This window comes from Helianthus annuus, chromosome 13 (assembly GCF_002127325.2).
Source record: "Helianthus annuus cultivar XRQ/B chromosome 13, HanXRQr2.0-SUNRISE, whole genome shotgun sequence".
Lineage (NCBI taxonomy): Eukaryota > Viridiplantae > Streptophyta > Magnoliopsida > Asterales > Asteraceae > Helianthus > Helianthus annuus.
Genome location: NC_035445.2, coordinates 165,928,940 through 166,001,028, shown reverse-complemented (window position 1 = coordinate 166,001,028; position 72,089 = coordinate 165,928,940). Strand labels below are relative to the sequence as shown.

The 72,089-nt window shown below is 35.4% G+C and overlaps 2 protein-coding genes across 2 annotated transcripts; one reads left to right on the top strand and one right to left on the bottom strand.

The window, feature by feature from the left end:
- Positions 1-20,884: 20,884 nt before the first annotated feature.
- On the top strand, positions 20,885-31,828 carry LOC110900270 (kinesin-like protein KIN-UB). The gene is made up of 19 exons (XM_022147172.2): positions 20,885-21,350; positions 22,387-22,487; positions 22,605-22,727; positions 22,808-22,993; positions 23,076-23,297; positions 23,382-23,538; positions 23,615-23,764; positions 23,873-23,961; positions 24,716-24,919; positions 25,872-25,994; positions 26,171-26,296; positions 26,386-26,517; positions 27,131-27,200; positions 27,281-27,373; positions 28,346-28,474; positions 28,580-28,705; positions 29,816-29,959; positions 30,590-30,718; positions 31,490-31,828. The coding sequence occupies exons 1-19, from the start codon at positions 21,194-21,196 to the stop codon at positions 31,648-31,650; spliced, it is 2,622 nt and encodes an 873-aa protein (XP_022002864.1). The 5' UTR covers positions 20,885-21,193; the 3' UTR covers positions 31,651-31,828.
- A 15,891-nt stretch (positions 31,829-47,719) lies between these two features.
- Positions 47,720-49,157, bottom strand: LOC110900271 (AT-hook motif nuclear-localized protein 22). The gene has a single exon (XM_022147174.2). It carries the CDS (start codon positions 48,850-48,852, stop codon positions 47,956-47,958), a length of 897 nt encoding a protein of 298 aa, XP_022002866.1. The 5' UTR covers positions 48,853-49,157; the 3' UTR covers positions 47,720-47,955.
- Between the last annotated feature and the right edge of the window lie 22,932 nt (positions 49,158-72,089).

Genomic DNA, 72,089 nt, shown 5'->3' with positions numbered 1-72,089 from the left:
AGTATTTTGAACCATTTTTATTTTGGTAAAACTTTCTGGAAATTTTGTTGATTAAGTCTATGCTTAGCCGATTCAAATGCATGTTTCCGATTTATGCATAAAGTTGACTATTTTGCCCTTTTTGATATAAAACATGATTTTTGGAAAAGTGAAAGAGTAGAAATCTTTATTTCTAATATATAGACTTGCACCGAAAATTTCGGATCAGTTGATGGTCCAGATTTTGAGTTATGGCCATTAGCGTAAAACTATATTATAAAGTTACATAAACGGCCCTTTTCGTGTATAACCTATTTCTGGCCACGTTTTGATACAAAACTTTTTACCAACTGATGTATTATAATATTTTGGGATTTTTGATGATTTTTAATAAATTTTTTGGCTGATCGTATCTCAGATCGCTTAGTCATTTCGGTTTATGTCGGTTTTGACCGTTTAAGCCATAAAATGAGTTTTACACATTCTTTTGACCCGAAACCTTTTCCTACTGATTTTAAATGTTAAATAAATTATTTTGAGCCTTCTGGAAATATAAAAATCTCAGCTTTCATATATAAACCCGGAAACGGCTCTAAATCGCATATTTAGCGTTTTAAGCGCATAGTAAGCGTTATACTTGTTTTAAACATGTAAGACTCATACCTACTGATGTGTTTAGTATATTTTCATGTAATAACAGTATGTATAAGTATATGAACTCAGATTTCCAGTTTTGGCATTTTTAGCCCTTGTGAATTTACTAAAATACCCCTACGGTGCATAGTTTCGTTTAAATGATAAATTTGATATATGGGTCATATCCCACTGTTATAATAAGCTAAATGAAGTATATTTACTGTATAAACCAGACCCGAAACTCAGATTTCTAATTTTACTCTTTTATAATCTCTTAAATGACTAAAATGCCCTTTTAAGGCATAAATTGAGTTTAAACTTATTCCGGGCAATATAGAACATAACTTACTGATTTTATATCATATTTAAAGCATATTATCTCAGGGAACTTGCATTTGACTCATTTGGCTACCCGTAACACCCTTATTGCGTTCGGTTCGGTTTACGTAACTAGTTTGCGTAAATTGACCGAAACGGGTCAAACGTTATCATTTTTATCTCAAAATCCATAATGTATTTAGTATACCCATATTATACAAGTATTCAAACTTGTCGGGTCTAAATCACATTCTATCCGGTCTTTCGCTTAATCGTGCGTAAACCGTATCATCCTTAAAAACTAACCGGTCAAAGCTTAGGCTTAAATAAAAGACCCGTTAGGAATCTAATAGGTTATTATAAACCTTTGTTCCAGATTAGGAGGCCCAGTAAAAGCTACCACTCTTACCGTTTGTGTTACATACTTGCTCAGGTAAATACATTTTGACTTATTTTCTCTATACGGGCTTGGGGTACGGTATTTAAAATACCGCTTGATCGGGCGCACAAGTCCTGCACCTTATGGGTGTACAGTCTTGAATAGCTTGTGCGACTCGTTTAAACAGTCTTGTCTTACTTTAGGCTTTGGGGGGTTATTGACCGTGTCCCGGATATCCTTGGCATTATCTTACGAGATGGCCACGACCAGAGCACGGGGTGTAGGCGTACACTCGGCGTGTATAACTCTTTAATGTGGTGTGTCATTTAATCTTTAGCCCGGACAGCAGATCCCGGGCCACCAAAGATACGAGTGCATGTAATTCGTTCACAAGTTTATATTGCATAATTATCCCAAGTTAATAAAAATATTTATGCCTTGTGCATTTAAATCAATCTTCAATCATTTTCAAAATGAGTCAGTCGATTTGTATTTACCAGTGTAAACTGACGTATTTTTCCCAAAAGGTTAAGTGCAGGTACTATACGAAATAGGCTGGCTGTTTCCTAAGAGCGTCCACTATAGTCTCGCAAGCTCGGACGACAAATTATCTGTTGAACAAATTTTATCTATTTTATTTGATCCGCCTGTGGATCCGTTTCAACTATCTATGATGTTATTATGTCATTTTTATTAATGTTGAAATGTATCTATTCTGCTTCCGCTGTGCATTATTATGTTGTGTTGTTTGTCTATGACGACGCCAACCACGTCACGTACCCCACACCGGGCCCACCGGTGACACGTGGAAATCGGGGTGTGACAATTGATAATGATGAAGATTTACCTGAAATTTCAAGGAAACCTTAGAGGGAGAAAGAGAGGAGAGAGAGTAACAAAAATGCAAGTTGTAATAATGTTTCAAATTCTTGGTTTATATACAAAATTCCTTTTATGCTTTCACAAATCTGTTGCTTACATGTGTCTTCAATAAAGTTTCAAATTCTTGCTTACATGTGTCTTCGATTAGGGAAATTTTTAAATAGAATTGTTGGTGATGTGTGTAAGTTAACTTGCATTAACAAAACTACAATATGATTAATATTATTCTTTTTATTTGTTATGACTAAGTGATTTTCCTAACAAAATAATTACTAGGGGTGCAAACGAGTTGAGTTACTCGGGCTTGACTAAAAAAACTTGAAACAAGCCGAGGTTAAAAACAAGCTCGTTTAATAAATTAGCCCGAGCCTGATTTTCGCGTATCAAACACGAAACGATTCACAAGCCTAAACTAGCTTATTATTTATATACTATTAGGATAGGTTCTTATATATTAATAGTGTTTAGATGTTTAGATTTCTTTTTGTCTTTTCTGTTTTTGTCTTTGTGTTTAGATTTTTTTGTTGTATAGTGATGTTTTTTTAATCTATTATCATTTTCGTCTTGTAGTAAATGTGGTTTTCATTTTCAGTTCCTTAAGTTTGTACGTTTCACATTTTCCCTTTTAAGTTTTTTTTGTTATCTTTAAGTTAAAACTTTCTTGGTATAAATTTAAGTTTGTCTACATTTTATGTCAAGTGGTAGAATAAATTTGTGTTTATGTTTTACGACTCTTTTCAGTTTTGGTCTTCGTTTGCTTAATACTTAGCACAGTTTTACAATCTCGCGCTCACAACGCGAGGGCTAAACACTAGTTATAGAACAAGTTGGGTCACATTGGAGCTATAATAACTTTTTTCTTTCTTTTTTTTGTTGATTTTTGCTTTTTGTTAACTTTGAACCCTTAACTTTCAATCTTATTACTTACACCCCTTATCTTTCTAAAAACTTTATAAAATGTTATTTTAACCCCCTCGAGTTTTAAGTGCTTAACTATATATATGTATGTGTCGGTATACATTCAAGTTGATTTACGTTTCCACGTAAAATTTGTCGGGTGAAATATAATACGTTTTAGCGCATATTTTTATTTATGTTTTGGTAGGTCTACGTTTTGATGTAAATGCTATTTGGAAATGAGTCGGGTCAAATACAATACGTTTACATTAGACGATATAAATTCGAGTTACTTTACGTTTCAATGCCGCCGGAATGCAATACCATCCCTTAACTTAAAAAACTATTTTCTTACATTTCGACGTAATTATTTTTAAAAAATAAGTTGTAACATCCAGGATATTCTAAACCCATATTGGCGAATAACAAACAAAACTTGCAAGCAACAAGACGAAGTATAATTTGTAACACGTCGGTTTTAGTTTAATATAACTCGATGGGAGTGTTATGTGAATAATAAAACTTGGTTTTTAATACTTTGGGAACAAACTATAAAAGGGTGAATGTTGAGGGGTGTAAATTATAAGTTGGTGATTATATCTTCTTCATGAAAACCCTACCGTATAACCCTTTTTCATTATGTTCATGAGTGCAACGGAAAGAAGGATTAAGCGAAAAGAAAAAAAAGGAGGGCGATAACAGTGGTGGTTCTAGGTGGCGAAGAAGTTGGTTTGTGGTTGCAGTGACGACGGTTGGGATTGTGAAGGTGATGGTTGTGGTGATCGAGTGGAGTTGGTGAGGTACGGTGCGGTGGTGGTGTCGTGGTCGATGGTTGACTGTGAACATACCAATTGTGCCTAAACCTGCACTACCACCCGATCATCATCGGTAAAAGAAACAGTGGCGGATTCAGCCAGTTTTTTCACTGGGTTCCTTTTTCCAAATCATACAATGTTTACACTAAAAAAAAACGTTTTTTTTCCAAATCATACAAGGTTTACACTACAAAAAAAAATGTTTTTTTTTCCAAATCGACTGGGTTCCTGGGAACCATAGCCTCTAAATCCGCCTCAGAAAGAAAGTGACCGTGCCTAAACCTGCATTACCACCTTATCTTAAATTTGCACTACCCAAAATCAAGCGATCCTAAACCTGCACTACCACTGTGAACATACCAATTGTGCCTAAACCTACATTAATTACCACTTGATCATCATCATCAAACCTACACAACAACAATTTGAACTACCTGCACTACCATCAATTTCCAGACCTTAATACCAGAATTGAATACCGTAACCTGGACTTAACACTAGGACTATACATCAAACAATTTCGTAATCATGGACTTAAATGTAACAAATAGACAGTGGACTTGCATACTACAATCCTGCACCAATAGCAGTGAACCAAACTGACCTTAATCATTGCTAATGAACCAATCCTGCACCAAACTAATTAACTATGCATAATCTGAACAAATCCACATCATGAACCTGTTTGCCTAAACCTGGATTTAAATATAACAAATACACATCATGTTCATCCTCCTGAATGTTAATTTAAACCAATGACCTGGAATTGCATAATTATACAAATTGTGGTCAAAACATTAAACCTTAATTATAGATAGATATCATGAAACCTAGCTAGTTTCATAATTATACATATCAAATGTTCATCAAACCAATAGTAGCAAAATAAGCATTCTAAATTTATACATAAGTGACTACAAGCCTAATACTTTACCGGAATCAAAAGAAGCAGAACCACTCTAGTCTTGGTAAATGTGGTTGTTGGTGATGACGGACCGGTGATGGTGGTGGTTGTGATAGCATTGCGGCGGACGGAGGTGGTCACGGCGGGAGTGATGGCAGTGATTTGATGGTGACGGCGGGAAGACGCCATCAAAGTTGAACGCGAAATCGTTCAGCCACCTCAAAACCACTGTAACCCGTACCCCTGTTTGGTGGTTCTGGGTCTCCGACACCTGAAATCTGACTACATTGTACAAAGAAATTGAAACAAAGCTTAATTAGGTGTTCATAAATGAGGGTGTCAGAATGTGAACCCAATAAGATAATGGAGTTTGTAAAGTGTGGTTCATATAGGGGTGAGCAAAAGGAAAAACCCGACCCTACCCGATCATTACCTGACCTGTCACGGCCCCCGACCCGGTTTGACCCGTTTCAGGACCCGTGGGACAGAAAGTCTGCGGTATTCTGATTATGGTGAGTTTAGCAGCGGAAAATTTATGTCACAGGATCGGCTAAGTTAAAACTTTTCACGATTATTTTTATTTCACAATTCGGGATAAAACCCCGGTAATTTACAATAACAAGTTTTTTAGTAGTAAAACACATTTCTTTATTTTATATTGAGCCACTATCTTAAGCTTGAAATGCTTCCCCTGCATTTTTCCTGAATTACAACAGATCACCTGAAACATGTTTGAAAAAGATTTTGTCAGCGGGGAAATACTGAGTGAATTATTCTAGTTATTGAAAAATGACACATTTACTATAATTTACAGTGGTAAGATCTTTTACAATGTTTCCTGATATCAACCAACTACCCACAGTACTTTACCACTCGATCCATTGGCCCATACGTCCAATGGTATCTGTGATTGTGGTCATATCACCCAATGGCTGCCCCAATGGTGACGATTATCAAGTAATGTGCACAATACCCCACATACCGGCTGTAATTTGGTGATTCACATAAACTTAATCACTGTAAGTTATAATTCGGAAAATAACTTGGAGTATTGTAAATAATCACAAACTGTGATAAAAGAATTTATAAAAAGAGAATAACTCACATTGCAGATTTAGTATTGACAGAATATGATTTAATTCCTGTTAACCTAATTTCACAATAAAGCACACAAAACAGGATTAGTGATCAATACAACTATTACGATAATTCCCCGAGATCAATTTTTACAATGAATGTCCAAGTGCAATACTTCCGCTCATTTATCAAAATGACAAACGACAAAGTATAGTACTTCCACTCGTATATCGAATTATCGACAACGACAAAGTACAATGCTTCGGCTCATTATCGAATTATCGACAACGATAAAGCATAGCCCAATGTGGGCGGCACTTAGGCATTCCTTGGATATATTGATCCCGGAAACTGAATCGTAATAGCGATCGAGTAATTACCCTGTTCTGCGGCAGCACCTCGATAGTGTGTGTGTGTGTTAATTGTAATATTATTGTTCGAACTCGATGCACAGAAGGAATTCGAATAAACTGTGAACATCAATTTTCGTCTGCCAATGTCGGCTATTTATAGGACAAAAATCACCTTGCTTACGGACCGTATGACTTAAGCTTTACGGTCCGCAAGGGACCTGGTTGGCTTACGGACCGTAAGCCATCACCCTTACGGTCCGTAAGGGATGGGTTTAGGCTTATAGACTAGCCTTCTCACTGTTATAGCTTCGGTGAATCATTCAATTAAATCAATTCTCAGTTTACACAACGGTTTTAAAGATAAATATTAAACAGGGTTTACCCCCCCCCCCCCCTGAGTTTTAGGGGTCCTGATCCTGATTCCGATTATTCCAGAAATTTCAGGGTTAATGCCAAATCACTTGGGTGTCTCAATTAGAGTGTTATTATTGCCTAATTATCATTTTAATTTATTAATTTTAGTGAGAGTTGTTACATCCTCCCCACCTTAGGAAAAATCTCGTCCTCGAGATTTACTGGAATAAATGAGGATATTTGCGCTTCATTTCTGACTCCAGTTCCCAAGTATATTCTGGTCCTCTTTTGGAATTCCACTTGACTTTTACCAGCACAAGTCGTTTGTGTTTGAGAAATTTGATTTTCCTATCTTCTATCTGTAGAGGTTTTTCTATGAATTTCAGTTTTTCATTGACCTCTATGTCTTGAAGAGGTACTATCAGAGATTCATCGGATAAACATTTCTTGAGGTTGGATACATGAAATACATCATGTATTCCAGCAAGTTCTTCTGGTAATTGTAATCGATAAGCAACTGGTCTGATTCGTTGAATCACTGAGAATGGTCCAACATATCGGGGACTCAGTTTCCCTTTCTTACCGAATCTGACTACTCCTTTCCAAGGAGATACTTTCAAAAGTACTTTGTCTCCTATTTGGAATTCGAGTGGTTTGCGGCGATTGTCTGCATAGCTCTTTTGACGATCTCTTGCTGTTTTCAGTCTTTCTTTGATTTGAGTTATCTTGTCTGTAGTTTCTTGTACAATTTCTGGACCTGATAATTGACTTTCTCCTATTTCTGCCCAACATACGGGTGTTCTGCACTTGCGTCCATACAGTGCCTCGAATGGAGCGGCTTCAATGCTTGAATGATAACTATTGTTATAGGAGAATTCGATTAATGGTAAATGATTATCCCAATTACCTCCAAAGTCAATTACACATGCTCTGAGCATGTCTTCCAGAGTTTGGATTGTTCTTTCACTTTGTCCGTCTGTCTGTGGATGATATGCAGTGCTTAGATTGAGTCGAGTTCCCATTGATTCTTGGAAACTTGTCCAAAATCGGGAAGTGAAACGACTATCTCTATCCGATACAATGGAGAGCGGGACTCCATGTAAAGATACTATTTCATCCACATACAGCTTGGCTAATCTTTCCATGCTAAAGGTTTCCTTTATGGGTAGGAAATGAGCTGATTTGGTTAATCGGTCCACAATTACCCAAATTGCATCATTACCTTTTCTGGTTTTGGGTAACTTAGTAACAAAGTCCATTGTTATGAGTTCCCATTTCCACACAGGCATTTCTAATTGTTGTAGCAAGCCTGAGGGTCTCTGGTGTTCTGCTTTAACTTGTGAACAAGTTAAACACTTAGATACATATTCAGCTATGTCCTTTTTCATTCCTATCCACCAGAAATTCTTTCTTAAATCTTGGTACATTTTGTTATTTCCTGGGTGTATGGTATACCTAGATTTATGAGCTTCCTCTAAGATTTTCGATCTTAAATTTCCTTGTTTAGGTATCCAAATTCTGTTTTTGTGGAATTTCCAAATTCCATCATTTCCTTGTTCTAATTCTTTTAGGTAACCTTTCATTTCTTCGACGTCGTCCTTGATTGCTGTTTTCTGAATTTCTTTCACTTGTTCTCTTAAATATATTTGTAGATTTATTCTAAGAGCACGGATTCGCTTTTGTTTTTCATGATACTTACGACTTAAGGCATCTGCTACTACGTTAGCCTTTCCTTCGTGATATTGAATGTCACGGTCGTAATCACTCAAAACTTCCATCCATCTTCTTTGCCTCATGTTTAACTCTTTTTGCCCAAATATATACCTTAAACTCTTATGATCTGTATAAACAGTAAACTTACTTCCATACAGATAATGTCTCCAAATCTTAAGGGCAAAAACTATGGCTCCTAGTTCTAAATCATGAGTCGTATAGTTTTCTTCGTGCTTTTTCAATTGTCTGGAAGCATACGCAATTACCTTCTTGCGTTGCATCAACACACATCCGAATCCTAATTTTGAAGCATCGCAGTATACCTCAAAATCTTCTGTTCCTTCTGGTAAGGCTAAGATTGGTGCATTGGTTAATTTCTGCTTTAAGATTCTAAAGGCTTCTTCTTGCTTTGGTCCCCACTCAAACTTAATGGCTTTACAGGTTAGCTTAGTTAATGGTATAGCTATCTTGGAAAAATCCTTAATAAACCGTCTATAATAACCGGCTAAACCTATAAAACTTCTAATTTCCATTGCAGTTTGTGGAACCTTCCAATTGATAATTGCTTCGATCTTAGCAGGATCTACGTGAATACCTTCGTTATTCACCATGTGGCCTAAGAATTGCACTTCTTGTAACCAAAATTCACATTTTGAGAATTTAGCGTACAACTTTTCTTTTCTTAGCAAAGTTAAGAGTGCATGCAAGTGTTGACAATGCTCGGCTTGGCTTTTGGAATAAATGAGTATATCGTCAATGAACACGATTACAAATTTATCCAAATATGGTTTACAGATTCTGTTCATCATGTCCACAAATGCAGCTGGGGCATTTGTTAATCCGAAGGGCATGACTATAAACTCATAATGACCATACCTAGTTCTGAAAGCAGTTTTAGGTATGTCTTCCTCTTGAACTTTCAATTGATGATATCCGGATCTTAAATCTATCTTAGAGAAATACCTAGCTCCTTGTAATTGATCAAAAAGATCATCAATCCTAGGTAATGGGTATCGATTCTTAATTGTGACTTTATTCAATTCTCGATAATCAATACACATTCTCATTGATCCATCTTTCTTTTTCACAAACAACACGGGCGCACCCCAAGGGGATGAACTAGGTTGTATAAATCCTTTGCTTAGTAACTCATCTAATTGCTTTTTCAATTCTAGCGTTTCAGTAGGAGCTAATCGATAAGGTGCCTTGGCTATCGGTGTAGTTCCTGGAATTAGATGAATTCTAAATTCTACCTCTCTATCAGGTGGTAACCCAGGTAAATCTTCTGGAAAGACATCTGGGTATTCTGAGACTACAGGAATTTCCTTGAGTTCTTTGCCTTTAGTACAAATGATTACAGAAATCATATATACTATTCCTTGGTTCCGTTCATAGTTAGCAACTTTCATTACTGATATGAACTTTAATGGCTTCCGAGGTTTATCTCCTAAAATCTTAATTATCTCTCCTGTAGGTGTTTGAATTTCTATAGAATTCTTATCACAAATGATTTGCGCATGGTTGGTTATTAACCAATCCATTCCTAACACCACATCGAATTCAGCTAATTTCATAGGAAATAGGTTTGCAGTAAATTTATGACCTAAAAGTTCTATGTCTACTTTTTGCAAAACCTGATTGATTTTTACTGAATTCCCGTCTGCAGTTTCGACTGTAAAGATCTGTCTAACGGTAGATAATGGTAACTTAAGAGCTTGACAGAATGAAGTATTGATAAAACTTTGGTTTGCACCAGAGTCAAACAATACTTTGGCATAGACGTTGTGAACTAAAAACGTACCGGCGATCACATCCGGAATAAGTTCTGCTTCTTGAGTCGTCAGCTGAAATGCTCTGACATTCTTCTTAGTAGTTCCTTCAGCTGCCTTGGGTTTGTTATCGGTGATTTTGTTCAGTTTAGGACATTCGGTTTTGTAATGTCCCGTTTCTCCACAGTGAAAACAGGTTACAGTTTTCTTCTTACAGTTTTCTTCACTATGGCCTACAGATTTGCAGAAGTTACAAACTGCATTGCATTTTCCAAAATGCTTCCTTCTGCAATTTCTGCAAAATGGCGGGACGGAAGATTGTCTTGCTCCTTTCTTCCTGAAATTACTACTATTACCCACCCTAAATCCTTGGGTAATCTTCTGAGCCAATTCTTTCTTCCTATCTTCATCTCTTGTGCGGATTAGTTCGTTGGTCAAGGTATTAGCTAATTCTACTGCATCGTCAATAGTGCGAGGTCTCGCTGCTTTAACGATATTGCGAATTTCGCCAATTAATCCCCAAATATATCGAGAAATGAGTACTGATTCTGGCGAAGCCAGGTTAGGTACCACTCTCGCATATTCGAAGAATGTCGAAGTATAACCGCGACAATCCACCCCGGTCATTCGATGATTTAGGAACTTATTTGCCATTTGTTCCTTTTCATACTCAGGACAGAATTTTCTTTCGACAAGATTTTTAAATTCGTCCCAAGTCATAGCATAAGCTACCCGTCTGCCTTTTGCCTGTAGCACTGTGTTCCACCATTCTAGTGCTCCTTCTTTAAACAGGTTTGAGGCATACATGACTTGATCTTCTTCAGCACATTTACTTATTGCAATTACTGCTTCGGTTTTCTCCAACCATCGCAGCGTTGCAGTTGCTCCTTCGTTGCCTGCAAATTCAGCGGGTTTACAAGCAAGGAATTCTTTGAAAGTGCAACCAGGTGTTGCAGCCTTTCGCTTTTTAGGGCGCTGGGTGTGCTGAGATTCATTGTCATGATTGATATGATCATTGCCCCCGTTTATACTATTACTGAAATTATCTTCAGTAGTATGTTTGCTAGGAACAATATGTTGCGGATCGTTTGGATTTTTCATAGCAGCAACGAACATTGGAATTGCGTTGGCTATTCCCTGGGCAACCATATTTTCAATATCTTGCTTGGTCATATATTGATCCTCTGGGTGTTGCTCTGACTGATTAACTTCATTTACTGGTTCGTTATCGTTATTTGCCATCTGATGATAATTGATTATGAATAATTAGCAATTAGCAGTTTATACAAGTAATTGAACAATTTACAACACATAAAGCCAGAATTATCGATTTCTCGATTTCATGTTATATCCGTATAATATGCATCAGTACACACAGATATCTTACAACGTTTTATTCATTATGTACAACTGGTTTTGCTACTTTCTTTTACTATTATACAAAGATAATTCCACCACCCTCCTACTCGTTATCTCAGAAACGGAATTCCCTCTCGTCGTATTTCCAGGCAATCTGCCCCCTATTTCCCTAATTCTGTTCCCTGCATCCATTAACTCTTCACCAAAGTGGCGAAGTTCAGCCAAGTTTTCATTGCTCATTGGTGGATTAGGTAGGGGTTCTGGGTCGAATTGTGGAAGGAACGAGTAAGGACTGTTGACAATGTTTTGGAATTGCCAATCGTTAGTCCACCATTCTTCTGGTTCTACAGGTTGGTCATGGACTATTGGTTCAGTAGTCGTTGGTGCAAAATTCATGGAAATTGGGTTTTCAATAGGATAGGTAAAGATACCTGAGTTAATAGGTTGCATAGTTTCACACTTTTATAGTAAAATATCTATTTGATCCTGAAAAGTAACTCTCCTGTTTTGATTAGAACTCTCTCCGACTTCTACCTGAGTTGGGTTGGAACCTTGCCCTATTTCTATTTCTATTTCCTGAGAATACTGATCAAACTGCTCCTCCATTTGCCTAGACTCATTATTAGCTTCAGTTTCCTGTTCTTGTGGATTAGGGTTTTCCTGAATTATAACTGCTTTTCCTTTGTCTAAGGGTTTACTAGTTTTAGGGGTTTTTGTAACTGTCTTTCTTTTACGTATACGGCTTCCCCAAACATAGTTTTTCTTTGGCTTCCTTTTTGGTTTGGTCACTGGTGGAGTAGGGAGTTTTACAGGTTGATCCACATCAGCAACGTATCCCGTAAATTCATGAGAAACTTCAATATTTACTGGGTACAGATTGAGGTTCTGAAAAGCTTCAGAGATCTCGTTCATGCTGTGTAGCATATATGCAAAATGCACAAAATATCAAATTAAAACTTTGGAACAAAGTTTACCAAATAAACACAGAAGTTTTATTGCATACTTATTTGTACAAAATACAGAAAACACTCAGTTTTATTTATCTACTTATTGAGGAATACCAGTATTATGTTTAGAATACTTTTTAAAGATTGGCATTTTCTGCTACAGTAGCTAACATATATAAATTAGCCCATTTTTCATCAAGTTTATCCTCCCAAGGGGATTTCTTAAGTAATTCCAGGGTTTCCTTTTTAATTTTCTTTTCCCTGATTTGCTCCTTACTTTTCTTAATAATCATACTCCTTTTTCTAGGAGAAAACGGATTTTCATAATTCGCTTTTTGCACAAATATTCCTTCCTCAGGAATCGTAGGGAGCTTTGAAATTTTAGTTTTAGATGAACTGCCCTCTTTGTAAATTGATCTATCTAATTTAAGATAGATATCTTGCAACTTTTGTTTACCCATACTGTAATTAACAAATAATCAGTTAGAAGCACATAAACACATAATCACATATAGTAATCAGGAAAAATTAAGTATCGTTTAAATACTTAATTAGCTTAACTTAGTGGCTCTGATACCACCTTTGTTTCTGTCACGGCCCCCGACCCGGTTTGACCCGTTTCAGGACCCGTGGGACAGAAAGTCTGCGGTATTCTGATTATGGTGAGTTTAGCAGCGGAAAATTTATGTCACAGGATCGGCTAAGTTAAAACTTTTCCCGATTATTTTTATTTCACAATTCGGGATAAAACCCCGGTAATTTACAATAACAAGTTTTTTAGACCTTAATACCAGAATTGAATACCGTAACCTGCACTACCATCAATTTCCAGACCTTAATACCAGAATTGAATACCGTAACCTGGACTTAACACTAGGACTATACATCAAACAATTTCGTAATCATGGACTTAAATGTAACAAATAGACAGTGGACTTGCATACTACAATCCTGCACCAATAGCAGTGAACCAAACTGACCTTAATCATTGCTAATGAACCAATCCTGCACCAAACTAATTAACTATGCATAATCTGAACAAATCCACATCATGAACCTGTTTGCCTAAACCTGGATTTAAATATAACAAATACACATCATGTTCATCCTCCTGAATGTTAATTTAAACCAATGACCTGGAATTGCATAATTATACAAATTGTGGTCAAAACATTAAACCTTAATTATAGATAGATATCATGAAACCTAGCTAGTTTCATAATTATACATATCAAATGTTCATCAAACCAATAGTAGCAAAATAAGCATTCTAAATTTATACATAAGTGACTACAAGCCTAATACTTTACCGGAATCAAAAGAAGCAGAACCACTCTAGTCTTGGTAAATGTGGTTGTTGGTGATGACGGACCGGTGATGGTGGTGGTTGTGATAGCATTGCGGCGGACGGAGGTGGTCACGGCGGGAGTGATGGCAGTGATTTGATGGTGACGGCGGGAAGACGCCATCAAAGTTGAACGCGAAATCGTTCAGCCACCTCAAAACCACTGTAACCCGTACTCCTGTTTGGTGGTTCTGGGTCTCCGACACCTGAAATCTGACTACATTGTACAAAGAAATTGAAACAAAGCTTAATTAGGTGTTCATAAATGAGGGTGTCAGAATGTGAACCCAATAAGATAATGGAGTTTGTAAAGTGTGGTTCATATAGGGGTGAGCAAAAGGAAAAACCCGACCCTACCCGATCATTACCTGACCTGTCACGGCCCCCGACCCGGTTTGACCCGTTTCAGGACCCGTGGGACAGAAAGTCTGCGGTATTCTGATTATGGTGAGTTTAGCAGCGGAAAATTTATGTCACAGGATCGGCTAAGTTAAAACTTTTCACGATTATTTTTATTTCACAATTCGGGATAAAACCCCGGTAATTTACAATAACAAGTTTTTTAGTAGTAAAACACATTTCTTTATTTTATATTGAGCCACTATCTTAAGCTTGAAATGCTTCCCCTGCATTTTTCCTGAATTACAGCAGATCACCTGAAACATGTTTGAAAAAGATTTTGTCAGCGGGGAAATACTGAGTGAATTATTCTAGTTATTGAAAAATGACACATTTACTATAATTTACAGTGGTAAGATCTTTTACAATGTTTCCTGATATCAACCAACTACCCACAGTACTTTACCACTCGATCCATTGGCCCATACGTCCAATGGTATCTGTGATTGTGGTCATATCACCCAATGGCTGCCCCAATGGTGACGATTATCAAGTAATGTGCACAATACCCCACATACCGGCTGTAATTTGGTGATTCACATAAACTTAATCACTGTAAGTTATAATTCGGAAAATAACTTGGAGTATTGTAAATAATCACAAACTGTGATAAAAGAATTTATAAAAAGAGAATAACTCACATTGCAGATTTAGTATTGACAGAATATGATTTAATTCCTGTTAACCTAATTTCATAATAAAGCACACAAAACAGGATTAGTGATCAATACAACTATTACGATAATTCCCCGAGATCAATTTTTACAATGAATGTCCAAGTGCAATACTTCCGCTCATTTATCAAAATGACAAACGACAAAGTATAGTACTTCCACTCGTATATCGAATTATCGACAACGACAAAGTACAATGCTTCGGCTCATTATCGAATTATCGACAACGATAAAGCATAGCCCAATGTGGGCGGCACTTAGGCATTCCTTGGATATATTGATCCCGGAAACTGAATCGTAATAGCGATCGAGTAATTACCCTGTTCTGCGGCAGCACCTCGATAGTGTGTGTGTGTTAATTGTAATATTATTGTTCGAACTCGATGCACAGAAGGAATTCGAATAAACTGTGAACATCAATTTTCGTCTGCCAATGTCGGCTATTTATAGGACAAAAATCACCTTGCTTACGGACCGTATGACTTAAGCTTTACGGTCCGCAAGGGACCTGGTTGGCTTACGGACCGTAAGCCATCACCCTTACGGTCCGTAAGGGATGGGTTTAGGCTTATAGACTAGCCTTCTCACTGTTATAGCTTCGGTGAATCATTCAATTAAATCAATTCTCAGTTTACACAACGGTTTTAAAGATAAATATTAAACAGGGTTTACCCCCCCTGAGTTTTAGGGGTCCTGATCCTGATTCCGATTATTCCAGAAATTTCAGGGTTAATGCCAAATCACTTGGGTGTCTCAATTAGAGTGTTATTATTGCCTAATTATCATTTTAATTTATTAATTTTAGTGAGAGTTGTTACATGACCCGACCCGAGAATCGATCAAACATAAAATAGAGAACCGATTCACTACCTTAGGGCCGGTTCCGATCCATAGGTCCAAGTCGGGTTTCACCATGAAAAGAACCGAGAACCGACCCGACCCGATTTCATATGAAAAACTGAACCGATCTAAATACCTAGGTACTTGGGTTTGGGCCGGGTTGGGTATATTTTCGGTTCGGTTCTCGGTCATTTTCGGTCCGGACCTAAACTTGCTCACTCCTAGGTTCATAAGCTTCAATGATGAAATGACTAACATACCCCTCAAAGTAACAGTCAACATAACGGTTGACTAACGGTGTGTGGCATGTTGAAATGGATAGCTCACCTCACGGTTTCAAACAAAAAAGTGAAAGATAGGGTGTCATTATGCAATCTGGATGTAAGACCCTAACACGTAATTGACAAAAAGTCGCAGTGGAAATTCATACCATAAAATTTCTTTCCTTATAAATACCTTGACCTTCTCAAAAGTTCATATTAACATAACCCTCTCACATAAAGCCATCAATCGACTCATTTACTAAATAAAAACATACCTAGGTTTACTATATTACATACACCAACGTCCCCGTACAATCTATCTTGCGACTCGGTCCTCGATCTCCATTCCTTGATGATCCTCCGTGACCCGATCAACCTGCGCCCACCACATAAATTCATAACGTTAGCACACATTACAAACATAAATAAGTTTCCTTCTTGTTGACTTTTCATTTCATTATCTCTTTTCATTCCAGCTTTCCATCACATTATACAATCCATGGCGAGACTTCCTTATTGTACCTGCAATACACTTAGTTCACAAGGCACGCTATTATTATCGTCAATACTCAATCTCATTGAATACATGCGTACATACTTTCATATATACTCACATATTGCCTACATACATACATATATTCATATCTTTACGTGTGCCTACATACGTGCATACGCTCATATATATCTACTTGCATACATACAAACATACATTCAATCATACATACAACTTATAATCATACATACATACCTTCATACGTATCTACATCTCCTAAAACATAAAATAAGTTGATCATACTTAGCTTACAGGCGTTTAAAAACGCATTTAAACGGGTTCAGGGAACAAAACAACAAAATAAACAATTTTCGAAATCAGGGAGGCTAGACGAAACGCCTAGGGGCTAGACGCTACGCCTATCCCCTTTTTTGACAGCAAGTTGCTTAATTGCTGCTGCAAAATTCCCAACCAACCCAAGTTTCACGAAAACAGACATAACTCATTCGTTTTTGATCCGTTTTATCCGATTTTTTTTCCTACGCGATCGTAATTTAATTCTCCATCACATGGAGTTAACATCCGACATCCGGATTAACAAAATTCTGAACTTTTAAGCTATTGACTTATTACCTTTTTACAAAGTTTTGACCCGTTCATGCATTTATCAAAATAATCTGATTATTTGACCTCGATTCCTCATGAACCTTATAATTTCAACGTTGTTTATCATAAAGGATTGAATTCTTGGATGTCTTGCATCCTCTTAACACATTTTCGCTCAAAAGCTTATTTTGACCCGTTATGGGTATTTACGCATTAAATGGTCTATGACATACAAAACCATACCCTTCGCTTTTAAACTTGACCAAAACATTACTCTAGTCGAATAACTTGTTTCCAAATGACTTTTAAGGTCGTTTGCCCGATATACCTATCAAGGGCGTTTTTGTCAACTTTGCTCCATCCTTTACAACAAATGACTTCATTGCATATTTAACCAATCCTACTACTTAACTATAACTCTAATCACACATACCTTGCTCAAGTCAAAGCTATGAACCGTTTTAATACTTCATCTACTAAGTTTCTAGTTAATAACAACGCAAATCCTTTCGCTATTCACCCTGTGAATTCATAGTACTTGACAATAAAATCATTAGTCGACATCGTCAAATGGTAATGTCTTCACTATTTGACCCGTTAAGTCTAAATGTCCATTTTATCCTTGTGGGATTTTAGTTAGTCATTATCCCATCGATGTAACTTATTCCTTCGTTAACTCGTAACCAAAATCACCATAATACCCTTTTTACCCTTTTTGACCATCAAACTTAGTTTCTTAACATAATCACATGTTCCGACCCATATCAAAACTTGTCGGAACATCATAATTCACACATTTACTTACCATGTCCGTAATCTATACGTCAAATAGATATTCTACCAAAAAGGGGTGTAAGCTTTACATACCTAATATCCGAATATGCTTCCCGTGCGCATTAGTCCTGTTTGACCCGCTTCTTTCCCAAGCTTCCATGTCGCTTATCAAGCATCAACTATCATATATCATTCTCAAGATAGTTAGCTTGTTCATCATTCATCACATGGATCTTATTCGGAATTATCATTCAAACTCAAAACATACTAATCTATCAAATCCTAGCCGAAATCCTTTAAACATTTACACACGTATGTGATTTCAAACATCATTAACAACAACATATCATCATATTATACAAAACCCACTTCATGACTACATTGTTAATCACTTACCAGTGATCTAAACTCAGTCATCTCTAATTTCATCATACCCTTGGTGTGTGTACCACCTTCTAAACATAAGGTACAACTAATTCATGCACAATCTCCTAATTTCATACATAATTCATCAAATCCTCCTACTAATTAACATATATCATTCACACATAAACTTTCAAACATATTATCATCGTATTTCTTTCAATTCTTCTAACAAGACTCCATATTACTCCCTTAATACATCAATATTCAACAAGAAGAGTAAATTACAAGTTTTGTCCTTTATGTTTGTACCAAATTGCAGGCGGTGTCCTTTACCTTTAAATTTGACGAGTTTTGTCCTTAACGTTTTAAAATCTTGCACGTTATGTCCTTTAGCCTAACTCAGTCAGATTTTTTTGTTAAATATGGTCATGTGTCTTGCATATGAGGGTATTATTGTCATTTTACCTCTTCAGAAACTATTGAGTAAATAACTTATATCAAGGGACTAAATATGTAAAAATGTTAAAGAATAAAATACTAACTAAAAACCCACACACTCTCTTCTTCATCTCTACTCTCTCTCTTCATCATCTCTCCTCTCTCTCTTCATCATCTCTCCTCAGCACTCTCTCTCTCTGTTTATGTCTTAATACTAATTTCAACTTAATTTTGTCAAAACAAGGTTTCGATTCGATCATACAATATCCAATTTGTAACTATAAACCCTAGGGTTTAACAGCTGCATAAAATTAGTGCTAAATTAAGAAGAAGTGAAACACTAAACAAACCTTGAGGATTAGATAAGCATTGAAGAAGACGCCATCAATTGGGGTAATGATGTGATCACGAAACGCCAGCAAGAAGTGCGTCGGTGGAAGGAGGTTTCTATTTAAGTCTTCGGTGCTTGTTCGCAGCCTGTAATAACATCAACGATATCATCCCGTTCGAGGTGCCCCTGCTATTTCTCCTCACTATCTCCGATCTTCACCAAATAATATTGTTAAAACACCGGAAAATTATGTTCAGAAGCAGATTGAGAGGCTTTGTTTGTCAGTAAATATGATCGGAGAGGAGGATCAAGTAATCGAAGAGAGGATGATCTAGTACTTTCCAGATGGAGACTTTAACACCCCTGTTTCTAAAAAATAGCCCGAGGGTCAGATGAAATAAAAATACAATGATACTTAAAACAAAATAAATAAGAGAATAAAGATGATGCCAAATTGTGATGCATATGAGACTCGTACATATCTTTAGCCGATCTGGAGAAAAGTATGAAACCATAATATATAACCCATTTTTAGATCTGAACTCAACCTTCAGTTGAGAGATGAATGAGAAGTAAACATCTTTCTGCCAATGCAAAGAACACAGTGTCCAACTATGCACATAAACCAAAGCCATTTTCACTTCGGATCACATCTTTCTGCCAATGCAAAGAACACAGTGTCCAACTATGCACATAAACCAAAGCCATTTTCACTTCGGATCAGTCAATTATTGCTAAAGCATACATACAGAGGATGATCTGGTACCTTCTAGATGAGAGATAAAAGAAGAGATGAAGAAGAGAGAGAAGAGAGAGTGTGGATTTTTTATTAATATCTTATTCTTTAATCTTTTTACATATTTAGCCCCTAGATATAAGTTATTTACTCAATAGTCCTTGAAGAGGTGAAATGACACTAATACCCTCATGTGCAAGGCACATGACCATATTTAACAAAAAAATCTGACTGAGTTAGGGCTAAAGGACATAACGTGCAAGATTTTGAAACGTTAAGGACAAAACTCATCAAATTTAAAGGTAAAGGACACCGCCTGCAATTTGGTACAAACATAAAGGACAAAACTTGTAATTTACTCCAACAAGAATTAGACATGGATGATGATTCAACTCATCATTCTCACCATAACTAACGAGTTTCACCTCTAAGCATCAAATTAACCTTAATAATGCATAACCCATGTTCTATATGATGATTCTAACATATCCTCATACTCAATTTCATACGAATTCATGATTTACAACATAACCCACTTCGTGCATAATCACCAATCTAACTTTTAAGACATACCTTATGATCCCCTTGAGTAGGTGATCATTAATCCATGTTCCTTCTTGAATTTGAGCTACTATTAACCCTTCAATTTGGTGATCTTCATGATTAGGGTTCTTGAGCTCTCATGGAGCTCCTGGCTTCTTCCAGAACACACCATCGTGTGTGTGTATGTGTGTATTTTTTTTTTTTATAAATTCAACTTTCATTTACCCCACTTTAGTCCCTCAAGTTTGCCACTAATTATAATTGGCACAACTCTCATCCTTTAATTGTTTTTACCATCCTCTTAACTAGGTTAAATAACCTAGTCATTTATTTCTTGATGTACCATATCATAACATTTAACGAATATAAACATTCGGGTTTTGGGGTGTTACACTGGACCAAACCACAGGGTGACAAATTGCACTTTACTCTAAGATTTAATTAGAAAACTGGTCACGAGCCGAACTTAAGCTTTAAAAATGAAGTTCAAACTAAACCGCACTCGAGCTCGAGCTCTTATATATTAAAGGAGCTCGGCTCTACTTGACCTCTAACCAAAACTATGATTTGAATTATTTTTATTTCCTTAAATAGTTGATTATAATTATAATTATAGTTAATTACAATCACCATTTTTAATTGTCTTAAAATAATGCAAATTTAAAGACACACATGTGTCTGTCACAAATGTGCAATAAACACATTAACCTGCCTTAAAAGTTCAACCTCTCTCTCTCTCTCTCTCTCTTCACTGTACATTGATTATCTCTTCATTCTTCATTTCCCCCTTTCTCCCACCTCACATTTGGGCCCCAACTCTACACCTTTTGTTTGAACTCAAAAGCAACACCAACACTCTTTACAATAACCTCTTTAACACACACACACACACACACACAGTTAACAACAGCACTTCAAATTTTTCACATTAGGTTTTCAATTTTCATGAATTTCTCTCCGGCAGCGGCGGTGTAGCGGCGGTGTTCAGTTTCAAGTTGTACTGATGGCGTCGTATCGCAACGGCAGAGGTCCGACGAAAGTAGATCGAGTTCAACCGGCTTCTTCCGCGAATCTCAGAGCGTCTTCTTCGTTTAAATCGAAGAGTTCTAATGTTCGCCGTAGTGGCTCCGGTGTCGGAGTTAGAGATTCCGATGATTCCGGTGAGTTTTGAGCTCTGTTAAGTTCTATTAAGGTGTATTAAGATACTGTGTGCTGTCTGTTATGTTTAGGTTTCGGTTTTGTAAATGCGGATCTCGAATGTGAATGTTGAATGCTGATCTCGAATGACAGTGTGATGTATTGAAGTTGTTGTTTAGATTTGTTTTAGTTAGGTTTTTGATGAACTGTTTGGACTGTTTGGACTAGAGTATGGTATGATGAGTGTAAAGTATTGTTCTAGTGTATGATAGTATTTGAGATCTTTTAGGGCTAGTTGTATGACAGTACTGTTTATGCACATGGATTGGCGGGGCCAGGGTTATTGATGATTGATTGATAATGTTGTAATAGATGTTTTATGTATGGTACATACAACTAGTAATGTGTGATGTACAGAAATGTAGCTATGTGTAGACAAATTGTGTTTTATGGTGAGGAATATTAAAGTTTGAACGCGTAAAATGTAACGGTTCAGAGCTGAATGGGAAGGAGGGATACGTTGATATTGGTGTTGTATTGCTGTGTGCTTGCTACATGCTTGGGGATGCTTAAGAATACATGTACAGTGGATGTAACGTAGTAAACTTACTGACCTAAAGATAATTTATAGAACCACAGGTTGTTTATTATACTTGCAACTATGTGCTGTGTGTACATGTTGGAGTTGAATACGGTTAAGTATGTGCAATAATCTCACTGTACTCTTATCCCGATCTTATTAATAATTTGATGCTGGCTAATCATCGAATGCCTGAATCCCGTACCAGTACACCTGCACCTGTAACCTAGTTTCTCATACTGATTGTTCAGTACAATCCTGTTGGTTGGTTTAGATTTGAATAATGATTTTATAAGTGTTGATATTGGGTTGCATCCGAGGAGTTTTTAGTTCAGCATATAAGTAGTTCATAGCTAGCTTTAATGCACAGATGTTTAGTTTCCCCACTACCAATATTTAAACATCAACAAATCTTTTATTACAACATACTTTAACAAAATTACAGACTTTAAAGCTAATATCTTGAGTTGATGTTGCAGTTTCTGGTCGTGTTCGAGTTGCTGTCAGATTGAGACCTCAAAATGCTGAGGAGATGGTGGCAGATGCTGATTTTGCCGATTGTGTGGAATTGCAACCAGAGGTGTGAAAATTATACATCTTACAAGTTATGATTCAAGGAACATTGAATTGCATTCTTTTATACAGAGTTTGGTTATTCATGTGATTACTCATGGTGACAGTTTTATATTTGTCTCAGTTTAAACGGTTGAAACTTCGAAAGAACAATTGGGATTCAGATACTTACGAATTCGATGAAGTGCTAACTGAATCTGCATCACAGAAGCGTGTTTATGAAGTTGTTGCAAAACCTGTGGTGGAGGTTCGTAATGTTACACTATTTTTCTTCTTCTTTCAGTTTCATTACTTATGGTTCTATAAAGACATGTTTATGCATTTCAGAGTGTTCTAGATGGTTACAATGGGACAGTGATGGCTTATGGTCAAACGGGCACGGGGAAGACTTTTACTCTAGGACGATTGGGTGATGAAGACACATCTGCACGTGGAATCATGGTCCGTGCAATGGAGGATATTCTCTCTAATATATCTCGGGATTCTGATTCTGTCATGATCTCGTACTTGCAGGTACATATGTCCTTACAAATAAACTACAACAATGAAGCTAGGGTTTTAATTTAGATAAACGAGTTTATCTAATTATCTGCAGCTTTACATGGAGACAATCCAAGATCTCTTAAATCCAATAAACGATAACATTTCAATCGTTGAAGATCCAAAAACTGGTGATGTGTCTGTACCTGCTGCAACGCTGGTAGATATACGAACCCACCATGATTTTATGGAGTTATTGCGGTTGGGAGAAGCTCATAGAGTTGCTGCTAACACAAAACTGAATACCGAGTCTTCTCGTAGTCATGCTATTTTAATGGTAGTTGATCGTTTCATGTGCTAATATTCATATAAAAAGTGATAAAATATTATTAATACTCCTTTTTTGTACACACTACTTTAGGTGCACGTTAAAAGGTCTGTCACGGATATGGAATCTGAGATCCCAAGTGATAATTACCATTCTCTTCACATGAGTAAAAGCTCTAAGCCACCTATTATTCGAAAAGGCAAATTAGTTGTTGTAGATCTTGCTGGCTCTGAACGTGTTCACAAGTCAGGTGTGTAGTTATAATCTGCAATAAGATTTTGTTAATTATTAGGCCTTTGATGTTATATAGCTACAATTTCTTACAGGAAGTGAGGGACACACATTAGAGGAAGCGAAATCTATAAATCTTTCATTAAGTGCATTAGGAAAGTGCATAAATGCTCTTGCAGAGAATAGCCCTCATGTACCTGTTAGAGATTCTAAGTTGACGAGGCTGCTTAAAGATTCGTTTGGAGGTAATTTCTCTATAATATTAGCATTTTTTTAATTAATTAATTTATTTCTTTTTTTAATTTTTATTCACGCACGTTATGGTCGAAATGATAACATTTCTATATTTAAAGGTACTGCAAGAACATCATTAATTGTAACTGTTGGACCATCTCCACGACATCGTGCAGAAACCTCAAGTACTATATTGTTCGGACAAAGGGTGAGGAATCTAGCTTTTGAAAGCTTTCAATTATAAAAACACACAACCAATGTTCCCTGTTTGAGTAATATGCCATTTTCGTCCCTGAAGTTTGGCCATTTTTGCAACTTTCATCGAAAGGTTTGTTTTTCCGCATCTGGATCCAAAAGGTTTGAAATCTTGCCGTTTTCATCCAGCTCGTTAATTCCATTCATTTTTCCGTTAAGTTAGGGGCATTTCTGTCTTTTTTGCTAACTTAAAGGGCAATTTGGTCTTTTTCAATATATGTAAAAGGATCGAATACCCCTGAAAAAGACCAAATTGCCCTTTAAGTTGACAAAAAAGAGGAAAATACCCCTGACTTAACAGAGAAAATGGATGGAGTTAACTAACCGGATGAAAATGGCATAATTTTAAACCTTTTGGATGCGGAAAAACAAACCTTTGGACGGAAGTCGCAAAATTGGCCAAACCTCAGGGACGAAAATGGCATTTTACTCTCTCTGTTTTATGGTCACTGTTTTCTGCATAGAATTGACCAGTTGCTTACATTGCCCCAAATCCATAAAGTAAAATCATCATGCATGAGGTCTCAATTGTTTAAAAAATGGTGTTTGTGTTCGTTAGTCAGTACTAGTCGTTTTTTTTTTTTTTTTGTGTTATGCATATTTCTAATGGAGAGCCATGGTCAAACTATACGTAGTTTCGTATCTGGGAGTTGACTTCTTTTTACCTGAAGGATATAGTTAATTTTGTCACATTTTATCTATCACAGGCTATGAAGGTGGAGAACATGTTGAAAATCAAGGAGGAATTCGATTACAAAAGTATGTGTAAAAGGCTTGAGACACAGATCGACAAACTGATTGCAGAAAATGAAAGACAGCAGAAAGCATTTGAGGATGAAATTGAAAGGACAGCAATAGAAGCACAACAGCGTATATCTGAGGCTGAAATTAATTATACAGAAGCTTTAGAGGTTAGCATGGAGTTTTTTTTTTTGCAATTGAACTATTTACACTACAGTAAGTTCTAGTATGCCCCCAATATTCCATATAGTTGTCATAAATTGTGCAAACTGCATGAAATAGAACACAAAGTTTATACTTTTTTTCTGTTTTGGCAACCAACTTTAAATTTAGCTCAAAAGAGAAACCAAGTTATATTTTTATATTTTATTATTCATTGTAGCAATGCATGACTTGTTCAAGCTCAATGGGTAGCAGATCTAATTTTGCTGATGTTTTAAAGAAATGCTGACGAGTGATGTGGCATCTTATTTTTCATATTAGTGTGCCTGCATATGCCACTTCGCATGTGATTTGACTTTTAATAATTATATTCAAAATTTTTTTTTTTTTTGAAAAACTATGTTTTCAAAGTTCTTAACAGTTTTTTCCACATAAGCATTTGTTTCCAGCTATGCGGTTAATATCTGTGATATATCACCAACATACCAGTTATCAGTCCTCATGTAAAATATCGGTCAGAATATTGATACCGATATTATCGGGCGATATTGACTGATATTTGACCAATATGGGACTGGTATATCACCAATTTTCCTGATATCAGTGCCTTTCTTCTTAGTTGTACCATTCGTCTTTCTTCTTATTGCTGCTATTAGTGTTTTAAGTCTTAGTTATTAATTGTTAGTGTTTTAAGTCTTAATCAGTTCCTACTTGCTACAATTGTTAGTGTTTTGCAAGTTGCAAAAGGTTAATTTGTTAATGGTAAGAGAGTATACTGAATTGTTAGTGTTAAATTGCTATATATATAAATTGTGCATGATATTAAAATTACCGATATCCCACCACGATAACCTATATCTCAAATATTGGTCATTGACCGATATCCGATATTTTACTGCATAGCACATAAGCATATGTTTCTAGGCATTTATGCTAACCCTATAATGCTCTATGTCATAGAGGGAGAAAATGAAATGTCAGATGGACTACATGGAATCAATCAAAAAGCTCGAAGAAAAGTGGATGAACAACCATTCAAAACACGGAACCAATGGCTTCATTAATGGCAATCATGGTGGCAAGGTATCAATCCTGAATATATTCCATATATTAAAGAGGCTTATAATCTCACAACAACACATTTCTGATCATTTCACTATCAATAGAATCAACATTTTACAAAATACAAATTTAAGTTTTATTTTCCTATGATTTCATCATATCATTCTTTCATCGTCCCACTCCTTCTAAATCACCAGGGTAATGATCATGCCAATGAAGACGTTAGAGAATTAAAAATAAAGCTTCAGAAGGAAATGGCTTTGCGGAAACAGGCTGAAGAAGAGATACAACATCTTAAGAATTCACAACTTCACCCTACAGAGGTTTGCGTTATTTTCAAGATAACACATTATTTTCAAGTTTGCGTTTACTGGCATGCGCATTACATCACGTATATCTTTTCATGAATTAGGCAGGAGTTAATGCTGATGTTATAAAGCTCCAAAGTTTACTAGATGAAGAGACTCGTCAGAAACAGAAACTTGAGGAAGAAGTTTTGCTATTGCAAAGCAGATTGTCACAGCTGGCTTTCGGTTCTGGTCAGGTACGAAACATGATCTTTATACATATTGTTTTAGATTAATTGTGTCATACTTGGCTTTAAAACGTGCGCATAATGCGTGATGCGCCCAATGTGCTGGCTCATCACCACAGCTGATGCGTTGCATTTACGTAATACGAGAATATTTCGCTGATTTCGCATAATGCGCCCCATGCACGCAGCACTGTTTGTTATGTTTTTTTTTCTTTTTTCAGATTTTATGAAATGGGTTGGGGTTTTTCAATAATGAATGTCTTAATATGCTTGATTTGGACCATTATGGTTACTAAACACCTTTTGTGGTTCTAGAAACATTTTTAGTATCCTTGATTTGAACCAAAAAGCACAACTCTTATTTTCTTATTACGTCAGTTGTTTTAGTTTAAGTATGTTTTAATAAGTTGGTATGTATAAATAATTTTTTAGTTTTTTTTTTTTTTTTACAAAAAGCGCATCGCATACATGATGCGCTCGCATCACGCATGAAATTTTTGGACCAAACCATCGGAGCGTATCACGACATTTAAAACCAAGTCGTCATAGTGAATCTACTTCTCATAAAATATGGAACATTACAGAAAGAGGTAAACATTTGAGTTGTTTTTTGTTGTTTCAGCCTAGAAACTCACAACTTGATAATCAAAGCAATGGAGAGAGAACATCAATAGCCAATCTTCACGAACATGGTATGCAAAATTTGCACTTTAATCCTTTAAAAAAGTGGTTTATATTCTTCTAACTTTGTCATCTCACTCAAATTGAATAGTTGGATTGCAAAAGATCTTGTCCTTGCTAGAGTCAGAAGATCCAAATGTACGTTTGCATGCAGTTAAGGTGGTGGCCAACTTAGCAGCTGAAGGTCATTGTTTTCTGAAACCTTCTTATCAAACACATATATTCCTTTTTTTAGATTATTTTATGTAGAGTAAATTGCCAAAATGGCCCCTGAGGAGAGAGAGAGAGAGAGAGAGAGATAAATAAGTAAAAAATATTTTGTTTTATTAATTAGCAAATCGGCACGTGAGGTTTAAATGATGCCAAAATGGCCCCTGAAGTCAGAAATGACAATTTTGCCCCTGAGTGTAACCGCAGTGTTAAGAGTCTGTCAAAAATGGGTCATTTTGGCATTTTAAAACCTTTCAGGGACCGTTTTTGGCCAAAAAAATCTGTCTAAACTCTAAAGTGGTAAAAGTGCCAAACCTCAGGGGCAGTGTTGTAAGAATTGCTAGGCGCTAGTTGGTCGTTGGGGTACCGACGACTATCGATTAATCAGGATTAATAGGGATTAATCGGAATTAGTCGGATCAGGATTTCTATATGTAATTTTTAGTTATATATACACACACAAATTTTTATATATAGTTTTTGTAAAGTAAACATGTTTTAACCTCTCATTGACCCATTTTTTAAGTAATTGACTGGATTTTATAAGATTTGGTCGAAATTTGGCTGGGATCTGGCCAAAATTTGGCTAGAATTGGACCGCCATTGACCGCCTAGCGATTAATCGGTCATTAATCGGTGTACCTCTGATTAGTGATTAATCGAGGACTAATCGGAGTCTAGTCGGGATTTTTACAACACTGCTCAGGGGCCACTTTGGCAATTTACTCTTTTATGTTAAAAAAGTGGTTTTATACGGTCATTCTTGGTTACTATTGCAAAACAATAGATTGCCACCAATGAATTGGTATGAATCTGCACAATTTTTTTTCTTTGGAATTATGATTATGTATATCACTATGTTTTCAGACTACCGATTCAAGTATAATTAGTTTGATTGATATTTTCCGAAGTTTGTAAAAGTGGAGTTATGACATGTGACATGCAGATACTAATCAGGAAAGAATAGTTGAAGCTGGTGGTCTCACATCATTGCTGGCGCTTCTTAGAAGCAGAAGCTTTGATGAAACAATATGCAGAATAGCAGCTGGTGCTATTGCAAATCTTGCAATGAACGGTCTGTGTCTGTATACACATGCATACTCGTCTGTTATGAAGCGTTTGTTTATGTTTATGGTCAAGTTCTTTTGTTCTGTCAATGACATTTATGGTGTCGATGCAGAAGCTAATCAGGAACTTATAATGGCTCAAGATGGGATTAGTCTCTTGGCGATGACTGCAGCTGATGCTGAAGATCCACAGACTCTACGAATGGTAGCTGGAGCTATTGCCAACCTATGTGGAAATGGTATAGGCCACTGTTATAATTTCTAATTTTTATTTTGTAAGACCCATCTAGCTGTGTTTAAAAAAGCGTGCTTAAAGCGAGCTTTAAGCGTGAAGCGCTGGAAACATCGCTTTTTTTGGTCTGAAGCGTTACATTACGTGAAGCGCTGTGAAGCGAGCTTTAAGCGCGAAGCGATGATGGTTTGAAGCGACGCTTCAGCCCAATCAGGTCACATTTGGGCCATTTTTAAGGCCAACAGTCTTTAAATAGGGTTAAATGAGGCCTGTTTCTTTACCTTAAGTGTGTTTCGACTTTTATTTATGTTTTAACTATGTTTTTTATGTGTTAAGTGTGTTTTTTAATCATGTTTTTGTGTTTGTTATTGATTAACAAGTAGAATAGGTCATATTGATATGTGCAATATTTATTTTTTTATTTTTTTATTTTGAGCGCTTCGTATACGTGAAGCTCTCGCTTCGCGCTTGAAGCTTCGCTTAAAGCTTTTGGAACCAAAACGCTTCGGAGCGCTTCGCGCTTTTTTAAACCAAGCCATCTAGGTTAGGGATCAGTACAGTACCCGTACCGAAGATACCGGTACCGACTTTGAACAAAACTGGGCACCGAATACCGTACCGAATATATTGGTAGGTATGGATGTTTCAGTGTGGTACCCACTTTGGTACAACTTTATTTATTTATACCGGTGCGAGTACCAATACTGTATGGGTACCAAATAGGTAAAATTGGTAAGAGTACCAATTTGATACGGGTACCAAATAGGTAAAATAGATACGAGTACCATTATCATAATACGAAACAACACATAATATGAAAAAAACTTTTTAAGTTCTATATAAAACTCGGTACCGGTACCTTTTTACCTTTTTTTACCCGTAACCGCACCGAAACCGAAAATACCAAATACCGAAATCAATAAAACTGGGTACCGATACATGTACCAAATATCTAAAATCGGTACGGGTATCTTGGAAAAAAACTCATCCCTAGACCCGTCATTTTTTTTTTTTTTGTAATTTATGTTTTAATAAGAAAAGTTAGAATTCAAATTTCAAGGGAAAGTTTTTAAGCTGTAAGTAACATACTGCTGATGTATTGGATTGCCACTTGCAGATAAACTACAAACTCGGTTGCGATCCGAAGGTGGAATCAAAGCGTTGCTAGGGATGGTTAGGTCAAGACATCCAGATGTTCTTTCTCAAGTTGCACGTGGAGTTGCAAATTTTGCAAAATGCGAGTCCCGAACTTCTAGCAAAGGCAAGTCCCTTCAATATAAACATATAAAGGAGTACCGTGGGCCTAAATAGATACCACTAGTTCTTTTGTTAATTAGAATTTCTAACAAAAAGATAACACAACCATTTTTATGTTGTATACTGTTCTGTTCGTCTGGATGTTTAACGCTTTTACTATCCTTTAAAGAAAGAATGGACTCATGGAGCATCTATTTAGAAATATAGTGTAAGGATCAAATACAAAATGACAACATGAGAAGTGGAGGGAAAAAAATTATAATTTTTTCCCTATCTAGTTAAGCGTGATGTTTAGTTGCAAAATGTAAAAAAAATATTCATGTATTTACTCTAGTAGAGTAATTATTTATAATTACCCTAGATAGTTACTCTAGGGTAATCATAATTACTCTACTAGTGTTATTTACACAATTTTTTTTACTTTCCGGGACTAAAATACGTGCTTAATAAGATGAGGAAAAATTTTTTTCCCTCCACTTACGTTAAGCCAATTTGTATGTTAAGACCCATTTGTACCGGAACCTAACTCTAGACATATATATATGCAATTGACATGAAGGAATGATATTTTTATATTGTTTGCTTTTGTTCTCTTTGTTTTGTACTAAACGATGGACTGAATGTTCTGTGTTAGGTAACAAAAATAACCGATCTTTATTGATTGAAGACGGGGCACTTCCATGGATTGTGCAAAATGCCAACAACGAAGCATCAATAATTAGACGCCACATTGAGCTCGCTCTTTGTCATTTAGCACAACACGGTAAGTATTTCATTGTGTTAAAATTTTAGTTTTCAATATACAAATTACAAATCACACCAACGAGAGAGGTTCAAATGAAACCATTTAATAATTAGCAACTAGGGATGATAATTTTTCCCAAATACCCGTACCGATTTTGGGTATTCAGTACATGTATCAATATCCTGTTTTATTGATTTCGGTATCGTTACTTTTGGTATTGGTATAGGCACGGGTAAAAATGGTACTGGTACATAATTTGATATTATTTTTATTTTCATATTATGCTATTAGGTACTCGTATCCATTTTATTTATTTGGTACCCGTATTGTACAACTGGTACCCGTACTTTATTGGTACTCGTACCAATTTTACCTATATAGTACCCATATGAGTGCTTAAAAGATAGAAAAAACAAAATGGTACCAAATCAGGTGCTGTACCGAAATACGGATACCCGTACCGTACCAATATTTTTATACGGTATTCCGTACCTAGTTTTGTTCAAGTTCGGTACTGGTATTTTTGGTATTGATACAGACCGATCCCATCCTTATTAGCAACCACTTTTTGACCTTTGGATCATATTTGAATGCATGATTAAGATCTCCGTTAAGTGTCTTTCACAAATCACAACATGAATTGCGACCGTCCACTCAATGATTAAAGGCTAAAAAAGTGCCTTTTCTTGATCTATAATTAATTGTTGGTTCTCATTTGATCTTTAGTAAACTCGCCCCTCATACCATTTATGATAAAGGTTCTTATGTGTGATGTGCTTATGTTCTCAGAGGTAAATGCAAAAGACATGGTGAGCGGAGGTGCCCTTTGGGAGCTAGTTCGTATCTCACGTGACTGTTCCCGAGAAGACATACGTGCTCTTGCTCGACGTACTTTGACTTCTAGTCAAACCTTTTCATCTGAACTACGACGCTTAAGAGTAGAGATCTAAATTTATGTAGCCTTATTGAAACAACCAGATCATATTTTTGTAACATTCGTGTGGGCATTCCGTCTTGTTGTGGGTTGCTTCATGTTTGGTGTTTATAGGATAATAAATTAAACATCTGTTTTGTAAACATGCATTGTTCGTTTGTGATTAGCTAGTTGGTAATTTATTTGTTACAAAATTTTTAACTTATATTAGTAAAAATGCTCCGAAATGGACAATATATGGTGCTAGTACACTTGTGATAGTCACAATGAAAATAATTTTGCATTATTGCAAGTTGCATGAACTCTGAAGTTTCCTTAACTCCCACGTTATTACTACAATAATAGGGATTTTAAGTCTCAACTAACATGACATTTATCTAGAGGTGCACAAATCGGGTTTTTTTTAATACCCAAGTTTAGGTATATACCTGGGTACGGGTATGTTCGGGTTTTGACTTTTCGGGTATTGGCCATACCCAGGTCGGGTTCGGGTATTTGCTAGAAAATTTATACCCTGTGTACCCTGTGTACCCGGGTTTGGGTTTTCAATACTCGGGTATTAGAACTATTTCCAGGTCCGGATAGGGTTCAGGTATTGGCCGGATATGGTTCGGGTATTAATCGGGTTTTTCGATTCATTTTTTTTGGCATAAAGTGATAAAACATAGAAATATAATAGAAACCTTTATTTATACATATTGTATGCCTTGAAATCTGACCAAAAAAGTCTCACAAAAGCTCCGTTCAAAAAAAAAGCTGTTGTACACAACGGGTCCAGGTATTACGAAATCCTGTTACGGGTATAACCCAGGTACAAACCGGGTATGAAAAAACCCGAGTTCGGGTATTGAACAGAATATGCATACCCGGTCCCTACCCTACAGTTAAGGGTTTTTTTCCGGGTTCAAGTCCGGGTCCAGATTTTTTGTGCACCTCTACATTTACCTACGATTATCCATCTCATTCTTCGGCGGTCTCATTCAATCATTCTTGACCAAAATCTTTAGGTTTGTTCTTCTGGACAAATATCAAACTAGTCAAGGTTGGAGAAAGGCCCATGAGCCCATCCAACTAATAGCATTTGCATTTGGGCCTTCATCTTTATCTAATCTCTATATTTTCAAAATTTGCTGTGTTTTGTATCTTCATCATAATCTCCATCTCTATTAATATTTCTAAAATTTAGAGTTTTATGAATCATTGATTTGTCACTATTCATCACCTTCATAAATGTCCATGGCATTATAGCCTAGTGACATCTTGGAGATGAGATAAAGCTTAGAGACCATTAGGTTCTAGGTTCGATTCTCATGAGGTTTTTCCAGATTTATTGGGTTTCCTCATAAATTGGTGTATAAATATTATTGTCTAGTGCAGATGGATATGATCGGGTGGTTTTGCTGGTAGCACGATAATAATTCAGTGATCCGTCAGTGATCTAATTTTGTCGTTAAAAAATCACCAGTAAATATTTATATCTTAAAAAGAGAAAATCATAATAAAATAAATATTTGTGAATAACATGTAGAATTTACAAGACGGCCTTCTATCAGATGCAACTCACGTACAAAAGAAAATTGAATGGAACAATTTCTTAGGCAAAAGATCAAATACAAATAATCTTAACATACTAAACATACAAATTGAAGGAAAACCAAAAAAGACAAGGTGGCATTTTTGTAATTACCACCAACTATCAAAGTTACAATAAAAAATACCTAAAAAACACAATTTTTTTTAACATTTTTTATTAAAAAATCGCTACATTTCGTTAGCCAAAAAAAAAATTTTAAAAAATAAAAAAAAAAATTTTAACATTTTTTTATTAAAAAATTTTTTTTTTTTTTTTGCTAACGAAATGTAGCGATTTTTTAATAAAAAATGTTAAAAAAATAAAATAAAATAATTTGTGTGTTTTTTTTTTATTTTTTTAGATTTTTTTAGGTTTTTTGGGGGGTTTAGTTTTTAGCATTTTAGCTTGGGTGGGGTGGGGGGGGGGTAGGTTTTTTTTAGGTTTGGGGGTGGGGGGGGGGGGGTTAGGTTTTTTTAGGTTTTTGGGGGTGGGGGGGGGGGGGTTAGGTTTTTTTTTAGGTTTTTGGGGGTGGGGGGGGGGTTAGGTTTTTTTAGGTTTTTGAGGGGTGGGGGGGGGGGGGGGGGTAGGTTTTTTTTAGGTTTTTGGGGGGTGGGGGGTTTAGGTTTTTTTTGGGGGTGGGGAGTGGTTAGGTTTTTTTAGGTATATTTGTAGAGTAACTTTGATAGTTATTGATAATTACAAAAATGCCACCTTGTCTTTTTGGGTTTTTCTTCAATTTGTATGTTTAGTATGTTAAGATTATTTGTACAAGAACTTTACCCCAATTTCTTATTATTTCAGACGTTAAATCAAATACAAAGGATCTCCTATTTATACTGCTAATTACTTTGCCTACAAGCTATAAATTAGAATCCTACTAAAATACTAATTAACCTTATCTAAACATTAACAGATAAATACTACTAATTAAACGATTCAGAAAACACTTAAACTAAACTAAATGATCCTTCAACTTTTATAAATCTCCACCTTCCACCCCTTGAGATTAAACCTGACCACCCTTCGTTAATATTGTTACGTTTCAATATAAGATAGATATAGAGAATGAGATAGGTTAAGGGGCTGTTTGACAACTTCTGAATGGTTAAGTGCTGAACCAGTAAGAGGTGAGGTCTGAACCATTAAGAGCCAATATAATGCTTAACCGTTTAGAGGCATACGTCCGACCCATTCAGATTAGAGGTCTTAACCATTCAGACTTTATATACTGCTCAACCATTCAGAGGCAAATGTCTGAACCATTCAGACATCTGCTTGCGAAATAAACAGTTTGAACCTATAAGAGGCCTATTAAGAGATAAACAAGCAGCCCCTAAGTTAGATAAAAAAAATGTTTACCTTTTCAATACTTAGGTTACATGAAATCAACTTTAGATAAGATATGTTAGGTTAAACAAAAATTTTTGACCTTTTCAATACTTGGGTTACATTACATGAAATCAACTTTACAATAATACAAAGTCACACTCAAGTTTGAGGTAGGGTTGTCCAAACTGCTCGGCGCTCGAAGATCGTTCGAAAAAGCTAGGAAATTTGCTCGTTCGATTCCTTGCTCAGTTAAAACCGAGCCGAGCAGCTCGGTTCGGTTTAAAAACGAACCGAGCACGAGCATAGGTACGCTCGCTCGTCGCTCGTTCGGTTTCGATCGAATTTATTTTTAATATTATATATATGTTATATTTATTAAATATAAACATTTGACATATCCAGCCGATATCCAAAATTACCCTTCAATCCTCATATACTAGAATCCTTCTTCAGTTTAAAAAAAGAAAGAAAACCCTAATCTCTCTCAAGTCACACATCCAGCTGACATCCATCCCGATCCAGTTCCACCGTCCACATCCCTTGTCCGCAGGCATCACCGTCCGCCGGCCATCCACCGTTCGCCGTACAACTGCTCCACCGTCGGCCATCCACCACTCCACCGTCTGTCAGGCGCCGGTCAATCAAAACGCACAACCACTCCGCGGTTTGAAGTACCCACACTAAACACCTCTTCTTTAATTCACTCGTATTTTTTGTATATATCCCCAATTTGGTTCTTATTCTGTAGAATATTATTCTGTCGGAGGTTCATCACAGTTTGATTTTTTTCCTAGTTTTGATAATTTTGGTACCTTTGAATTTGTTTTTAATGAACGTATTGAATTATTTAAGTGTTTATGTATAACCATGAATTTTGGTGAATAAATGGCGGTGTAGGAATCCTAAATAAAACTGAGCAAAAGCGAACCGAACCGAGCGGCTCGGTTTTAAACCGAACCAAGCACGAGCATAAGATTTCCGCTCGATTTCCTAAATCCGAACCGAACCGAGCGGCTCGGTTTCAAACCGAACCGAGCACGAGCATACCTCCGTTCGGTTCGGTTCGACTCATGAACACCCCTAGTTTGAGGTGGATAAACATAAGCAGGAACGAAATAAAAGTATTTTGGTAAGGTTTTATACATTAATTGAGTAAAATATTTGCCTAAGACATGTGTGTGCGTACACACGTATACTTTTTTTTATATTAAGAGAAACACCATTTAAACTCCACTTAAACTCCAATGGTTTTATCAATTACACACATATACTTAACCGTTGTATATTTTTTTCAAACATAGCAACGTTAACGGAAAGTTAGTTATACTCAATTACCCATTTAACATAAAATATGATATCATTACACTTTTGAGGAGAAAAGTATAAGTTATAACCAACATAAATGCCATTTATGATCATCATATGGAGCGTGTTTAAAAATAATTGTTGTATTGAAGTCTCATCACACTTCGTTCATTAAATCAGATCTTAGTCACCAACATTGGGTTGCCTTCATAAGTGTTGCATTTTCTTTATAGTCAAGGCCAACGTTAGAATGTCAAACCTTTGAAAGAGTAAGAATTCCATACCTTTAAAACGTTGTACATTAACCATTCTAAAGCTACATAAGAAAAAAACATACATTGAACATTCTATGTTGACCGCGTGTCAAATCTCTAAATTGACCTTCATTTTCTTAAAGTTTGATTCTCATAAGCTTTATTTTGTCCAAACTAGTAAAATCCCATAATTCACGGAAAGTCGACCCTTTACAAACTTCAATTATTTCAAGTCTTTTGTCATATTAGGGGTTGGGATTTGGGGTATTTTTGGCAAAAGTAGCTGGTGTCTGGTGGCTGAAAGCTGGTGGCTGGTAGCTGGTGGCTATAGCTTTTTAGATATATTTAGGTGTTTGAGAGAGTAGCTGGAGTTTATTTTATCAAATCTTAAAGCCATGAATTTCCCTTTACTATGGAGAAAATGGATAGGGGCGGGTTTAAAGTCTGGTAGAGCATCGGTTTTGGTTAATGGGTCGCCCCCTAAGGAGTTTAGCCTATCTCGAGGGTTGAGACAAGGTAACCCGTTATCACCTTTCCTTTTCATCCTTGCTTTGGAGGCCTTAGATGTAATTATGAAGAGGGCAATAAAGAGCGGACTGTTTAAAGGTGTGACTTTACCAAGGGATGGGCCGATGATTTCTCACTTATGTTACGCGGATGACGCCATTTTTTTAGGAGAATGGTCGGAAGTAAATATTAAAAACCTGAATAGAATTTTAAGATGTTTTTATTTGTGCTCGGGTTTAAAAGTTAATCTAGGGAAGTGTAGCTTATTCGGGGTTGGTGTACACGAGGAAAAAATAGAAGTTATGGAAAAATGTCTTAATTGTAAGGCTGGGAAGACTCCTTTTAACTTTCTGGGCATTCCGATCGGTGCCAATATGAAAAGAATTAAGAATTGGAAGCCAATCGTCGATAAGTTTAATTCTAAACTTTTGTCTTGGAAGGCTAGATCTTTATCTATGGCGGGGAGAATAGTTCTAGCAAAAGCGGTATTAAGGGCATTACCAAACTACTTCTTTTCAATCCTTCTAGCACCAAAAAAAAAGCGATTACGGATCTTGAAGCAATAAGAAGAGACTTTGTTTGGGGGAACAAGAATGAGAAGAATAAAATGAGATGGGTGGTATGGGAAAAATTAGTACAAGCAAAAAGGCATGGGGGGTTGGGCATCGGTGACATTCGTAGTGCTAACCTAGCACTTTTAGCAAAGTGGTGGTGGAAATACAAAGAAAATCCGAGAGCCTTATGGGTTAGTGTTGTGGATAGTATTCACTGGAAGCGGAACTCTGTCTCAATTATTCCTACAAAAAATAAGATCAGTGCCACTTGAAAAGATATTTGTAGCATCGAGAAGGAATTCACGGCATACAACTTATCATTGAATAAAAATCTGGTTGTTGATCTAGGTAATGGAAAGAAGTCAAGGTTTTGGTTAGATTCTTGGTCAGGAGATCAGCCCTTGAAGACTCGTTTCCCTGCGGTTTACGCTTTAACGAAAGACAAGGAAGCAACGGTGTACCAATGTGTAAAATCAGGGGGGGTATAAATAAATGGGGTTGGGTTTGGATCCGTAAATTGAGGAACACTCAGGAATAGCAGCAGTACGACGAGCTGGTTAGTTTTCTAAGGGACCAGAAGACGTTAGACAAGGACGACGTATGGGAATGGAAACCGAGACCTAATGAGATCATCTCAGTCGCTCTTATTAGAGATGAGATTACAAAAAGATCCCTGGACGCTAATGATATACCATGGAAACACTGGAACAAGTGGGTGCCGCCCAAAGTTAACCTTTTTACTTGGAGACCAACAAAAAGACGTATCGCGGTTAAAGTCGAACTGGCAAAAAGGGGAGTACAAGTGGAAAATCAGAACTGTTCTAGATATAATAACGAAGAGGAGTCGGTGAATCATCTTCTAATCAGTTGCTTGAAATCCCGGGCAATTTGGTGGAATGTGCTGGTTTGGTTAAAACTTCCGGTGCAATTCAACAGTGCTTCATGCGAGGAATTATTGGATAAAATAGAAGAGTACAGTGGATCGAAGGATTGGAAGAACTTAATCAAAGCTATAGTTATGACAACCTTGTGGCAAATTTGGAAGTCTAGGAATGATGTGGAGTTTAATAAAAAGGTTGGCTCCATTACAGATTTGATCGGTGGCATAAAGGAACTATCATACTTGTGGATAAAAGAAAGAGCTAGATTGAAGAACTTAGTTTGGGAGAGGTGGAAGGATTTTAACATAAGAGATATCATAAGCTGAGTTTGTTGTCTTTGTTTTCGTTTTTGTTTGTATAAGTTTTGTTTCGTTGTTTAGATCTTGTACTTTTGGGTTTTACAGCTTGCTGGCCCGCGTTCTATAATCACAGAATCTCCGCCGTTCAAAAAAAATATAAAATGACCAAACAAGCCTTTTTATTGAGTAAGAGTTTTTTCTTAAAAGCTTAAAACTAGAAGCTTCTAAAAGCTTCATGCCAAACATACCCTTGGTTTAATTTATACATGTGTTTCACACCTTTTAATGCCATTTTGCAAATTCATTTACATCAAAATGTTTGTGAGTATCTAAGAAAAAAATTGTGATTGAGATAAAGATAATGATAGAGAATGAAACGTGGTAGGTCAAACAAAATCTGTAAATAAATTTAAAGAAAGTTGGTATTTCGTTAAGTTATAGAAATATGGATAGAGATTCCACTGTAAATACTCTAAAATATTACAACAATAATGAAAGTGTGACTTAGCTAAATAAATTGTATCTAAGTATGATTTTACATAGAAAATAATATTTATAAATGATGTGACATAGTTAGAAACAATTTATTCAAATGATAAGTTATATGTGAAAAATGTGAACATAATTTGTTACTTGAAGTTAGTTAGGTAGTTATAAGTTATAACCAGCATATATGCCTTCATAAGTTTTGTATTTTCTTTATAGGTAAGGCCAACGTTAGAATGTCAAGCCTTTGAAAGTGTTAGAATTTCATACCTTTAAAACGTTGTACATTGACTATTCCAAAGGTACATAAGAAAGACATACATTGAGCATTCTATGTTGACCCTGTGTCAAATCTTTAGGGGTCGTTTGTTTTGTAGAATATTATGATGGAATTAGAATGTTTTTTTTTTTTTTTTTTTTTTTTTTTTTTTTTTTTTTGTGGCTGTTATCATCCTGGTCAACTATTTTGGTTGCCCAGGTTTGCTTTATTAATAAAATTCTTTGTTTGCCCTTCAAAAAAAAAAAAAGTAGGAATTAGAATGTGTGGGAATTTGAATTAATTTAAGTGAAATAGAAGGAATTGGAATTTGTAGGAATTTAAATTAATTCCAATGAAAATTTGCATTTTGTTTGATTTGTGAATTTATTTATTTATTTATAATTGAGTTAATTACTTTTTGAGTCCCCGTGTTTTAGTGGTTTTAACAATTTGAGTCCAAAATCTAAAAATTTAACGCCCCGAGTCCCTAAGCACTCATTTTATAACGTTTTGAGTCCAATTTTTAACACTAGTACTTTTAATTTTGAACTCAAATAATTAAAACCACTAAAACACAGGGACTCCAAGTATTATAAAATGAGCCGTTAGGGACTCAAGGTGACTTTTTTAATTTTGGACTTAAGTGGTTAAAACCACTAAAACACAGGACTTACAAAGTAATTTACTCTTTATAATTAGAGTTAAATGCCATTTTAGTCCCTGTGGTTTGGGACATTTTGCAAGTTTAGTCCAAAGATTTCATTTTTCGTCCGTGGGTCCAAAAAGGTTTCATCGTTGCCATTTTAGTCCACTGTGTTAACTTCATCCATTTTTTCTGTTAATGAGAAGGACAATTCGGTCATTTTATATGTAATTTTGTTAATTAGAAGGGCAATTCGGCCATATAAAATGACCGAATTGCCTTTCTCGTTAACAGAAAAAATGAATGAAGTTAACCCAGTTGACTAAAATGGCAACGGTGAAACTTTTTCGGACCCACAGATGAAAAATGAAACCTTTGGACTAAACTGGTAAAATGACTCGAACCACATGGACTAAAATGACATTTAACTCTTATAATTAAAATGGAATGTTCATATTAATAAAATGACAAAATTATCCTTATCTTTCCTATCCTCACTTCTCCCTCACAAATTTACCCTTGCCAACCCTAAGGGTGAAGGAGGCACCCCCTAATGAGGTGAGAGAAAACTTTTTGTAACCCAATCATACGTTGCCATGTCATTTCCCCTCTATAACTTCCCTCTTATCCAAAAACGTACGGGATGCACCCCTCTTAGAGGAATTATTTTTTTATTCAAAAAAAAAAAAAAAGTTTTCATTGGTTGAAAAAAAGGGTGGCCCACCTTCTCTCTCCTTCCTAAATCGGTGCCTCCTCCCCAAAATTGCTCCCCTCTTGGATGGCGGCACCATACCCGCTCGACAACTTTGGTCCCCGAAGGGAGTCACCGAGGGTGCCCCGCTTAGCCTAATGGATGGAATTACCATCAGGGGCCGTATAAAAGGGCCGGAGGGTGGGGGGGTCGCTCAGTAGTGTTATATATTTAGTTTTTGTATAGAAATTTTTTGATATATACGTTTTCGACTCCCCGGTTCTATAGAAATTTTTGGGTATAGACGTTTTCGACCCACCCGTCATTCGGGTCAAGCTTCGCCACTGATTACCATAATCATACAGATATATAGTTCGTAGAATCGCAACAACCTCAACACTTGATTATCTTCATCATAGGTATTTTCGTTGATTTTAGAATGTTCGGTTTTAAATTGACCTAACACTCCATGTTATCTAACTAAAATCGTTTTTGGGTTTTGATTAACAAAGCTTGAATCATTTTTCGTAATGGTAGATTTTGGTTCCAGTTTATGAACAAAAGTCCCTTCTGGTTCTAAACGATGAACATGGCTCGATTGATTTATTCATCCTTGTTCGGTTATGTTTTACTGTAATTTTTTTTTTTATCTCAAACTGTTTTGCAATCCACTGTTTAATATTTTACCAAAAATCGACTTGTTAAAATATTTTGTCTGGAATGGGGTTTTTTGGTGATCTTTACACGTTTCGTTGTAAAGTTTGAAATTCCATCACATATGTGAAGGAAAGTGACTGTCCCATGAATGAGGGAATTGGTTAGAATGGGTTCCAATTTTAATTCCATGTTTAACCAACCAAACAAACAGAATTTTCATTGGAATTAATTGCAATTCCAATTCTGTTAGATATTGTGAAATGTGAACCAAACTAGACCTTAAATTGACCTTCATTTTTTTGAAATTTGATTTTCATAGCTTAGCCTAAAGGGTGTGGGCGGCATGAGTTGGGTCATTAATGCCACATAGGACCATTAATAGATTGCTATACCACCCTCTTGCCTCATCCACTATGATTGATATGGATTAAACCATGACAACCATGAGTCTCATTTCTTTTTTTAACATTTCCTTTTCATAAAAATAAATTAAAATAAGAAAATAGTAGTTTGGGTCATGACCACACCCTTAGGGTAGTAGTTTTGGATGATGGATTAGAAGTAGGCAGTGTTGTAAAAATCGGTATTAATCGGCGCCTAGGCGGCGCCTAGGCACTAGTCGGCCGTTGGCTGATTAATTTTGAGCTAGTCGGACCATTAGTCGGTAGTCGGTCCAAGTCGGTCCTAGTCGGTGCAAGGCGGCCCAAATCGGCCCAAGTCGGCCAAATCGTTTCTAGTCGGCCCACTCTTTTTTAGTTTAAATCTGGACCAAACAAATGTTTTTAACCATTAAATACATGGCCCAAGTTGTTTAGTTCCAATCTAGCCCAAAAAACATGTTTCTAACCCATTAAAACATATTCTATGAGGTCATGATTGATATGTTAATGTTTGAATGTTTAAATACTTAAATTTCTATGTATTAAACTTCATTGTTTGAATTTTGAACTATTTTTAAGTATTATATTGATATTAATGTGTGTATTGAATGTTTAAATACTTGATTTGCTATGTTTTAAACTTAGTTGTTTGAATTTTAAACTATTTTTAAGTATTATACTGATATTAATGTACATGTGTATATATAAATTTAAAAATTATATATAAAAATTCCGATCCGATTAATCCCGATTAATCCTGATTAATCCCGATTAATCCCTAGTCAGTACTACACCGCCCGACTAGCGCCTAGCGATCTCTACAACAATGGAAGTAGGTGACATGATGTGAAGGGTCATGGTGACCATGGGGTTCATGACCACACCCTATAGCCTTAGCCATTTTGTCCAAACTAGTAAAATCCAATAATTTACGGAAAAGTTGACCTTTTCAATCATTTAAGTCTTTGTCAATCTTTTAGAAATTGGTTTTTTATAGCGTACTGGATTGGGCTTAGAAATGATCTAAGCGGTTGTACCATGCAGTTTAATCTGTTTAACTAGTCAACCATATAACTCCATAAAAAAATCAACAAAGTTTTTTTAAATAAAAGTCTACAACAATGCATCAAATTCACGATCCCTTATAAGACGAAATTATCATCGTCATCCTCGTTAACAAGAACATAACTATTTTCGTTTCCTACAATATAAAATAAAAAGTTTAACTACCAATAATCATAATATAATAAAATTATGTTAGATAAGTAACATATATAACAAGTAATCTTGTGTTTGAGAAGTCGGTTCATCTTCTTCCTCACCAAACATGTTATCTATATGATTAATAATTTAATAATCAACCGGATCTAGGATCTCTTACCATATATGAGTCTAGAAAAACATTCAAAAAAAAATATCACTTAAAAAGTAAATTACGATATAATAAAACATTAAACGAAATTGAAAAGACGCTTTTGGGTTTGGTACACTGGGTTATAATGGGGACACGTGGCAAAACACAAAAATAACAAGGGCATTTTAGTCCAACACATATTATTCTCATATTACCCTAAATAAACTAAAACGCATCAGAACCTTATAGTTCATCCCACCAACATACCACCAACACACCACCATCACCACCACTACTCCACCACCACCACCACCCCCTCCGCCACTAGACTCGTAAGGCAGGCTTCGGCGACCCCCGCCATCACTGCCGTCGTCTTCCTTTTTAGAAACAGAAAATTACGCTTCAGATTCACGAGTTTTTTCCTTTTTCGATTTGCAATCTGATTAGGAGATGGATCTAGTGATGTATATATAGCCAACCTGATGAACTAAGCCGAGGCCAGCTTCTCAACCAAAAGTGATGAATGCTCCAATAAAGAGTTCAGCTATAGCAATTGGGAATTTTTTAACAAAAAGAAAAATTGTGTGTGATGCATTTTGATTTCAAATTGAAAATGGATATAATGAGAATGAAGATGCAGTAGAGGAGTCAAGTGATTAAATTTGTGTCGACATGAGTAAACTCTATTAAGAGTAATGGATAAGATTCCATGTGCACATGTCATCATTGTCACTTTTGTTGTTTTATTGAAAATACTATTTAGTTCTAGACATCGTACGATCAAATCTTGATTGGCATTTATCTCACAGAAAACTTTTACAAATTTTTGTTATGTTTTATACTATTGTGTTTTATATTTTACTTTATTGTGTTTTATACCGCATTGATAAAACATAATTTTTTGTATTTTACTCTATTGCGTTTTATGTTTTACTCTATTGGTTTTATAAATCTTGAGAAAAACTGGTTTTATAAATATTGATAAAAACACATTTTTTGTGTTTTTAGTCCATTGCATTTTAGGAAAAAATACATTTTTTTTTTGTGTTTTAGTCCATTACGTTTTAGAAAAACACATTTTTTTTAGTTTTTGGTCCATTGCGTTTTAGAAAAAAAAAACACATTTTATTGTGTTTTTTGTCCATTGTGTTTTAGAAAAAAAAAACATTTCTTTGTGTTTTTTGTCTATTACATTTTAGAACAAATACATTTTTTGTGTTTTTAGCCCATTGCGTTTTAGGAAGAAGATATTTCTTTGTGTTTTTAGTCCATTGCGTTTTACAAAAAAAAAATCATTTCTGTGTTTTTCAGCCATTGCGTTTTATAAATAACACATTTCTTTTGTGTTTTTTTCCAATGCGTTTTAAAAACAAAACATTTTTTTGTGTTTTTTTCCTAGCGTTTTAGAAAAAAATCATTTTTTTTGTATTTTTTGTCAATTGCATTTTACGCATCTGGGTTATAGAAAACTTTTTTTTTCAAAGGTATAGGAACAGTATACCCGTTTTAAAGATAAAAAACGTCGCTTTTATGGTGCAATTTTTATTGAAAAATAATGTCGTATGAAAAGATTATTAATGTTTGAAAAACAGGAGGGATTGGAATAGAGAGAAACTATTGACTTGGATGGACTAGAATACCCCTACAAATCAACACGCGCCTCCTTCTTTTTTATCAATTATACCCATTTAATCCCAGCCTTGATTAATCAATTGATGGTCAATATTACTTTCTAGTCTTCCTACCAAAATAAACATCATATTACAAAATGTATTTTTTTCACATCACCATGGTCTAATTTATGTTTTACTGACGGTTTGTTAGTTTACCACTCCCATTTTTTTACTTTTTATTGGTTTCGTCACAGTTCCACAAATATTAACGGTATGTGGCCTCCTTTGGTAATAGTTCGTCGGAGATATTCATATGTGTAGTGATGTTCGACGCACATGATAAAGATAGTGGGATTGAGTCCCTCATTTAGAACAATGGCATGTAAAATGTTTGTTTAGGAAAACAAGTTTGATATTATCAATCTCGAAAACTCATGTCAATGAATTCCTCATTCACTCGTTATGAGGAAGTATGGGACAATTTGTTTCAGCTCTTAATGGTTTAGACCTCACATCTTACTGGTTCAACACTTAATAGTTCAGACTGTATGTTTTGCAAGCAGATGTCTGAATGGTTCAGACATTTGCCTCTAAAGGGTTAAACATTATACTGAGTTTGAATGGTTATGACATCTTGCTTGAATTGGTCAGACATTTGTCTCTGAATGGTTAGACATTATACTTGCTCTTAATGGTTTAGATCTCTTACTAGTTCAGCACTTAATGGTTCAGAGTTCTCTTACTAGTTCAGCACTTATTCAGAAGTTGTTAAACAACCCCTATATCATGCGATTTGTCTTTCAACAAATCACAAAGTTTGTAAAGAGGCATCGTTACAATTTGGGACTGTTCACCATTCTCTAAAATTAAGGTTACATATAAAGAGAGCGCGTTTTGGCCATTTTGCGGTATTGTTCAAACTTGAATCTCCATTGCTCGTAAGCAAATGGTCAAATGCCCAATTGATAGCTCTCCTAGAAGATTTATCAAACATTCTCTATTGGTTCTCTAAAACATCGTTAGTGATCAGTTTGGATTCATCTTCTTCAATTTCTACAACCATTGACCTAACTACAAAAACTTTAAAAATATCATCAAAGGTGAACGATTAAAAGTAATTATTCTTTAAAGACATTACTTAATAAACTTTAAACAAGGGTTTTAAGCATTCTGCCATTTACAAGCTATTCAACAGGTTGCGTAGCGATAAGCGCCTACTTTTCCTCTTATAAAGGTCATAGGTTTAAATCATTCTTTCGCTAGGTTGTGTTAAGACCTCCTGAAGGTTATCTTTCCAACACAAGTGGCGATTTACTTAGGGTGAGAGGGGCACTCCCATCTTAGGGGAGTCCCTTCTCTTACGCACACCCAATCAGGTTATGCCACGTCAACTCCCCTCTTAAACTCCCCTCACACCCCAATTTGATGGCGGCACTCCCCTCTTAGGTGACTTGTTTTTTTATTAAAAAAAAGAAAAATACTTGATTGGTTGTTACAAGCTATGGGCCCACCATCTCCTCTCTCTTCATGCGGTGACTCCTCCCCGACCCAACTCCCCGATTTGGGTCCCCGCAGGGATGGCGGCGGTGTTCCCGCTTGAGGAATGGGGTCACCGATCTGCCTTCCCGCTGGTGCCCCGCTCACCCTTATACCATTGGTTAAAGGTACTAGGAAAATTTTCTGGAAACAAATCCTCATGGTTAAAAAAAAAATTGAGAAAAGAAAAGATCTATAACTAGTTAAACCTTAGGCTAGCTTATTAAAGACACTAATTAAGTAGGGGGTGTTTAATTTCATATTCTCAAAATTGAAAGACTAATTTTCAAATCTAATTGTTGCAAAGCTCTTTTTTAGCCTCATGTTGTATATTTAAATAAGCAGTCTTAAAATTTAATTATAATAAAATAAAATATTCAAACATCTAAACTATATGGAGATTGAACTCAAACCCTGTTATAAAATGGTTATCCGAGCTTGTTGATTATTAGCTTCTCAAACAAAGACCGACTTAATTTCCTACCACTTGACACCTTGCTCAACTTATTGGCTAGTTAATTTATTAATATTATATATTTCTTACTTCTCTAACTATATAGAGGTCATGTAATTTTTTATCAACATATAAAGACATAAGCATATCTAGGGTTCAACAAAGCATCTCCAGTCCTCACTTAAGACAAACCAATCACTTTCTTCTGCAAGGAACTCACACAGATTGTAACAGACAGATAACACACAAACACACACACACACACACATATATATATAGAGAGAGAGAGAGATATAGAGAGAGAGAAGTGTAGTGATGAAGCTGAAGATGGGGTGGGTTGCACTTGCTGTTGCAGTGTTGCTTGCCTTGGAAAAGAGCATTAAGAGCTCTTGCATTTGCACGTGTAACCACTCTCATCATACAACTTCAAACCCTAAATAAAGACAGTCAAACATCACCCTCACACAGATCTACATACACAGATTTAGAGAGAGAAAAGATGTATATATGTATGTAGATACACATACAAAGCCTTAGACAAGAAGTTAAAAATGTCCATAAATGCATGTTTTCTTGAACACCCATATCCTAAAGATATCAACTTTACCATATTCTGCATAACACCTTCAAGACACTTTTCCGCCATTTGCTCAACCCTCATCAAAAGATGCACAAAAAGATTTGTACTTGAATGGACTTCTTTCTTTTTCTTTAACTTACACAAAATATATGTTGTGGACAACTAATAAATCAACTGAAAAGACTAAAACATGATCATAAAGTATGTTTATATATGAACTTGTGGGGTCTCATTTATCATATGTAAGGGGTGTACAGTTGGGATCTTGAATGGTTTAATGAGGGTTTCATAATTCATACAACCTAAAAGGAAACCTTAATTTTTTAACATACAAATCATATAAAGCATCTATATCTAGGCTGTCTCATTACCTTAATTATATTCTTGATTTAATCATACAACTAAAGCATGATTACAACTAATTAAAGCATCTCCAACGGGCGCCCATAGCCGCATGTGTAGTGATGTGGAGAGGCGCCTGTGAAGGCGAAAACCTTCGGCCAAGGCAGGGTCGAACGGGTTCTGTGGGGGGGGGGGGGGGGAGTGGCGACCATGAAAAGAGTAGGTGCCGACGTGGAGGCGCCTGTCCCTCCATTCCACTCGAGACGGTCAAGAAAATTAGATAAATTACTAGATAATTAGTGATTTAAGGAAAAGATTTTGTGTTTAAAAGAAGTTAACTATAAAAAAACTTGTATATAAAAAAAGAAGAAGAATCAATGTTCTAGCATAATGAAATTCACAAAAAGGATATTAATTTCACAAGTTTTGTACAACCTCAATTCCTGATCAAACATGCTATAAAACCCTAATCATTCCAATTAATTAACATCACAAACTTACTAATTCATGTGTAAAAAACAAATAAAGGAAAATGATCCACGAGATCGAATTACATAAGTTTAAGAGAAAGTAAGGATAAAGAAGAATTAAACAATAGTGTTTGATTCCTCTTGATCATGATCATCAAAAAGGAGGACGATTCGCACCCCAATAGGCATCCGTTGGCAACGAATTTAGCATATTAGGAGGCATTCCATGGAACAAAGGCGGATTCGCCTCGTTCATTAGTTGTTGTTGTTGTTGTTGTTGTTGACCGTTAATCCCAGAAGGGGAAACCGGTGTAGTCTCTTCTTCTTCAAGAGGAAGTCTCTCATATGCCGCATTTCCAAATGACGCCGCCATGATTACCACCGGCCCGGAAGCCAACAAGGGTCCCACAACCCCTCCTCCAACCACTTGCCCTTGTCCACCGGCCAAGTAAATAGTTAACCCTGAAGCAGCCGGTGGAGCTGGGGGTGGAAGAAATGACCCTGAAAGCGATAAGATCTCAAATCGCCCATGTAGGGTCAACACATCCCCAGCTGTCGCCGGCTGCTTCAGGGTTACATTAGTAACCGTTCCACTACCACTCAATATACAAACCCCTCTTTGTTTCCTTAGCGAAAAATTCGCTATGCTCTCTTGTATATCACACCCGCTCGCCACCTCCATCACATGCGACCGCAGCGCGTTAGGGCTATCCCTCGTGATAATAACCGGTGGCTTCGGCTTATTCTTCGATCCAGCCGGACGCCCTCGTGGCCGCCTTGAACCACCACTTCCACCACCACCACTACTATGATCTCCTTGATCCCCTCCTGTCACCACCGAAGCTAACTCTCTTCCACCACCACCACCATCATTATTATTATTACTATTATTCCCATCACGGTCTCTCTTATGACCGACAACTTGATCTTCCTCCTCATGTAGCGGCTGCTGTTGAAACTGATGGTAGTGTTGTTGTTGTTGTTGTATATGAAGATCTCTACTATGAAAAGGAGGAGGTAGAGGACGACCATGTGTAGTTACTGGATTCATTTTCTCCAAACTTTTCACAAACAAAACTATATAGTTTTCACAACAAGATTCAAAACAGAAACAACCATGTTGAGAAGAAGATATGCAAATTCTAGTTGCATGTGTTGAAAGATATGCAAATATTTGGTGAAAATCTAGAGAGAGAGAAAGAGAGAGAGAAAGAGAGAGAGGGGGGGTTTTGATGTGTGTTTGAAAGATGAAAGTGAAAGATTATGGTTTTAGGTTTTGGGGTTTGAGAGTTTTGTTGAGAAGACAGCGAACGGAGCGCATGGGGGCGGTGGCGGTGGGTTGGACCCACGTTTCTCTCTCCTTTGTCCCCCTCGCTAGCCCACGTTCTCTCTCGTCTTTCTATTTTTTTCTTTCAATTTGCTTGTTTTTGTTTGTGTTTTGTCGGTTTCTTAATAAATACAAAGTTTTATATTTGTTTGAATGGATGTAACATTTTTTTTAGGATTATAGGATGCAAGTTTTTAGTTGGACCGTTAATATTGTTGTTCTACAATGACTACAACCATGTCGAATTTGAAAATATCTTCACTAAATTAAAACTTTTGAGACCAAAGAAGTGCTATTAATAAAGTCATGAGTTAATTACTATTTTCGTCGTCATGTAGTTTGTCAAAAATCATCATTTCAGTCAATTAGTTTAAAAATTGCGATTTCAGTCCCTGTGGTTTCACTTTCGTAACTATTTCAGTCCACCTCCGTTAACTCCATCCATTTATTCTGTTAAGGACATGTGAATTGACCATAATGCCCTTATTAATAAAAAACAAAAAGATATCTAAATGAGTTAATTACTGTTTTCGTCCCTGTGGTTTCTCAAAAATCACTATTTCAGTCCATAAGTTTAAAAATTGCGATTTCAGTCCCTGTGGTTTCACTTTCGTAATCATTTCAGTCCACCTCCGTTAACCCCATCCATTTATTCTGTTAAGTACACGTGAATTGTATTCTAGGACCCACTTGTTAAAACACAACCTCACGCTACCCCACCCCACTGCCCCCTACTCTCATTTCCGGCAAAAGTTTCCGGTCATCTTCTCCGGTATCACAAACCCACCTTCTTAATGTCCGACGAGCCATTACCCGCACCCCACTGAATATCTTCCTAGCAACATCAATTAACATAATAACTTTGAAAAATAATGCTTACCTGGACATTTTCTCATTCTAAAATCCAAAATTAAAATTTTGGAACCATATATGTAAAAATAGTGCCAGACTTCTACTTCTACTAAAGCCATGGTGGGTCGAGCCCTATAATCCAATTTAAGTCCATATGTCATATAACAATAAAATCATATAAATCCAATAATAAAATCATATAATTCCATATTTAATTAACACAAGGGTAGTTTAGGTATTTTATTAAAAACTTAATGGTAAAATAGACAGTGTTAGGAGACTGGACTGAAATGGTTACGAAAGTGAAACCACAGGGGCTGAAATCGTAATTTTTAACTAGTGGACTGAAATACTAATTTTTGACAGCCCACAGGGATGAAAACAGTAATTAACTCGTTTAGATATCTTTTTGTTTTTTATTAATAAGGGCATTATGGTCAATTCACGTGTACTTAACAGAATAAATGGATGGGGATAACGGAGGTGGACAGAAATGGTTACGAAAGTGAAACCACAGGGACTGAAATCACAATTTTTAAACTAATGGACTAAAATAGTGATTTTTGACAAACCACAGGGACGAAAACAATAATTAACTCTAAAATCATGAAAGAAATTGAGTTGAATGTTTTGGTTTGGATAACAAATAGAGTGGAAATTTCATAGCTAAATTAGGATGTGGTGTAATTTTGATTTTTGTAATTTTTTGTTGTTGCTGTTTTTGCACCCCCGGCTCTTAGCTTGTTCTTGTTTGATTATCGGTGTATTCATCTAAAGTCTTTCTTGTTGTTAAAAGAAGGTATTTGTGATCGAAGTTTCTTGTGGTCGATACCATCGATTATAAATGGTCATTAGCGATGAATTTAGATTGATTTCAACCTTCATAAATTTATCTTTGTGTAAGAGTAACAAATATCTATTTTTCTCATCCGTCCTATCTCTAAGTTCTCTCTCATCTAGATTAGCATCATAACATTATTATTATTTGTTGTTGTTGTTGTTGTTGTTGTTGTTGTTGTTGTTGTTGTTGTTGTTGTTGTTGTTGTTGTTGTTGTTGTTGTTGTTGTTGTTGTTGTTGTTGTTGTTGTTGTTGTTGTTGTTGTTGTTGTTGTTGTTGTTGTTGTTGTTGTTGTTGTTGTTGTTGTTGTTGTTGTTGTTGTTGTTGTTGTTGTTGTTGTTGTTGTTGTTGTTGTTGTTGTTGTTGTTGTTGTTGTTGTTGTTGTTGTTGTTGTTGTTGTTGTTGTTGTTGTTGTTGTTGTTGTTGTTGTTGTTGTTGTTGTTGTTGTTGTTGTTGTTGTTGTTGTTGTTGTTGTTGTTGTTGTTGTTGTTGTTGTTGTTGTTGTTGTTGTTGTTGTTGTTGTTGTTGTTGTTGTTGTTGTTGTTGTTGTTGTTGTTGTTGTTGTTGTTGTTGTTGTTGTTGTTGTTGTTGTTGTTGTTGTTGTTGTTGTTGTTGTTGTTGTAATCAGCAGGAGCAATAGCAGCAGCTAGTACTACTACTACTGCTGCTGCTAGTAATACTACTACTGCTACTGCTGCTGCCGCTACCGTTGCCACTGTCACTGCTACTGCTACTATTATTATTATTATTACTACTATTATTCCCTTTCATCCCTCCCACGCCCAAGTGAACATAATGTACAAGTCAATAGAACAGAAAAAACAGCAAGATGGCTTCATGAAGTAATCACTCGAGGAGGATCTTTTTATGGTACCTGATTAGGGATGTTTAAACAGATTTAAAAATTCAAAGTTCTGACTCTAGTCGAATTCGGCTTTCAAATATTCGAGTTCGATTCAAATTCGAGTCAAGTTATCAAATACGATTTTTTTTATTTTCAATTCGAAATTCGAATTCAAGTTATACGTATATAATTTTATATATACATTAATACAAACACACACATAGAAAAACCCTTCTCTTATTTTGACCAAATTCTAAAAAACCCTTATAATTAGTTTGTAGTAGTTTAAAAAAATGAAATACTTTATTATTTAGGGTGAATTTGAATTAATTCGTATTTATTCGAATTCGATTAAAATTCCAAGTTTCAAATACGAATCGAATTGAATTTCAAATTTGGCATAAAATTCTATGAATTCGAATCGAATGAATCAGATCTAAATTGAATACGAATTCAGATAAGAAATAAAAAGTCAAAAAAATCAATTTAATCAAATCGAAAATTTGCCATTCGATTAGTTGAACACTCCTAACCATGACACCCAAGACGGTGTTCCCGCCGGTACCAACTCCCACCCCACCCCACCCCACACTATATTTTAACCATATACCGTCCACAATGGTTTAACACAGACATTATCATCTAGTGTCATGTAAAACACTTCACCCTCAATACTTAGATTAATAGTCTTCTACCGCTGTGGTTAGGGGCCAGTATTGTTGTATCATGGTCGATTAAGAAAATTAATTTTTTAAATTCAAGATATTAAGATATGTTCTAATTTTTAATCATTTATGTCGGCAATTATAAGATGTTTGTACTTTGTAGTTGCATGGAAAATGAGTTAATCATGTGGATTTTACCTTTTGGTGTGGTACTTTTTGACTAGACTTCCCTTATTAACCCATGTTGAAATCAAGTAAACAGTGAGTTATATGATTATGATAATTTACCTTTTGGCCGGTGTGGTAAAAATATATAACTAAAGACAGAGAAAAGGATTTTAGGTGAGTTGATAACTTTAAATGTTTTAGAATTTCTAATTTCAAAATATTTTTAATATAATCTTTTAGAGAAAAACTATATAACAAAGCAAAAATTGGCCATTTTTTATTCCTAAAATGGTAGAATATATTGTTAATTTCTTTTTAACGGCCAACGAATTCTCCAAATGGACAACTGGTGAAATTTACCACATCGGGATATACTCGCCTCCTAACCGGGGAAAACCCTCACCTAGGGCCGAAACCCGTGAACACTCGCCCGAAGGCACGACAGTGCGGTGAGATAAAACCCGCTCAATTCAAGGATCGAACTAGCGATCTCCACCTATTCGCCTCATCTCCCATCATCACCAAGTGGCACAGAAAATAATGCTGAGGGCATGAATCAAACTTGGATCCCTAAAGTAGGGGTTTGGGTCAATGAACATTGCCTGAAACCTTAACGGTCTACTAGGCACATGTATGAAGGAGTGTGTCTAAACCATTAGACCAATGAGCCATGTAATACGACATTAATGTAAGGGAAAATTATGAAATTGTTGGTTGACCAAGAGGGTTTTCAATTTTGTCACTCTCCTGCGTCCTTGGAAGGACCACTGAGCATGGAAAGAGTCCGCATGTTATGTTGATGCGTCCATGTCCCTAGAAGCTGACACGTGTCCGACACGTGTCCCACATGTTTATGGGAAGAGTAGGTGACTCTTCCGAAGCATCGGTGGACTCTTCCGAAGCGTCGGTGGACTCTTTTGAAGAGTCGGTGTGTAAGAATAAATAAATAATATATTTATTTATATATGGCCATTATAATCATTTACATTATATGGATCAAAATATATAACAATCCATTAAATAATTAGTTGGTAATTGTTGATGGGCCTTATTACCATTATTAACTAATTAGGGTTTCCTCCTGGGTGCATATATAAGGAGACTTATTTTGAGGTTCTAGGGTTAGACTCATAACCTAATTACTCATAACATCAAATCGACCTCCATCTCCATAACCGAACTCCCTTATTCGGTTTCTTCATCACCATCATTAGATTGCACCCTAAGGAGGAACCAGACCAAACTGACAACTATGTCAAACACTGTTGCTACATCTCCATCTGGATTCTCTGCTGGCTTGTGCTGAGGCAATCAGGTATGTTTTCATGTTTTCCTTTATGTATAAACAGAACTGAACCAACATGTGGTATCAGAGCATATGTTGATAAATCAGTTCTGGTTTTGTATCCATTATTCTGGGATCAAAAATCTGGAAAACGAAATTGTTAAAGCCTTGAAAAGTCACGACTGCTTTCGAGTTTTGTTGCCGAAATCACTGTTTTCGGAAGTTAATGAATTAATGTTTTGAGTCGAAATCTTAATGGACAAACCTAATATTCGAAATCTGTTAACAAAATTCTTAAGAATTTAGATTTCGGAACCCAGAATTATGTTTTTATTTTTTTAGGGTTCATCATATTGTTCTAAGCGAAAACTCGAAAATTCCCTTATTTTGGAATATAATTTGGATTAGTGGATGTTTTTCTAATGTTTGATCTAAATTTTTATCTATTAAATTTTCGAAAACTGTTAAAGGATATTCAGTTATTATTTTCGAAATATTTGATAAGTTTAGATCCGCAATATAACAGGAAACATTATCCCACAATCCCTAAAGTTCGAATTTTCAGTTACGTTATCACAATTAACAGCTGTTGACAGGAAGCTTCGAGATCATCAGATTACGACTCGAGACCATCAGTCTCGACTCGAGACCATAGGGTCTCGACTCTAAATCATCAGGTTCTCAAAACTTCATAACTCGAGACCATAAGGTTGCTACTCGAGACCATGAGGTTGCTACTCGAGACCATAAGGTCATAACTCGAGACCATGAGGTTGCTACTCGAGACCATGAGGTTGCTACTCGAAACCATAAGGTCATAACTCGAGACTAAGGTTGCTACTCGAGACTGATGTTGCTACTCGAGACCAAGGTTGCTACTCGAGATAATAACGCTACAACTCGAGACTAAGGTTGCGACTCGAGACCTCATAACTAACTCGAGATCTCAAAACTCAGTCGAAACCATGACTCGAGACCATGACTCGAGACCTCACTCGAGATCTCAGAACTTAGGCTGTTTAAATACTTGGTTTTGTTAACACTTAATTAATTTATTAGAATCAGATAATTTTTGCAAAACCAAAATAGCTTTACTTGAATGAGCTTCTGATGTATTAATTCTGGCCAAAGCTGATTTAATACATCTATTTATTGTTCAAGTATTATGAAAGCTATGTTGAGTATGCATTACAAACGTGAAATGTCTTAATTCTGGCCAAAGCTGATTTAATTCATTTATGTTTAGCATGCTTGACAAGTGCGTAACTAAAGTGATTGTCTCAATTCTGGCCAAAGCTGATTTGTCACGATTACTTTGCACACATACTTAAATGATTACACTTCTGGCCAAAGCTGATTTGTCTTTGTTTAAGTAGGACTTTACTAAGTCTATTATTTTGATGTTAGTAATAGACATATCACAACCTCTTCACATAATGATCCTTATATTAATGATCCTCGATTAATTTTTGTGATCATTTTGTCTGCCTTATACTTAGTACCCATAATTTTTACTCACTATAATTTTCTTCTATAAATCTATATCTCATCCACTCTAATTCCTAAGCCTAAAATGTTTTGCTTTATTTAAAGTTTCTATAAGAATTAGCTCTTAACTAAATACTTGATTATCTCTTAAGACACGATAACCCTATTGCTCTCTTCTGATAAGGCACTACAGAAGAAAAGTAGAGCATGATGATTAGGATAAATCGAACATGATAATCAAGAACTCTCTAACATAATTGCTATCACTAAAGTTATTCCAGATTAAGTTTTTCCTAAGACTAATCTATAATTGTGGAATAATCACAAGAACTCCTAAGGTGCATGTCTTCATTTAAAATTATAAGTTATAAGGTTAAGTGGTATATGTGAATATATTATAATGTACAATACCATGACCCATAAAGTTAAGGGCTTACGCATGGAAATAAGTACATTTTCCAGTACATTACATACTAAGTTTTCATTTGTAAAATTTGATGCATTATAAATCAACTATAACACTCAAAATACCAAAGTATAACGAGTGTGTTGATAAGCAACATATGTACATAGAAATAAATGTTTGAAACTAGAAAATAAGATGTTATTCACCTTACAACCACTAAAACCTTAAGAGAGGATTGTTCTAAGGTCCATAGACAAATTACAAGTGCTAATTCCAACGTTAAGGTTCTTCAAGGGAAAATCTCATTGCATAATTATGTCATTAGACTAGGCGTAAGCAACGGGACTATCCATTATTCTAAAGAACAGTTGGGCAAATTAATTAGATAGTCACTTACTAATGATATTTAAGTCTGTTAACTTTAATATTCCAATTAACACATGATTAGTTGACTCTAGTTCCATACGTTTCCTTACCAGAATTCGACAAATAACTAACATGAGAGTTAGTGACAAAATTAATTGTTAAGGCTATAAGAATCATAATAAGCAGTCTTCCAACAACGCTTTTCGATACCTTATATATTCTGAAGATTAATCAGAATATAGTATCATAATTAAGCAATGTTATGAAGGTTGTGAGGTTTGCATAGTCAACATAAAGTCACACTTATCTTAAACTCTCCTCTTATTTGTTCTAAATATCTGGAAAGAAACATTACTAAGATGAAACTAGATGATACCTTATTTTTTCACAACTTTTGTCATCATGCAAATGAGAATTTGACAAAAGGAAAATGAGACTTATAAATTTCATCCATTAGAACCAAAATTCATGAGAAATCATAACATGGTTAATGAGGATGATTTTTTCCATCTAATCTCATTTTAAGTGATTTTAAATCATGAAGTTAAAGCCCTAAAATATGACTTGGCTTAAGGAATAAGCATGGGTCCATCATAAGTCATTCATTGACATTCGTGGAACTTATTCCAAATGGAATATTCAGACATAATTCATTTATCATTTGAAAGAATATCAACTTGTATCTAAATTTTGTCGCATATGGCACACGGTCTTAGAAGAAATCTATTCATATATATACTTAATAAGATTTCTATTAAAAGTGTCCCTAAGTTTTCTTATGATATCTGGACGTTAAAGAAATCAAATAAAGTCTAAAATATATGTGAAAGGTTCCCACATCACGTAGCTCATTGAAACTTTTCTTGTAGCATTCTAGAGATATTAAAGATCAGTGGGAGCATTAAGTGTCTTAATAAATTGCAATAGTTGCAAAAGGTGGGGGAGTGAATCTTTTAAATTTACACCTCTTGTACAAGACATCGCTCCATCACGACACTGTTCTATCAAACCTTATCTCCTTAAATCTAATGCTACTCTTACAAAAGTTTCATTGTTGCTTAATTGTGGGCACACTTAGATTTCTTACCTAAACTAACATAATCCTCAACAAGAGAAACTACAACGACTAACGTCATTAATTTGTTTTTCTCTATTAGTTTTTTTGTTGGTCGTTACACATTGACCCTACGCATGCTGAGTTCCTAAAAAAATTTCTAAGCTCGGTGGGAGCAGTCAAAGTCCTTATCATATTTTGCAAGGAATACAAGAGGCGGGGGGAAGAGTGTCATTAAATTTCACTCCGAATTTAACTCCGATTACACCTCTTGTATACCATACTGCACCAACCCTTACAACTTAGAATGAAAATGATAGCAACCTAACCAAGAGCTAATCCATAAAACTAAAACTTCTAATGAACCCAATAATCAACTCAGGAGGTCATAACCTCCCTAATTGAAGTTGTAATGGATTTTGGAAATGTTTAATGATCCTATCTCTTAAAATTAAGCCATTAGTGTCAATCAATCCTCTGAATGAAATAAAACTGTTTTCTAGTAAAACTGATTTTATGTGTTCGTGTAACGTTTGGGATTTGATTAAATTACCTAAGAGTGTTCATAAATAAACCAAATCCTAATATAAGCGTTAAGACACAAAGAGGCATGATTGGTTGTCAAAGGTTGTACTCAGGAAGAGATAAATTATTAAAGAATCTTTATTACATATCTAACAAAAGATTTCTTTGAGGATCATCACTGTTCTAGTAGCTTATAATAGTTTTTAAGCTACATTAGATGAACATTAAAAAACAATTTTCCCTAACAAATTGGATGACACATTTACATGTTCATAAACCAACCTGAAAGTTCCAAACTGAAGGTTAAAGAACAGTTTGTCTGTAAGCCAATAATATCCATGTATGGGTTAATGCAAACATCATAATGTGATGAAAAGCTAATGTAATTATTTTCATCAAGAATCAAGTGGATTAATGTACCTACCTCAAGATGAGTGGGAGCAACTAAAATAAACTTGTCTATATAGATGACATTCTTTTGACAAGCATATGTTACATAAGTCAAAGCATTGTTAACACAAACTTTGATATAATAGATCTCAGAGATGTCTCTTATGTAATAGATATCATAACGTACCGAGATAGACCAAATGGGACATTAGTTTCGTTCCATAAGTTTAACATTAAACGGGTCCTTACATATGTAACAAAATACTGCTCTCCTTTAGAGGATAATAGGATAAATGAGATTATTTCCTTATGCTTCATTAATTGGAAGCCTTATGTAAGTTTAAGTCTATACTCGTTTAGATATTACTCACATTGCAACACACTAGATATGTCTAGATTAATGTGTAGCATCTAATTGAGTATTACAATATCTTTAAAAGAAACGAGAGACTACAATTTAAAGAAGAAGTGAAAATTAAAACCGGTTTATTACTCTAACTTTGAGATATTCAAAGATGACAAAATGTAGTTTCGGGTATATCTTTATGTCAGCAGACAAAACTATCTCATGGAAGAGTCATAATGCACTAATATCAACAACGTAAGTTATAACGACATAATATAGTCACTAAATGTTGTTGGAAATTTATCAGTGGACTCATAAGTTTATTAACTCCATATAATTAATGTTTTGAAGAATTAGTGTGATAAAGTCAGCTACCATTACTCCTTGAATAGTAACAGTTCAAGAGGTGCTGCATTAAGTTTCGATACGCAATTAATTATTCGTTTATGAACGAATTGAGGAAACTAAGTTTTGTATCGAATACATTCATGATATGCTTAAGGATCCTATAACTGAAGGGCTATTACCCATAAGTCTTATTAGGAGAGCTCATAGACGGGTATTAATTAATGGCCATGCGCAATTGCATATCGTACTATGAATGACTAAGTATTAGTTAATTTTCCTCATCAGTTTGATTTTGTATGTCTCTAAGAATATGTCAAGCTAGCATAATGGCATATAGACAAATATAGTGACAAATCAAACAAAGGGCTTACGTGTATTTTGATCATAACGATTAGGTTTTAAATTAAGGCTATAGTATGATTAATGGGGTCCTGAGTCGCATAATGATTCAACGGCTGTATTTTTCTGCTATAGTACTTGTTTAAGGCTAAAATGAGTGTTAACTCCTGATCAGGCTTATCTAATACTCATAGTAAATGATTACTCGGCCAAGTGGGAGAATGTAAGAATAAATAAATAATATATTTATTTATATATGGCCATTATAATCATTTACTTTATATGGATCAAAATATATAACAATCCATTAAATAATTAGTTGGTAATTGTTGATGGGCCTTATTACCATTATTAACTAATTAGGGTTTCCTCCTGGGTGCATATATAAGGAGACTTATTTTGAGGTTCTAGGGTTAGACTCATAACCTAATTACTCATAACATCAAATCGACCTCCATCTCCATAACCGAACTCCCTTATTCGGTTTCTTCATCACCATCATTAGATTGCACCCTAAGGAGGAACCATACCAAACTGACAACTATGTCAAACACTGTTGCTACATCTCCATCTGGATTCTCTGCTGGCTTGTGCTGAGGCAATCAGGTATGTTTTCATGTTTTCCTTTATGTATAAACAGAACTGAACCAACACGGTGGACTTTTCCGAAGCGTCGGTTGACTCTTCCGAATGAGCGTGATACATGGACTCTTCAACATGATACGCCGACTCATCCCATTCTCAGTGGTCCTTTCAAGGAGGCAGGAGAGTGACAAAATTGAAAACACTCTTGGTCAACCCACATTTTCGTAATTTTCCCTTAATCTAATTGGTTTTAACGCACATGTTCATAGTACTGGTGCGTCTAACTTTAAAAGTTAATAGGTGGCAATATGCTTCAAGACACTTTAAAATGTTGCATCTAACATAATAAAACGAAGCATTCAACTCTTTTTAGATTTAATTTAGTGTTTTTATTTATTTTCATGATCTGACATATAACAATGTGTCCAATTTTACAAGAAAGATTCAACACCTACCACTTTTCTTGGAGAAAAACACAAACGCATGATGTGCAAATGTAAATGTTACTATATTACAATTAATAACAGAGACAATGAAACATCAAAGAGGTATATATTTTTAACGGCTTAAATTACACTAAATGCGTTTTTAACAAGGCTTGAACTCTAGATTTCATGGGAAGTAACATCTTAACTCTAATGGCTTTGTCAGAAGTATATAATCACAAAATTAATCAAGAATAATCATAAAAATAAGCTAAACAGCATTGCCGATTTCAAAAGGGGACTACCAGTGGCGAAGCTTGAAAATTTCCATCGGGGGGTCGGAAGTCACCGAACCTAAAAATTCTATATAAGTAAAAAAAAATTTATAAATCTGGGGGGTCGAAAACGTATATACCTAAAAAATTATATACGAAACGTACATACATAACATTACTGAGCGAAAAGTTCGGTAGGTCGGGCGCCCCGGCCCCTTGAAAGCTACGCCCCTGGGGACTACATTTGTAAACAAGCTATCCTCGTCTTCTTAGCGATGATAAGGAGAGTTGTATTCCTTGTTGAGAGAGAGTACGTTTATGTGATGTGAGAAAAGATAAAACATGAGGTAGACAAGATACGGAGTTTTGTATGTGGTTGCTAAAAAAGGAAATATGAAACGTATAAAGTTGTAGCTATATAAAATGTGTATCTACTTATAATAAATACGCATAAATACATAAGGGTATATTATCAAAATGGTCACTGAGTTTAGGTAACTTTTGTCACTTCAGTCCATAAATGAAATTTTTTGTATATGTGTCTCGGAGGTTTATTTTTTGTTGTCATTTCCATGCAAATGACAAACTCAGTTAAAATGTATCGTTAACTCCTATGGACGATTTTGACAATTCTCAAACCTTAGAAACGATTTTGGCACTTTCCCATTTATAGAGATCAGTTTTGTTCTTTTCGCACAGATTATATTTTAATTATGAATATTTGTATAGATTAATAAATTAGTTATGACCCATGACATTATAGCCTAGTGACATTTTAGGGTTGGGATAAAGCTTAGGGATCATTAGGTCCTGGGTTCGATTTTCAAAAGCAGGGTTTTTCCCAGATTTATTGAGTTTTCTCATGAATTGATGTATAAGCATTATAGCCTAGTGGAGATGGATATGATCGGATGGTTACCTTAGTGGCACGATAATACTTTAATGGTCTGTTAGTGATCCAAATCAAAAGTTATGAACCTTTTATACTCATTATAGCTGTTATGATTATTTGTATTTTATTCACACTTCATAAGTAATTTTCTAGATGTTTACTAGTACGAACAAATATTAAAACTTGTAAAACGATCACAATACATAATAGTGTTAATTAAATCATAATCAGGGCATTAATGTAAAATACATAATAACGGTTAAGATATAATAGGAAGTTTATTTGGGTAGAAAGCTTAATCTTGAACATTCATTTAGTTAATAAAGGGCTAAGATTAAATGAGTGAGGGGCTGTTTGGCAACATCTGAACCAATAAGCACTGAATGAATAAGAGGTCTGAATGGGTAAGAGGCTCTGAACCAGTAAGTGCTGAACCAGTAAAGTGCTGTTTGGTTCCACATCTGAATGACAGTGTAAAATGACATTTTTACCCCTCTCTTAAAAGACATCTATTGATGTGCTCTGCAAAGATTCTCCTACAACTCCATTATACTTCTGCAACTCCAAAGATGGAGAATATGAAAAATGTGCTCAACAACTCTATTATACTTTGCCGTTCAAAAAAAAAAAAAAAAAAAAAAAACTCCATTATACTTCTCCAGAACCAATTCAAACTCTGCAACTCTATTTACCTCAGCCTCTCGCCGGAAACCTTATCGGCGTTTCCTCACTTCACCGGCCATGTCCACTCAACCTTCATCTACCGGAGCATCCACACCTTCTTCCTCTTTAAATAACGCCACCGATGACGCCGATTCACTTCGACGGCAGTGAATTCTTTATAATGTTTGTACTGAATTAAACTATATTGCAATCGGTTATAGTCTGGCGTAGCGGAGGACCGACGTGGTGGAGGACCGACGTGGTGGAGGAGGCAGTGGAAATGGAGGCAACGATGTTGAAGGGGAGGTGTCGACTGAGGAGGTGAGTGGCGGCGCTGTGGAGGAGGGCGGCGACGCTGTGGAAGAGAGGCGGCGATGGAGGAGCTGTGGAGGAGGGCGGTGATCTGTCGATGAGAGGAGAGGAGAGGAATGGGGCTGTGGAAGAAGATGCAAAGCTTACAATTAGGGCACGAGGGGCAGGCCTTGTCAAAAGTTCCATTCAGATGTGAAGAATAGCTGAACCATTCAGCGCTTAATGGTTTCATTCAGATGTGAAGAATAGGTGAACCAAACAAGGATACCTCTGTCCGATTCAGAGGTTTACCTCTGAATGGAGCCATTCAGACACAACCAAACAGCCCCTGAAATTGAAGGAAAAAAATGAGGCGCATGGGTTTGTCTAGGTGGCATTCTAGTCAATTCAATGCAATAGTTTCTCTCTCCTCCAATTTCCCCCATTTTTTAAACGTTAATAACTCTTTCATACGACATTATTTTTTTATAAAAATTGCACCAAAAAAACGGGCGTTTTTTTTTTGTCTTTAAAACGAGTATACTATTGCTATATTTTCGAAATTTTTTTTCGAAAACCCAGTTGCGTAAAACGCAATGGGAAAAAAAACCTAAAAAATGACATTTTTCTAAAACGCAATGCATAAAAAACACAAAGAAATGTCTTATTTGTAAAACGCAATGACCAGAAAACACAAAAAAATGTCTTATTTCTAAAACGCAATAGCCTAAAAATACAAAAGAAAGTATACTTTCTAAAACGCAATGGACTGAAAACACATAAAATGTGTTTTTACCTAAAACGCAATGCACCAAAAACACAAACAAATGCCTTATTTCTAAAACGCAATGGCCAGAAAACACTTAAAATATCTGTTTTCTAAAACGCAATGGACTGAAAACACATAAAAATGTGTTTTACCTAAAATGCAATGCATCAAAAACACAAAGAAATGTCTTATTTATAAAACGCAATGGCCAGAAAACACTTAAAAATGTCTCATTTCTAAAACGCAATTGGCTAAAACTAAATAAAGTGTTCTCTCTAAAACGCAATTGACTGAAAACACCTAAAAATGTGTTTTACCTAAAACGCAATGACTAAAAACACTTCAAAAATGTGTTTTTCTAAAACGCAATGGTCAGAAAACACATAAAAATGTCTTAGTTCTAAAACGCAATGGCCTAAAAACACCAAAGAAAGTGTTCTTTCTAAAACGCATTGAACCAGGACAATAGTTTTGTCTGTGAATTGTCTTAACCAGGAAGTATGAGATCAAAAACAGTATACGAATGCAGTTTTCCAAAGGCAAATTATAGAAAATTAAAATTTCTCATGCATTTTTAGTAAAGCTCGACCCCAGCCAGGGGCTCTGCCCCTTGGACCCTGCTACCAAGGGCGTTGCCCCCGGACCCACGCCAAGATCATAAAACGCAATGACTAAATCAAAAACCCAGATCGTAAAAATGAAATTAAAGAATTTCTTACAAGGATCGAAGCCGATTTCTTCAACGATTGACGAAATTTGAATGATAGAAACACTTACCAGCGATCGAATAGAACGGATCGAGTGATTATCTTCAAAATCACGAGAAAAAACGAGATTTTGAATGAAATTAAACTGGGTTTTCTTCAAAAAAAAAAAAAAAGCTGAAGAACACGTTGATCGGGTATTTGAATCATTGATTGATGACGAAAATCGCACTATAATGTAGTGATTATTGAGATAGTAAGTGAAGAAAAGGTTGAAGATTGTGGGTTTTGAAAATGGTGGGTTTTAAAGTTACTGGTGAGAAGAAAGGATATGATTGACTAAAATACCATTCCTCTTATTTTAAATTTTGCCACATGTCATAATCCTATTGCTTCCTATCATTCCTAACCAAAATAAACTTCCTATTTGATCCTCACCCTACATAATAATAGTGTTTAATTGATGACTTGGTCTACACTTTATTTAATAATATTATATGTTCACCGTTAAAAAGGTGTTATTTTTTTTAAATCGAACTTCACTAAAAGACACCTCCGATCCAAACGGGCAAAAGACCAATACAAAACAAAACCCTCGATCCAAACGGACAAAGGGACAAACTACAACATATACATAGGATATTTACACCAGTCTACTGATATCAATACATGGAGATCTATTTTTATACCATCCAAAACCTCTCGATTTAATCTCAGTCATAATATCCTGCGGATTTCTTCTAATCTGGTTGAAAACTAACTCGTTTCTGCTTTTCTATATGCACCAACACGAAATTATAACTAGCCCTCGTATAATCTTCTTCCTCCCTCCCCCCCCCCCCCAATTTGCACTATGAATACCCATGAGATCTTTGAAGTCGAAAGCAAAGATCGGAGGAATGTTGCACCAATTTAAAAAAAGTGTTAATTGGGTATATCAACTCAAACCTTTGCAAATTAATGTTAACTTTACTTATGACAATTAGTGATGTTATTAATTAATAAGTGGAAAGTTGCTGTACAAATAAAGTTAACGTACTAAACGTAAGAATTGTGTAAAAAAGACAAAAGCACGCGATGACATTTTTGTAATTATCTACTTGTAGGGTAATTATCAAAATTACTCTACAAATGATACTGTAGAGTAATTTTGATCTTTTGTAGAGTAATTTTGTAAAATGTTCATGTAGAGTAATTTTGGTCTTATAGAGTAATTTTAATAAAAAACTATACCTTAGCAAAAAACCTAACACCCCTTCCGCCAATTCAAACTAAAAGCTAAAAATTAAATTATAAAGCTAAACCCCATAACTAATGCTAACAAAATTACTCTACAAGATCAAAATTACTCTACAGGATCAGTTTACAAAATTACTCTATAAGATCATTTGTAGAGTAATTTTTGAATTGTATGTTGTTTGATAAACTTGCAGAGTAATTTTGATTCACTTATAAGGTAATTTTGATACACTTGTAGAATAATTTTGATAATTACCCTACAAGAACAAAATTACTCTACAAGAACATATTACAAAATTACTCTACAAAAGATCAAAATTACTCTACAGGATCATTTGTAGAGTAATTTTGATAGTTGCTGATAATCACCGCGTCTTTTTTGTCTTTTCCTTTAGTTTGTACGTTAACTTTATTTGTATTTGATTGTTTACCTAATTAACAAATAAAACTACCAATGGGGTGGTGGTCACTCTATTGGCAAAGACAAAAGCCTTTAGAAACACTTAGGTTGGGAAGGGGAATGTTTTGGATTCAAGTCCCACAGACGACTGTGGATTAAAGAAATTAGCCGTTAAAAAAAAGTAAACAAAACTATTATTATGTTTTCTAAAATATATGATATCGATATGTATGTTCTGGTTCTTAATTTAACTGACCGAGTTAATGCAAAACGCCACATTTACGTGAACGGAGCATGCTTACTCTCTTGGAAGGATGAATATGACGATTTCACAAGAATTTGCCACATAGGAGTGTACGTGTTGTTCTATACCTTGGCCAATTTGCAAAATGATAACTTTAATTCACTTTAAGGAAGTAGTTTGATAAATACCTAACATAGATATATATAGGGTTAGGATCACGTAAGAAGCGCTAGGCTAATTGAGAAAAACTTGAGAAGCATTCTGGACCACACATTTTCCCTAAGCTTTTCGTAATATACACATATGTATAGTTTAAAATTGACTATATACATATGTGTATAATTCAAGATTTGACAATATACATATATGTATATAGTCAATTTTATACTATACATATGTGTATATTACGAAAAGCTTGGGAAAATGTGTGGTCCAGAATACTTCTCAAGTTTCTCAAATAGGGTGGACTTCTCTTAGGATCCCTACCCTCTAATACAAAACCAGTATTTAGTAAAGAATTTGGATCTTTCAAAAAAAAAAAAAGTAAAGGAATTGGGGAAACGTATAAACGACTTTATATGTGATACATAATTGATTTTTTAATCGTTTGTCTAGCGATTATCTTCGGTTTATTATGTTATGTTTGTCACGTTTCTTTATATATTAACGAGTTTTGTATTAAGAGAGTCCATGTGTCTTTATTGAAAATAACTCATTATTTTCTAATCAATAAGATAATGGGTTAAGTTATTCTATAAACGCTCCTAATTGTAAGAAGTGTAAGAAGATTTTATAGAGTGACAAGTGTCCAATAACCTAAAACCTAAACCCACTACACCACTACCCAAAAACTAAACACCCCCCCCCCCAACCCGCAAAAAGTCTTTTTTAATAAGTCTTTATATATTAACGTGTTTTGTATTAAGAGATTCCATGTGCCTTTATTGAAAATAACTCATTATTTTCTAATCAATAAGATAGTGGTTTTTTTTTTATTTTGTAAAGTGGGTTTATTTTTAAAAGTCTTTGTACACTACTTATTTTTAAGAGCTGTATAATCCTAATCCATCAAAGTAAATCGGACCAGTAACCCCATCCTGAATTATATCATCAGTTTTATTAAATAAACTATTTGGTTCGGACAGCAAGTCAAATGACATGGGCTCCGTGGTGTGACACCCAAAGTCCTATTGGTTGAGCGTTTACCGGCCACTCGCATCACCACAGCAAAAGCACCGTCTGACCACCACGTTCGCCACCGGCATGCTGCAATCGTTTTTATATGTTCACATAAATCAGAATAAATTAGATAACTACGAAACAAATATACTAAATTATTTTGTGGTTTTGGATATTAGACTAGTTATGTAATTATCGTATCATATATACAACGTATTTACGTGTAACGTTATTCTCTATATATAAAGCCTATATGAAACTCTATTAGTCTCTTTGTAATGGGGCAACACCCGCCCCGATAACATGAAGATTAAAGGGACGTTGAACACTGTCCTAAGGGGCATTATGATGGGTGTTAGGGCGGTTTGGGTGAAGGTGCTATGGGAACAGGTTTGAAAAAGGATCTTAGAGTGTCTAGGGTTGGGTCAGGAGGGTCTCTTAACGCCTTCTTTTTTCGTGATGGTGGGGGGCCGTATGGGGTATTTTTCGTGAAAAATCCTGACCGCACCCATTGGAAATTTTCGTCCGCACCCCTTAGAAAAAAATGTTAGGAATTTATATAAAAAAAATTGTGAACAGAGATTGAAACCCGATCAAATTATGTAAACAAGTTAGTCCACTAACCCCTTTAATAAAACTTAAGTTCAATCCATCAAGCCCAATAACTTAATACTCATTCAAGCTCCATTCCAAGTTCCAACTACTAGTTTTGTTAAACAAAATCAGTCCACGTAATAAAACAAAAAAAAAAAAAAAAAACAAATCGTTGGTGGTTTTGTTGATTATATGATTGTTGGTTGGTAAATAACAATACTAGGGCTTGAAATTCAAAATTTTAAATTGAAAATTAAGGAAGATGTGCTATGGTTGAACACTTGAAGATCCTTGTTTATTTTGTATGTGATAGGATTAGGAAAGATCAATGAGTAGGGAAGTTATGTCGCGATTTCTCAAGAGCAAAGGGGTTGAGCCACTTTTTTCGTTGGATTCTTCTAATTACAGACCAATGTATGTTTTAGATCAGATTTTTTGTTCTTTTATTTAATGATTAAGAGAAATAGAAGTAGGGATGATTTGAATGTTGATGCTTTTTTGTTTGTTAATTTGATAGGAAGTTAGGAACTAGGGTTTGATTGTTTGAAAATTGAAATGGATCCGATCCGATCTGATTCGACCTGCTATGAAACTTTGTTTGTTTGTGTTTACTTGTTTTACATGACCCAACCTGACCCGATCCGATCCACTATGAACCGATTTTTTAATATAGCTAGGGGTTTAAAATATTTACAAAATTTCTGCACCCCCAGAAAAAAAATCCTGGATCCGTCACTGGGGGGCCGCTGGTTGTGGGGACCACACCCCCTTCGAACTATATAATTTATTTTTTACAACTTATATTAAATCTAATCCTATATATACCAAACCTTCAATCATTTTTATATACATCATAACTCTACTCTCTCTCGGTACTTTCAATATTTAAGAACCATCCTCAATATTTATATCAACCTTTCCTACGTTTTAAAAGAAATGAATAATCTACCCTACTTGTTATCCGATTCAGAATTGGAAAATCATATAATAATTTCTGTGACTCGTTTAGGGATCCAACTTTTACGTGAGTCCAATCTTCACAACCACATAGAAGAGCATTGAGAGTCACAAGGGATTGTGAAGGTGCTCATAATCATTTGGTAAATGATTATTTTTATGAAAATTCCGTTTATAATGAGGATACGTTTAAACGTCGTTTTGCATGAGCCAACAACTATTCATATGAATAGTGAACGATTTAGAGGGCGGGTTTACATGTTTTAAACAAAAGGAAGATGTTCTACATCTACGATGTTTCACCGCAATACAAAAAATGTACGTCTGCAATTCGTCAATTGACATACGACACTACATACGATGCGTGGGACAAGTACCTGAAAATGGCCGAAAAAACATGTCGAGATACTCTCCACAATTTTTGTGAGGGTATTATTCTTATCATTATTGTTGTTATTATTTTTGTTAATATTTTATTGTTATTATAATATTGTTGTTATTTTAAAGGTTTTATTGGTCTATATGGTCGGAGATGTTTGAGGAAGCCGACTATTAGTGACATCCAACAAATATACGAGGTACATGAAAGTGTAAACGACTTTCCAGAATGTTTGGTAGCATTGAATGCACAAACTGGGAGTGGTCTAACTGTTCAAGTGCTTGACGAGGTCACCATCATCGCCGTGATCATGATGGCCCAACCTTAATACTTGAGGTTGTGGCGTCATATGATCTTTGGATGTGGCATGCATACTTTGGTATGATCAGTTCGAACATCGGTATTAACGTCATAAAGCAGTCACATGTCTTTGATAATGTGATTGGTGGAGTTGCGCATCGCTCATCATTTTATGCTAATGGATTGTACTACGAGCACGTGTATTATCTTACTGATAGGATTTATCCAGAATGGGCCACCCTATTCAAAGCATTTTCACATACGAATACTAAAAAAAGTATTTCACAACAAAAAAAAAAATAATCGACTAGAAAAGATATTGAGCAGGCCTTTTGAGTGTTGAAGAAAAGATGGGGTATCATTGCACAATCATCACGATTGTGTGACAAAGTAAAGTTAAGAGACATCATGTATGCCTGCACCATTCTACAATCTATAATACTAGAAGACGAGGGGAAAGCGATTTGTCAACACTACTAAGAGGGCGTTGTATCGGTGGTTTATCTTCATAAGATATAAACATTTTTATATATCATTTTATGATTTTTCGACTTTGTTACTTTTCCAACATGTTTGTTTCGTTTCAATTTTTTTTTTTTAGTTATAGAGTTTCTATAATTATGTGTTATTTTCTAGGATTCCTTGTACAACAACTATTTGAGTTTTTTAGATCATATCAGTCACATGAAATTTGCTGTTCTAAAAGTAATATAATTGAAAGAACAAATTAGGGGTCAACGAGAAAAAGACGACAAAAGAACAAGAACACGAAAATTAGTGAGTCAAAAGGGACACCCGTTGACTTACATATCATTTATAAATATTTGGTTTGATTGAAGCAAAAGGTCGAGCAGTTGGAAGGGCATCCTTCAACAGTAATTCCAAAGCGATCACCATCAATCTACATCACATGGTCACCTCAAAAATGGCCGGCTGCTTTTTAATCTAAAGAAAAATACCCCCAAATTCATGCTAATCCTAAAACAATTATTGCTCCAACTTAACGGCCATATTGTTAAGTGTCGTAGTGCTAGTTTAAAAACCGGTTTTTAAATCGTACCGAGTTAGGCTAAAAAATGGTTTAACCGATTGAATCAGGTTGCATCAGTCGGTTTAATCGGGTTGACTAATTAACCCTATAAATCCATAAAATACAACTTCAACTCACAAAATAATCCAAAACTATATAATTCCATAATAAAAAATATTCCAAAAGTTAATCCATAATAAAAAAATAATTCATAAATGATAAATCTACTATAGGTACCTTTTTGGGCACTAGGTTTGGTAAATTATCACCTTTTTGTGTCCATAAAAGATTTAAAGCTCAAATGTTAACCTTTGGCCCAGTACCAGTATATCGTTTGATATTGTTTACTCCATAAACAGTGGCGGATCTAGGGGTGTTTTGGGGGTTCCCGGAAACCCCCTTAGTTTGGGAAAAAAATGAAAAAAATAGTGGACATTTTGTATGATTTAAAAAAAATAGTAGAATTAGTAAAAATCTAGCAAAAAAAACCTGATAAAAAAATTACTAAATCCGCCACTTTCCATAATCCTACAATTGGTTAGCTTTGATTTGATTCAACAAGTTTTGCATGTAGTGGTTTGGTTTGGTTTTATAAATTAAAAGTTGACCGGGGCTGGTCTCGTTGACGACTTTAACCAAACAAACTAATATGTAGGATTCTAAAAAGGACCGAGCTCAAAATGTCTACTATTTCAGGCTAAGCTCGCATTGAACTCAACCGCATGTTACGGTTCGGTTATGGTTAGTATTAGTTTCATAACCGTAAAACAACCGAACTGGACTGAATGTTTTAAACATGGTCGAATCCATAAGACCATAGGTTTTTAAGTTAGTGTTTAAGTGTTTAACTATGACCCAATCCATATGTTTTTTTGGTGAAGTGTTTAAGTCTTTTAACCATGACCCAACCTCATTGAATTTAAAACTCTAGCCACTTTGTGTTCGTATGTATGCTTCCATGTAACAGTGTTACTTTTGTTTTTGGAATTCAGTAAGCATGTGGAAGTAAAATATAATTGATAATTCTACAAGCTTTAACTGTCTATATTTATTTTTTGCGCAAGAATTTTGCATAACCCACACATTTAAAGCCTAGCTTTAAAAACGATAAAATAACTGAACTATAATCGAACTGAAACCGCATTAACCGAAACCGAACGTTGTGATTTTTTAATAACCGAAGTGTGCGGTTATGGTTTCGGTTATAGTCAATAACCGAACCGAACCGCACCATGCTCACCCCTAGTACAAACGATCAAGATGGGATCTCACTTTTGTTAATGAATTCAAATTTTAATTAATTTGAACTAAAATGGGCTTAATATTTAGATAAAAACTCTACTAATTTACATATTACCACCCTATTAACACACTTACAACTACAAATCATAGTTGAAGAAAGATGAGATGAAATAACATGCAATTAAAGGCTATTATGGCTAGATTCAAAGGCCATTAGGTGGTGATCACATGAATGCAAAATGGTGTTGTGTATTTTTGTATATATGTTCTTCCTTTTCCATGTGGTCCATTTTTTCCATGTGGTCCATGAGATTAGGTACTAATCTATCTTAATTTAATTAATGTGGGTAGTTTGATGTGAATGGAGGAGAGAGATGAGAAGCTTTGAAATACAAGCATTATTGGTTGGTAGCATACTCAAAAGATAAGTAATAAACTTTAAATTCAAGAATTTTAAATTTAAGTATCTAAAAATATATCAAGTTAAATTTTACAAAGTTAGTTAAAACTAAAGTTGCCACATAGGTTGGCAAGGTTGAAAAAAGTCACGTATAATATATTTGGATACATAAACCTTTCCAAATATTAATTTTACAAAGTTAGTTTACATTTTGTCTCTAAGTATCGGAAATTACGGATATAATATCTACTATTCATTCAAGACGTCATGATGTGGATGTTTAAACTTTAGTAAGTCATTGTTACTTTTTTACCTTTTTATTTAAAAAGCAGAACTAAAAGAAAACAAAATACCTCCACCACGCTCCGCCCCAACCCATGCACCCACCCCTTTCTTCTTAATAAGCCACTGGCATCACATGTTTCTGTAACCTGCCTCATGAATCACACTCGAAACCAAACCCCCTTCTATTTGAGGGG

Coding starts and splice junctions, on each gene's coding strand:
- LOC110900270 (XM_022147172.2), top strand. CDS start 21,194: ATGGCGTCGTATCGCAACGGCAGAGGTCCGACGAAAGTAGATCGAGTT. Junction 22,994..23,075: donor TCATGATCTCGTACTTGCAG/GTACATATGTCC, acceptor AATTATCTGCAG/CTTTACATGGAGACAATCCA. Junction 25,995..26,170: donor ATGGCAATCATGGTGGCAAG/GTATCAATCCTG, acceptor CTAAATCACCAG/GGTAATGATCATGCCAATGA.
- LOC110900271 (XM_022147174.2), bottom strand. CDS start 48,852: ATGAATCCAGTAACTACACATGGTCGTCCTCTACCTCCTCCTTTTCAT.